Source organism: Rosa rugosa, chromosome 7 (genome assembly GCF_958449725.1).
Source record: "Rosa rugosa chromosome 7, drRosRugo1.1, whole genome shotgun sequence".
In the NCBI taxonomy this organism is placed as follows: Eukaryota; Viridiplantae; Streptophyta; class Magnoliopsida; order Rosales; family Rosaceae; genus Rosa; species Rosa rugosa.
This window is the reverse complement of record NC_084826.1, coordinates 12,639,923-12,712,011: the sequence shown is the minus strand read 5'-3', so window position 1 is coordinate 12,712,011 and position 72,089 is coordinate 12,639,923. Positions and strand designations below refer to the sequence as shown.

The 72,089-nt window shown below is 39.8% G+C and overlaps 4 protein-coding genes and 1 long non-coding RNA gene across 7 annotated transcripts; 2 read left to right on the top strand and 3 right to left on the bottom strand.

Moving 5' to 3' along the window:
• Positions 1 to 816: 816 nt before the first annotated feature.
• LOC133722861 (probable E3 ubiquitin-protein ligase ARI8) lies at positions 817 to 2,403 on the bottom strand. Its single transcript, XM_062149720.1, has one exon. It carries the CDS (start codon positions 2,401 to 2,403, stop codon positions 817 to 819), a length of 1,587 nt encoding a protein of 528 aa, XP_062005704.1.
• Positions 2,404 to 5,879: 3,476 nt separating this feature from the next.
• LOC133720336 (protein ASPARTIC PROTEASE IN GUARD CELL 2-like) lies at positions 5,880 to 7,449 on the bottom strand. Its single transcript, XM_062146596.1, has 2 exons — positions 6,992 to 7,449; positions 5,880 to 6,851 (listed from the first exon to the last, which is right to left on the bottom strand). The coding sequence occupies exons 1-2, from the start codon at positions 7,353 to 7,355 to the stop codon at positions 6,724 to 6,726; spliced, it is 492 nt and encodes a 163-aa protein (XP_062002580.1). The 5' UTR covers positions 7,356 to 7,449; the 3' UTR covers positions 5,880 to 6,723.
• Positions 7,450 to 13,178: 5,729 nt separating this feature from the next.
• Positions 13,179 to 14,733, top strand: LOC133723598 (uncharacterized). 3 transcript variants are annotated; one of them, XR_009853143.1, is made up of 4 exons: positions 13,179 to 13,694; positions 13,786 to 13,883; positions 14,010 to 14,577; positions 14,688 to 14,733. It is a non-coding gene; the product is annotated as an uncharacterized LOC133723598 (long non-coding RNA). The 3 variants fall into 3 exon arrangements; XR_009853142.1 differs by having other exon boundaries at positions 14,010 to 14,593; XR_009853141.1 differs by having other exon boundaries at positions 13,187 to 13,694; positions 14,010 to 14,727.
• A 16,551-nt stretch (positions 14,734 to 31,284) lies between these two features.
• Positions 31,285 to 34,237, top strand: LOC133720155 (LEAF RUST 10 DISEASE-RESISTANCE LOCUS RECEPTOR-LIKE PROTEIN KINASE-like 2.5). Its single transcript, XM_062146325.1, has 3 exons — positions 31,285 to 32,161; positions 32,679 to 32,711; positions 32,810 to 34,237. Exons 1-3 carry the CDS (start codon positions 31,426 to 31,428, stop codon positions 33,925 to 33,927), a joined length of 1,887 nt encoding a protein of 628 aa, XP_062002309.1. The 5' UTR covers positions 31,285 to 31,425; the 3' UTR covers positions 33,928 to 34,237.
• Positions 34,238 to 37,905: 3,668 nt separating this feature from the next.
• On the bottom strand, positions 37,906 to 42,614 carry LOC133720156 (MLO-like protein 6). Its single transcript, XM_062146326.1, has 16 exons — positions 42,430 to 42,614; positions 42,177 to 42,334; positions 42,032 to 42,089; positions 41,672 to 41,943; positions 41,283 to 41,399; positions 41,122 to 41,182; positions 40,891 to 40,979; positions 40,725 to 40,799; positions 40,520 to 40,614; positions 40,270 to 40,319; positions 40,035 to 40,075; positions 39,767 to 39,940; positions 39,556 to 39,591; positions 39,388 to 39,455; positions 39,229 to 39,289; positions 37,906 to 39,148 (listed from the first exon to the last, which is right to left on the bottom strand). Exons 2-16 carry the CDS (start codon positions 42,297 to 42,299, stop codon positions 38,714 to 38,716), a joined length of 1,755 nt encoding a protein of 584 aa, XP_062002310.1. The 5' UTR covers positions 42,300 to 42,334; positions 42,430 to 42,614; the 3' UTR covers positions 37,906 to 38,713.
• Positions 42,615 to 72,089: the final 29,475 nt, after the last annotated feature.

Genomic DNA, 72,089 nt, shown 5'->3' with positions numbered 1-72,089 from the left:
ATCAATTTGAGTTGTGGTGAACTATTGTGCACACACGCATCTACACAAATGATCTACAAACTCTCAGCTCTGTTTTCCCTTCTCTGATGTTCCTTTCTAGGGCAGTGGTTTCTAGGGCAGTGGTTGAATTTGCAAGAATTCACGTAGCTGTACGTTTGAGTGTCCTTGAGATAAGGCTTAAAATCGGCCACAGCCTATGGAAACAGAACAAATACTAGTGTGAACCATGCAGACATTAGGAATTCAATGACAACTAGCAGCAAGAATGGTTACTTTTCAATCAAACGATGAAGATGAGATACCAATTCATATTATATCTAGCAGCATGACTTACAGAATCAGAAAGAAACAGGTCTTCAGTCATAACTGTGAGGAAATTAGGAAGTCGATAGAATGGGGAAATTCCCCATCACATAGTGAATATATTGAAAATTGGCATATGAAAAGTTGTAAAACATCGGTCAGTACCTATAAACCAACTTAACCTGTTCTAATTGGAATTCCAAAATAGGATGAACCCTCCACCCTCCCTGCCCTGGATGCTCTGCATCACTAGTAACTGTCATCATCATCAGAATCATCAGCGTCATCACATATTGCACACCTGATGGTAGACACTGAATTAGCATAGGTATAACGATCATCCTATGGAATTTGTGGAGTACACGTCTCACACCTTCTGGTAGAAAGTGGATTTACATGGGTACAATAGTCTCAGCCTCATTATAATTACGAGTTATGTTTCTGCTGAAAGCAGGTTCATAAGGGTGGAATGTCTCTTGAAGACCCTCCCTCAGGCTCATAGTTAGGGCAGTATTACTTTCGAAGAACTTTCTTTTTCTGTTTCTTTGTTAAAATCTCAGAAAGGCCGTCCTCCAACGCAGTAAGCAGCCTGTCGAAATAAGTACCAGTCACCCTTGTCAGACTTATGAGTTTCTTTTGGAACTCTATGAACCAAACCTTATCGTCATGAGCCAGGTTGAGAAACTGTTGCAGTTCACTCTCTGCACATTTGTGAAGCCTCTCCAGGCTGAACTCGGCATGGCCTTGCAAGTGCTCGAAGAGATGACGCTTGGCATCCTCATTCTCCTTCATGTAGTATCCATAAGCATAGGTCCATCGCAATACCTGCCTGCATTCAATTATCTGTTGCCAGGCCTCTATGATAAAATCGTACTTATGCTCTATTGTATTTTTCTGTATGTGTCCAAGTTCCTTAATGTGCACGGTCTTCACCTTATCAAAATCCTTGAGAGCTCTTTCCTTTGATGATCCATTGTTTGCCCAACGTTCATAGTAATGAGCATATCTCTCTAAATCTATCTTTGCCTGCATTCTCTCTTTCTCAGCCATGCCCCAAACTCCCCCTGACATATCAGTTGCCCTCCTATTAAACGCGTTGCAATGGCATGTACCGTATGGTCCGAGGCAATACCAGCAAAATTGAAATCTACAAGGAGCTGTGCAGGTCATGTGATTACACCCTTGGTTCTTTTCGATCGATCTGTTACACTTAGGACAGGGCTTGGTATTAACCATTATCCATTGTCCATTCTGAGAATCATCCGCGTTCTTCAAAATCCACTTCTTCACAGTCTCGCAGAACACCGGACGATGATTCTCCTCCTCACAATTCCAGCAATAACTATGCGAGCAAAGACACGAAACATCATATGATGACATTCTGTCTGGAGCATCAAACTTAATAGCATACTTGCAATCCGGAGCAGGACACCATCTAATCTTCTTCCTGTTATGTTCGACATATGATCTTAACAGGTAATGCTTGTACTTGTCATACTCGGCTTTTTTTCCTGTCACCACCAGCACGTTTTCGATTAATTCAGGACCAACTGCTGCCTTACAAGATGGTTCAGGACATCTCAGCATCAAACATGCCGGACCGGAGTCACAGATTGATGTGCTAATATAACCTTCCCAGCAATCTCGACAATAAGGATGACCACAAGAGGTTGACAAAATACTACTAATAGTACTCTCTGATGAATAGTAGTACTCATCAAAACAAATCCGGCAAGTAATTGGTTGATTTGCACTGGCACTATGTTTAACCATTGGTTTCTCCAACAAGCCTGCATTCTCTCGAACTTTCTCTTCATCAGCAAACCATTCATCCTTTAGTTCCTCGTCCCTCCAATTAAAGTAAAGGAGCAGTAAGCATGCGTCGGATTTTGATATGGAAAGGACCGTGGACACTTCTGTAATATAATCTTTCTGAAGCTTGGCAATTTCTTCTTCTTTGAGAAAAGTATAATTAATCTCACCAGAACCATTGACTTTGTCATCTTCTGGAAGATCAAGATCGTCATCGGATGCGCTGTAGATCCCTGCATCTTCATCACCACTATATACGGTTGTGTAGTCTTCTTCGCTCGCTCTCATAGTGCATATTGTCCGCTCTGACGCAGTCGGAAGTAACTTGGGTTTATAAGTAATAAACCCTAAAAAGATAAATATGGCCAGAGAAATTGATATGATAAACTGATCCTAATACAAAGCATGATAGTGCTTATATAAGCATCCAATACCTAATCATAATCATAATCATAATCTAACAAGAAATCTTAAAGAATCCAAATTATAAAGGAAACTAAGAACCTAAAAATAAAAAGAATCCTAAAAAGAATGTATAACTAGCCTAAAAATATTAAATGCCGAATCGGATACTTAAAACGATATATTTTGGCCTAAATCTGATAGGGCTCAATAAAGTGAGTCTTAAAGATTTCGTCGTTCCCATTCTGGAAATGTATCATGCATCTCAAACGGACATTTTAGCCAAAAGTTGATCCCAATTTGATTCACGAGTAACTCGAAAAGTCCAAAACCAACTCTTCTTAAATATTCCAGCGGCTAGTAACCTCATTACAAATGAATTACATATTTTCCAGCTAAACCGAACCCAATCTCATCCTACATCAGGCTCCTATAGATATCGGGGGTATAGACCAACGTATACAACGAAACAAAAGGGGGCCTGTGCTATGGGAGAGGTGTCTAACTTAATTAAACTCTAATAATAGTTAATGGATTCCTATTCCTATTTGGTCAGTAATTGATTCTCCAAGTCCAACATGGAGACTAATAAAGTAGGAGTTAATCGTTCTTATAATGCATATATTATTTTTTATTTTTTGCAGTAATTTAATTGCCAGTTTTCTTTCTTAAAAGTTGGCGGCATAAGGCAAGATTTTACCTCCGTATGCATCTTTCTTTTTTGGATATGTACCTTTCTCTTTTGTTCTTAGTGTTCTTAACTGAGTTCACATGGCTGTAACTTTTATTATATGCTATATTGCTATATATATGACATTTGCAGTTCTTCACTACATTTATTTTTGAATTGGTTGAAATTAATTCAGTTTGTTGTTCGAAACTTATCTTTTTGTTGCAGGCTGGCTTTTACCTTTGGAAATCCAGCATATTCATTCTTATTATCTCTAGAAGAGGGTGAAATGTAGCAATCTTGATTCATTGAATATTGAAATAAGAAGACAATGTCTCTGCCATGTTTACTGTGACTAAATCTTAAATTGTATGCTTTATTTTAAAAATGTGTTGCACACGCATTGCGTTTGTGTTTGATACTAGTTATTGCTATCATTCTTGTACTTTGGGAAGCACTCTCCAGTCTCCAGATGTATGATTTCTGATTGTTGGAATTAAATTTCTATAAAAAAAAAAAAGACAGTAGACAAGAAATTGAAAAATGAATTTGGTGTATTAATTTTTTTTGGTATTGCCCATAATTTTCTGCATTAAGAATGATAGGTAATTAATAAGTACTTTATCATTGTTTTGTGAGGTTTAGGCATAATGTCCCCCCCCCCCCCCCCCCCATGTATTCTGTGGTTTCATTAATGATCAAGACTTAAGAGCAGCCGTATTGGCTCTATTTCAAAAAATAATAATAAGTACTTTATCGGGGTGGGGAGTAGTAGGGAAATCACTGGAAAAGTGGAAATGAATTGAGTCCGTGACCCCACAACAATGTATAACACCTAGACTTGTAAATGGACCGGATTTGGATCGGATCGACCTAAATCCAAATCCGTTTACTTAAAAAAAAATTCGATCCAAACCCGCTCCGTTAACCCGGTGGATCATTGATAGCTTGATCCAAATCCGTATCCGCCGAATTAACGGATACCCGATCCGCTAATCCGACCCGTTTGTAATTTCAAATATTTAAAAATTTTAAATAGTAATATTAAATTTATATCATGATACCTCATAAGATATTAATAAAATATTAAAACAACATGAAAAGTATCACCAAAAGTAGAATTACATTATCAAAATTCTTAATGCTTCTTGGAATCTTGGGTGATGGACTGTTCCTTAGATTTCTGCAAAAAATTTGTATTAGAAATTCTTCATATTTTATATTTTATATTAAAATATATATATATATATATATATATTAATAAAAAAAATATTTTATTATTACGAAAACGAGCCGGATCATTAACGGATCGGATCAACCTAAATCCGTATTTGATCCGTTAAATAAACCGGTTAACGGATTCGAATCATTAACGGATCAACGGATCAAAATTTTCGATCCAAACCCGTCCAATAGCCACGGATTTTGAGCGGGTCTGGATCAAAATCTGGTCCATTTACAGGTCTAATAACACCTACGAGTCTAGTTTATAATAATAATACAGAGAATCTAATCAAGTCTTTCTTTCTTTCTTTCTTTCTTTTTTCAGGAAAATAGGTTCAGTATGTATTGAAATTGAACAAGTAGTACAAAAATAACTCACCCCACTTGGGCCATCAAAAAGAGCTATTTTCCAAAGTAGAAAATCTATTCTAGTAACAAGAACAAGCTCCCAATACCTCTAGTACACCCATTTTTTTGAAAATCAATGCATATTTATTATAACAAAAAAACCTAATACTCTGAAGTGAAAAGTAAAATGAGTCAACAGAGTAACTAGTTTTTTTGCAACCTGAAACATTCAAGCAATAATGGTAGCAGAAAGTGAAATTTGACCTTGAACTCCCATATCTAAGGCAACCCAGGCCCTAACAACTCTTAGGACCCAGACCACCCACTTATAGCCTTGCTTAAGGCCCACACTCCAAAAATGGCCCCAGAAGACCCAGCTTGGGATATTTGCCAAGGGCACCACCCCAGTATATCAGCCCACCACCACTGTCTTTCCGGGTCGCCGCCGAAGAGCACTGCCGTCCCGTCACTTTAGGCTCCATCAGTTTCACCACCGTGCAGGAAGCTGCTTCATCATCCCGTCACTTTAGTTCATATTAGTTGTTGGCTAGTTGTTTCTTCTTGGAGGTGTTGTTTGTCTACAAAACCAGTAGGAAAATGGTGAAGTTTTGTTGATCGATGAGCATCACTAAAAAAGAAATTGCTGAAGTGAAGACAATTAACTAACTTGAACCCTATTCAAAAAAAAAAAAAAAAAAAAACCAACTTGAACCTGTGGATTAAATCAAAATTATAAGGTGAATCCCACAAAGGATTTACACTTCTTTGGAGATTTCTTCTGATGGAATTCCACAAAGGGCTTATTTGACATTGACTTGGTATGAAAGAAAATGGCTGCTACTCGTATCAACTACTTGGCTCACACAAGTAGCTAATGGGAGTGACAATCGTAGTCATGGAGGCTTCGATTCAGTTCCTTCCAACAATGGCAATGACAATTACAGTGGCAACTACACCAAGAGCAGTTATAAAAATCATAGTCATGGAGGTTTCATCAATTCTGTTTTTCAATTTCACTATGTTAATTCTGACTACCGTTCTTATCAATATCTTTTGCCCAGAAATTTGTAGAACAAAATAAAATGAACAGAACACAAACATCTTCAGGAAGAAAGCATGAACAACTAGATTCAATAGCTAAGGGTAATAGGATATCATTAATGATCAAGTACTAATGGAATACATACCCCACAGGATCACCATTCTGGACATGATATCGGCCTAGTCATCACAGAGATTCATAACATAATAACAGACCATAAGTTCATAACATATTACAAGACCATAGATGATCACAGAGATCAAATTCACTCCTTGCTGCTTCAACACATACTGGGTCATCTGGTTCGAACTGGAACAAGTCATCTGGTTGTGCACCCCTAAAAGGTTTGGCATACTCCCATCATCATCAACAGAGATGATGGTGAGACAGCCCTCATCCTCAAACAACTCGAAGGCATTTTGCAGCTCCAGAGAGGCTCCACCCTCCAAATGCAGCACAACTGCCGGTCCCCTGCTCAGAAATTCGGTTCGTCCTCCATATTTTTGAAGCTCCAAACCCGAATGTGTTTGGTTCAGTGGCTCCATCCCAAACTTGTCCATGAAATGCTTGACAACCACATCCCTCGACTCCTGGAAATACGGCTTGAACATTGCAGTGTAGGGAGAAATCGAGTCAATGCCGAAACTGAGTCCTTCCGCCGGCAGAGATCCCCGTACGCCGTTGACCATGATGCCGGTGGCGTTGATCAAGCAGTAGTGGTGGTGTAGCAGGGGAGGTTGTTCGAGGAGTCTGGTACTCTGTACCGGCCCTGTAAGGACAGCTTCAGGACCGAAGTCCAAGGTCGCGTCCTTGCCGTCCTGAAGATCACCTTCTATTGGAAACAGAGGTGGAATGCAGTAGGAAAACCGGTCCGTCATGACTGGCCGGAGTTGGGTTAGGAGACTGGAAGGATGACCGACACCTAATCCCATCCCATCACACCGGAGATGGGATTCCCTGATTCGTCGTCACCACCGAAAGCCAATTGATTGAATAAGCCGCAACCGATAGAGAAGTTGAGTGAAACCTCGAAAGCAGCAGCATCATCAACTACATAACCACAAACACAGAAGAAACTACTATTAGAATTCGACTACTATTAATCAGTTGTGCAGTTTATTAAGAAAATATGAGAGAATGACAATGTAATTTTGTTATCCAAATACACAAACTAGCTAGCTTCACATTACCAGAGTATGAGAGTGTGTCCGTGCCGAAAAAGCCCTTGCTATATCCAAGGTTGTAGTCGCACGAGCCGTTGGACAATGGAATGCTTATGCCGAGGGGAGGAGAGCACATCGGGTCGCCAGAGCTCAATAGTGTAAACGCAGAAGAGTGATTGGGTTCGAGGGTCGACCCTCCCTCGTCCACAGGAAAGCAAAGCTCGCACTCTGGAACCGGTAACCGGGTCATGGGGCTTACGGTATCAAAAGCGGTGCTGGCTTGCATAGCCGGAGTGTCTATGCCTAGTTGGACATAGAACATGCCGGAGTTGGATGGGAGAATGGCACGGGAAGCTGCTAGTGCTAGGTCAATAATGGTCTGTTGGAGCATTTGATGGGGAAAGAGTTCTTTCCAGCAGCTGCTGGAAGCATAGCAAGGAGAAGAATTAAGTTTGATAGTTTCATGTTTATGGGGCTTGGGACTTGGTAATGGATCTTCTGGCTCCAAGGTCTCATATATATATATATATATATATATATATATATATATATATATATATATATAGGAGAGGACTGTCCTTGTTAATGTTCAATGTTCAAGATTTAGCAGTGGCTAAACCTGGATTAACGCTGGTCCGATGGGCGGACCGCTACTTGTGATATAATCTATACTCCCGCTACCTGTCAAGTGAAATACAAAGGGCGTCAAAGGGAGACCGCGCTGGGCGGCCTTCTCTTCTCTGATGCCTAAGTTAGTCAATGTATTTATGTTGATAAAGTAACAGTAGGTAAGTAGTAAATGCGTCATTAATGAGGAGAGATGAGTGAACATTTTATAGGTGGAGAAGAGGCTGACATCTTCCTTGTTTTCGATGTGGGACTGATATGCTTCAGTTCCCAACTTCTGGAGCTTCTGATGCTATCTTGCACTGCGCGTGGCGGCGCGTCAGCGGTGATCTGGGGGTGAGCCGGGGCTCAAGCGGTAGCCTGCTTGGCTGTGTTTCCGTAGGTCACACTGTTGGTGATAGTTGGTACCGCTGGCGGTAGCACGAGCGTGGCTCATTCTAGCTAATTATACTTGGCAAATGCTCATATAAGTACAGTCCCAGTTTTTTGTATCCAATCCTGTACCATGTTCTATATATTGCAACAAGCAATATTTAGTTATTTACCCCTGTAGGTCATAGATACTTTACATGGGAAAAATTGAAAATGATTTGATCCTAATCCTAATAATAGCTGGGTTCACAAGCAATATTTGCCACGCTTCCAGCAATAATTGATGCAACTTCTCGTAATACAGCCTATAGTTATTTGGACTCTCCGCGTAAGTTGGAGTCGAAGCCTTGAAGGTAGGTTCCTTTCATTTTCTAGTTCCATAAAAGCCTCTGCAGAAAATATTACCTATGCTGCATATGATAGACAGAAAATAATTCAATTATACGACCAAATATAACAAGTGTTGCACGAGAAGGATTATGATATGAAGGCAAAATTGGAACTAGTTTGTTTTGTAGTTGGAAAAATTTCCCAGTGGTTCATGTGCTCATCAAAGTTTGCAAGCAATCCCTCATCATTCATCAAGTCTTTGTCATTTTGACATAATGAATTTTGAATAGGATATATATTATTAACAGCAGTGGTAGCTGACAGCTAGCTAGATAAACATAAATGAACAATGCTTTAAAGTTTTTTTTTATTTTTTTGGCAAATTGGGAGGGGGGGAGGCAGGTCCTCCCGGTCCAGGAACTTTATGATCGACCGTTTGCCCCGATTACCCGAGGCAGGCCTTGGCAGGAGCCCAACTAACATCTGGGCCCCGAACCGGTTACAATTGGGAGCAGACAGACCCCGCAACGTCCCAAAACCCACACTACCACACTGAAGTGGTCAGGTGGTAGGACATGCAGGCATCCGCAATCAAGCCTTTAGATGACTTAGACACCCGTGAATTAAAGAAGGTAAGAAGTAGAACTTACAAAATTAATTTAATTTGATGATTTACTCTTGCAGAAGTAACTAATCAATCCATGCATTCCATTACAAATAAGAAATACAAGAGACCCTAAAATTCTTAACAGGCATTTAATTTAGATTCTGTAGTAGTGGTAATGGGTTGGGTATCAGTACCGGGGTTAGCCGGGACTTTCATATTTAAGGTCTAAGGGTGAAAAGAGTTTTCACCTTAAGATCTAAGGGATGCCCTATTAAGAAACCGAAACAGGGTCCAACCCAGCCTACCAAAGTAGTCAATTTGGGTGAGACCCAAATATCCAAAACCATACAATTACTCTGACATTCCAAATGGTCCCCGTAGAGTCACAATGGTAACGAGACAGGTCACTCATTCAACTGCAGCCACTACTTCCGAGTTCCACCTAATCAATTGCACGGCCATAAATTTTCCTCCCTTGGATTCTTTATTCTGACATTCGTCCAAGTTTCTAGCTCATGCTATCTTCTCTCAGTGTTCTTCATTTCCTTGAGATTCTTAATCTCTGATCCAATGAGATTATGAGAAGCCACTAGCTAATTATACATACATTTACTATAAACCAAAGATGAGTTACTGTTCACTCAGGCCCGAAATGGAGTGACGGTTTTGCCCTCATTTGAAATTTGTTTTACGGCTCTGCCACTGACCCACTTTTCCATCTCTCTTCCTCTCTCCCGCCGTGTTTTTGCCTTCTCTTTTCTTCCTTCTGCTTCCTAAAACTGCCTCCTTCACTCCCTCAGACAACTACCTCCTCAACTGCGGCTCTTCCTCCAAGGCCACCCTCTTCAACCGAGTCTTCATCGGAGATTCCAATTCCTGGTCGGATTTTGTCTCCACAGGCCGGTCTATTTCAGTCACCAATAACAAAAGCTCACCTCCAAAGTCCAAACTCACCCTCTCCCTACAACACAGCAAGAGTTTTCATCACTGCTTCAAGCTATAGCTTCAGCATCAAGAAAATCGGAACTCACTTGGTGCGTTTTCATTTCTCACTGTTTCCGGCTCAGGGTTTTGATTTGATTGAAAACCCTTTGTTTTCTTTGGAGAAAAACGTTGTGAGTTTTAGTTTTCTTGGCTATTGCTTATGTATGTGTGGGAAAGTTTGAATCTTTGATGGGTTTTGATAGAGATGAGCTCGAATTTTGATTGAGATTGGAGATGGATGAGCTCGAAATGCAAAACCCAAATTGTAACATCCCGTATCTTAATTCACCGGTTTACTAGTCATTTGGACAGTAAACGACAATTTGATTTACTTTTACTCTTTTTCGGTAACTTTAGTGGCCCTAAAAGTTGACTTTTTATTCGGATCAAAATTTGAGAAAATGTTCTTCATGAAAGTTGTAGAGGGCGTTAAACCGAGCGCGTGCATACGTGGTACGTAAAAATCGGAGTTCGTATGTGAAAGTTATAAGCGAAATACTAAAGTTACTGTTCATGTGGTAAGTTTCCATAAATAGCCAAGTTACTGTGGTAAGTTTCCATTTTTGGAAAACTTACCCGGCTTTTCTCTCTCCTCTCCCCCGACTCCTTCCTCTTCGGTCCGATTACGTCCTCCTTCGAATTCTTCTGTTTCCGGCCGACCCGCGACTGAAACCGGACACCGGCAGGCTCGCCTTCTCTCCCTTGTCACGCTTGGGGTGGTGTTTTGCGGTGGCTCGACCGGAGGAGCTCGGAATTTAGCCATGAAGTTCACTGTAGCCAAACAGAGGTTTCGTCGATTTCCGGCGATTCCGGCCATTTCCGGCCACCAAACCACTGTCGAAGGCGCGGTTTTTGCCAAGGATCGTTTTGCCCCTAGCCTTGAGCCACGATTTGCAGTGTAGAAGGAGAATCAAGGAGAACCCGATTCTAGGGTTCTTGGGTTTTCTGGGCTTGTGTTCAACGGCCAAATTGGAGCTCTTCCAGGTAAAATTGGAACTTGTTGTAGTTGAGAAAGAGGTTGGGTTTGTTGAGTAGATGGTGCTGCCAAATTTTGGTGGCCATCGGAGGTGGTTACCTGTGGCGCGTGGGGCCCACGCGCTTCCACTATTGGTGGCGCGTGGAGGCGTGTAGGGCAGTATTTTAATTTCAGTTTTTAGCCCATTAAATTGTAGAATTGTTGTAGAGCTTGTATGTGAAGTTTGGTGAATTTTGGAGGAGTTTGGAATTGTTTGTGATTTTCCGAAGTTTGGGGTTTTGAGATTGAATTGTGGGAAATCCGACCGTCGGATTTCCCTCGTTTTCATTGTAGAATATGTTTATTGAGGAATTGGTGTTGTGGGAGAGATTTGGGTGAAATTTGAGAAGTAATGGAGATATGGATTTTCGGGTTTCGTTTAAAATCGTATTTATTTTATCGGATTGCCGTTTACGGAAAAATAATTGTGTACAGGGCAATGCCGCGAGCTACGATTAAATGAAGGAACTCGTTTGCGTGGTCGCCCAATAGTACTGTGAGTGGACTTTTATTTTTAAGTAAATGATGCATGCATTTATTTCCTTGAATATGCTCTATTTATTTATCAATTGACATTTCGAGCATGTGATTTAATCTCGGAGATTGTTTTCGCTTTATCTCACATAATTACTTTCGATAATGATTCGTTTCCGAAGTTGCTTATGATTTATAATCCTATTTGACGAATTATTTATTTCCGAGGTGATTTCCGGAATTATACTTTTTAATTCTATTTCTATTCGTCGATTTGAGATTTTTTAAAGGATTTTCGAAATGGGATTTCGATGGAGTTATATTCTTATTTATTTATCGACTTTCGGTTTTGGCATTGGGAATGCCTTGATGATGATTTTGGATTTGGTTTTATTTCAACTTACGGAGATTATGTTTTATTATTATTTTCTCTCCTATTTATTTTTGAACTTGAGATTATCTTGGCGTGTGGGACACGTCGTTGGAAATGCATTTGCGAGAGATGGGGAAGCCTTATGTATTTTTGGATTTACTGGATTTTCGGTTATGTTTCCCTGTGCCATACTGAGGGGTGATTTTATCATGCTAGCATTGATTTTCCGCCTTTGTGGCGCGGTGATGGGATCACCGTAGCCCTTCCGCCTTTGTGGCGCAGGTTACTGTCTCTGTGACAGTAATTCTGTAGCCCGGTATCCTATCGCTACACTTAGTGGCGTAAGGGTATATTACGGGAGTTATGGGAGTATTTTAGCTTGGGAGGCTATCACCCGAGCCTGGGAGGCTCACTCGTATGGCTATCATCTTCCCCTACTCATTATATTATTGCTGGGCTAGCGGGGTCTAGTCCGATTCCCTTAACCAGCGGGGCTGGTCTTATTTTCTTGAGTATCAAAGTTCTTTCCTCTTTGCTTGGTTGTGGCTAGCGGGGCTAGTCGGTTTTCTTGAGCTGAACTAAAGTTTTGTTTCTTTAAATTGTTGCATGCATCGGGTTTTTTAAGAGATAAATGTGGGGAAGTATACACTCTTATGTTTTTACAATTATTTATTTTTGTCCACTCACACTAACGTTTTCATATACTTTTCCCCTGGGCCCTTCGGTTTCAAATGCCCAGTTTGCAGGCTAGATTAGTTGAGGTCGGGCGTACATGGAGTCGAGGCATAGCCAACAATATTGCTTCTGCGTACTCATTCTATTTCTGTTTTCTTTGTTACCTAGTGGATTATTATAGCTCTGATAACCTATGAGATTAATATTGTTTTTGGGTTGAGACTGATATTTGTGAAATTGGAGTTGTGATTTGGGGGAGCAGATGGCTCCAGGAGATTAAGGATGGATGATTTAGAAGTGTAAATGTTTTCCTACAGGTTTTGGGTAGCCTACTTTTAGAGGAAGTTCCGCCAAATTTTTGGTAGAATTTCTTCTAAAGTGGGCCCCGCAGGGCCACTTCGGATTTCATGGTGAAATCCGGGGCGGGTCCTGTCACAAATATAGCTGAAATAATTGTAATACTGGGTTAACGGTGGAGGCTTTACTAAGGAAATGAAGGAAACAGTATTAGAGCTTCTTCTGCTTTGTTTTCTTCAGTTTTGGTTATGGGGGGTTAAATGTTGTTCTTTTCTTCCCTGGTGAACAAATAATTAAATTAGCCATGAATATTTGTTTAGATTGAAATGCTTAATTAGCAGACAGTATTGTGTAAACAAGAGTAATTAATTAATTTAGAAGCCTGCAGACAAAGAAGTGGGTCTTCTCTTGCTGAAGTGTCAAAATCTTGAAGGTAGTGGTAGGTCATGTGCTCTCTCTCTAATTATTTTTGCATCTTTTTGCCGTTTTTGTGCCCGTGAGGCATAAGCTCCTCCAGCGGTTGCTGCTTCGGATTGTGAGAGAGAATAATTACTGTGCTTTTTGTTTAGGTAAAGATGGATGACCCTAATCGTGTTAGAGAAAAGAACAAGAGCTACTAGGGATTCCTTGCCAAACTATTGGCATCAATTGGCAATAGGTCCAGAAGAGAACGTAAGGAAACAATTAAGGAGGTGTATTGCAGCCTAGGTCCAAGTTATGGTTTGGGTTAACCAAGAGGTCCAATGCAAATTCATGTCCAGTTTCGACTTCATGTTTAATTCCAGCTTTACAGAAAAAAAGCTCCTTGCAATCACAAGTTGGACTAGAATCTCTCATCTTTGATTATTATACATAGTGGAATAAATTTTCTTTTCTATTACTTATGTATGTGTGTGAAAACGTTTATGACTATCAAATGATTCACCTACAAGATCCACAAAAGTTGGAAGGAGTTCTTTCTCCTTCTCATTTAGAGGTATTTTCTTCCTGAACAATCATCGATGCATTTATGTTTCAACAGTACATCAACACTATTACTAATCTATAATAGTTCTGTTGCTATTCAGGACATGGAATTTGCTCAATCTCTAGGCAAAACAGAGTGAACATAAAGAAATGTCAGTTTATTTGCTGGGTTATTTTTAAGTTCTCTCAGTATGTGTGAGTAAGTACCTTCTTATTCTTGGTCAATTGTATGTCCAGTATTCCTACGAGCTTCTGCTACAATTTTTGCACAACTTATATGTTTTTATAACCAATTTCTGTATCGATGTTTTTATTCGTTTTGCAGTTTCTCCTGGACAACTTAGCTCAATTACCAATGATGCTGGGTTTCATTAAATAAACTTTTAGTTCAAGTCTCAACTGTGAAATGGTATTGTGATTGAGGAATAAAAGTTATTATAGCATCATTTTGCTAATACATCCCATCAGCCAATTTTTATTGAGGAAATCAGTTTCCTTATAGTTTAATGAGTTTTGCTTGAATTGATGGTTAGAGAACCAGCGGATTGAAAAATAGAACCAAAGTAGTTTAATGATTATTTTTCCCTCTCTCTCCATGCATTATCGTTACTGCAATCTGAGATTAGTGGCATGCATAACTTTATTCAAGAAAATATATATTAGTACTGCTGCTATAACTATTGATGGTTATTATTACTTCAAGTTTCTCATTGCAAACCCTTCTTTTTGTATTAAATACCAGTTTATCACTATTTCCTCAAGTATTTATCTATCCACCCGATCTAGAATTTCTTTTCTAAAGACCTATTTCTGGATTGGTAGCAGCATTAATCTTATTGCACGTTTTCGAGGCTATTTGCAATGGAGCAGTTCATCAGAATTGTAACATTTCGGTACTCATTCTGCAAGGTTTTGATAACATTCATCTAAGTTTTTCTGATGATTAACTTTCTGAGATTTCATTTCTGTCTTCTTAATTTCACCCTGCATCTGGATTTTCCAGGATATGAAGAAAAGGTACTTATGGTTTTACAAGGAAGGCTTCAATTTGTAGAATATTCTGTAAATATTTACTTTCCTTGTATATATAGATTTCGTCTCTCTGTATAATTGTAGGAGATCGTTTCTTATTAGGATTACTCTTGTATCACTTTATAAACCCTATTCTTGGGGGTGAATATTATTGAAGTATTCCAAACATATCGAATTATTATTTTCTACTTGGTATCAGAGCAGGTTTATTCCCTGCACTGTATTCCTTTGAAACCCCAAACCCGAAACCCGAATTTCGAAAAACTTCACAAACCACCTGAACAATTTAGACTTGTTTTGTCTTCTACTACCCATCAACATGTTTTGAGCCATCATAAGCATAAAGGAAGAAAGTGCTCCGTTTTTTGAATTAAACAAGTCCATCACGAACTTGAAGAAAGTGCTCTGATTTCTTTTACTACCCATCACTGCAAGTCCATCACGAACTTGAAATTGCTTTCACATTGAAAGCTGCAGAATAGCAGCATCACGTGGGGCCCAGTCAACATCACCACATCACTGCATATTTTTATTAGGTCTAGCCGACAAGCCCTACTGCAGCCAACCCTCCTTTTTTGGTCTGTCATGGCAGTCCAACAGAAACATGGACCATTTAATGCGCCTCCGGGCTTCTCAACTCCACAACGCCGCGCTCTGGTTAAAATCAAGGGTTAATGCTCATACACCCCAGATTCCTGAGAATACTTCTCATACACCCCAGTGTCTTATTTTTATTCCTCTTTACACAACTCTTTCTCGTTTCCTTTCTTACCAACCCATCTTATCAAAGTCCCTTCCAATAGTACCCTTTTTCTCTTTTTTCTAAATTGTCTTTATCAATTTAGTTGTTTGGTTTCTTTGCTATCTGTTTTCCTTATTTGTTTAAAAGTTTTGATGAAACGTGGTGGGCCCATCAGAGTTTTATTCGTTTAAATATATATACAGATGTTGCAATCATCCTCTATTTCAAAGGTAAACAGTGCACTTTATTATCCAGAATTTCGATAGTTGACAGACTTGAGTTAAATGCTATCTGCAAAAACACAAAAACCTCTTGATTATTTGAGCATTGGTTAGATCCGCAAATCACTGGTATCAGAGCTTGTAAAATAGCTCAGCAGGGGAATCCCCGACGGGGACAATGTCTGATTTAATAATAGAGAGACTGAATTCTCTATTAAAATCTTCTGATGAAAAATATCAGATCCTGCAGAAAGAGATGTCTAGATATCAAGAACATCTAGAAAAAATTCCTGTTATAATCCACCAATTAGAAAAATTGGAAAACAAACTGGATTATATCAAAGATCTTCCAAAAACGGAAGAAGAAAAGCTAACGAGTGTTAGTAGAAAAATCAATGAACAGCAAAAAACGCTGGATTCTATGAAAAATATACTGAAGGACAAGAAAGTGCCTACAGTAAAAAAGAAAGCTAATGGATTCAAACCAGAGAATCCTGTTCCAAACTTGATTTTTCTGGATCCCTCAACTAGTTCTACTAGTATTCGGTATGAAAACCCGAAAGAAACTCGAGATGTCAATATGATGAGCATCTTCGGGAAAAAGAAAGGAGTACAACTCCTAAATTCTGAAGAATTTGAATACAATGAAATCGAGCATGAGGTAAAAAACGCCTCAATTCCAAAGCTAGATTTTAAGCAAATATACAAAAGGGGAACATTTGACCTGATGGATAGCCATCATTTCAAATTACTTGAATTTACAACCCCCTCTACAACAGGAGAAACAGATCTACTGATGATCACTCCAGCTGAAGTCGCTAGAGCCAGATCAAAAAATTATCAATTTATGCATATTGGAGCAGTCCAAGTAGGCATAAAGCTTCTAGCTCGTGAAGGCATAAACTGTTCAGTCCTGTGTGTCTTACAAGACAACAGACTAACAGATTTTCATGCCAGTCTGTTGGGAACCCTTGAAGCATCTCTGTGCAACCAAGTAGCATATTTCAACTGCTTCCCCAACTTCTCTACCAGCTTGAAAGATGCAGCTCACTGTCTCCGACTGAGAGTCAAGACAGATGGCATATCTATGAAAAATGATATGCAAGAATTGGCAATTGTATACAGGATATACTATAAACTGATGAGTACTACAGTAGAGCCAAAGACAAGGATATCAAACATCCCTGGTCTTACTACTGGATTCCTCACCAGTCAGAAGAACCATTCACAACAGATCCACAAGGTTACTTGGAATGAAGTAACGTTTCCTATTGAATGGAAATTATCTGGTCCGAAGCTACCAGCAGAAAGTGCAAAAGCTAAAATTTATGAAAGCAGAAAGACTGGAGAAATCAGTCAAAATTTTGACAATCACAGAAAAAGTGATGTCTGTCCTGAGAATATCAGGATAAACAAAAATCTTCTCAGAAGAAGCTACAGCACTAGAGAAGCTAGTACTAGTGGCACAAAATCCACTATTGAAGATCCAATTACTGAAGAAGACCTTGAAGCTGATCTAAACAGACCAGTCAATATGCTTAGAGCACAAAAGCTCTATGATCTCTATGAAGAAGCAGAATTTTGCGAAAATCCAGAAAGATTAGAAAAACTAATCGAAGAAATGAAAAATTTCAATCCAGGAAAGGAAAGAAAACTCCTTCCCTACCAAGATGTTGAAATGGAAGAAGGAGAAAGTTCCAAAACTTCCATCACCAGAGAAAAAGGAAAGGTGAAACTCCCTATACAGAAGGCCCCTACGGGCAGAGATGGAGAAAGAAATTCTCAAAGATTTGTCCCAGAGGACAAGATACCCAGAGTACCAATTACCAATTTTGGTATCTGGTTAGATCTGGATAAAACTCTAGACAAGAGAAAAACTCTTGACCAATGGGTAGACAGCGTGATGATGGCATCTGCTCTCACCTTTGGAAAATTCGAAGCTCCTGATCTTCAGATGTACTTTGAAACTACTCTCACAGGAGTAGCAAAGAAATATTATTTCTCTTTCAAAGAAACGGCCAGAGGAAAAGAATGGCTTGAAGATATCAAAGCTTCAAAATCTCCGTATGATTTTGCAGTACCCCTGTACGATCAGTTCTGTGGAGATTCTGCAAATATGAGTGAAAAGGCCAGAGAAACGGCCAAATCAAATATCTATGCTCTCAAAATTTGTGACATGAGATATTTTGAAGAATACTTGAATGAATTTCAAGAATATTACTGTACAATTGGTGAACTAGAAAGCACTGATCTAGTCAACCTGTTGCACAGGAAACTCCCTGAACCATGGAGAACAGCTGTGCGAGAAAGGATAGCAGAAAAACCAATTGAAAGATTTTCAGTTGGAGGAATTGCCGACAGAATCCGGCAACTACTGAAAGAACAATGCAAAGCCAATCTTAGAGCAAAGATGGCTAAGAAACAACTCAAAGGAGTTGAAAATTTCTGCTATGGAATATTGGATATACCCACTAACTGGGGATGTCATGAATCCAAATTCCTCAGAAAAAGAAAAGAAAAATATTACCCCAAAAGATTCAGCACGGGTAATAAGAAGAGAGATTGGAAGTTTAAGAAAAGCTCCAATCACAAGAAACAACAGGAGAAAAATCCTGAAAAGAAATTCTTCAAGAAAAAGAAGAATACTCATCAGCATAAACAACAACCCAGCAAGAAAGCTTGCAGATGTTGGTTATGTAAAGCTGAAGGGCACTATGCCAATGAATGCCCGGAAAAGGGTAAAAGATCTACTAAAGCTCTCTTTGAAGAATATGAGCATATAGTAGAAACTGCAAATATGAAAGGCTACGAAATAGCCTATTCTGATGATGAAGAAGACGACAGGTCAGTTTACTCTGCCTGGTCCGAAGAAGAAGATTCATCTGAGTCTGAGACTGATTCTGAAGTAGAGTACTTCGAATCCAGACAAATGAATGTTTTGAGAATCAAAAACTGGGAAGAAAGCAAGACAGAATCCTTAATGTCTTCTTATCAGGTGAACCCTGGTACATTCGTTTGTGACTACTGCTTATGTCATGAAAAGAATGGTCTCCCTATGTTTTGTGAAGAGTCAAAAAAGACTTATCACAAAGAATGCTTCATAGCTGAAGCAAGAAGAAAAACCAAGAATGGCCTTGTCAGCCAATTGGTCGATCAAGAATATGAAGAATATTTCTCTGAACAAAAAGAGAAAGAGGTGGAAACTTTGTTCCAAAAAATAGTGGAACCATCTTCCTCAAAAATAAAGGAAGAAATCATCGATGAAGAAAAAATCGATGAAGATATTGAACTGGTCGAAATACCAGAAAAGGTAGAAATGGTGAAACCACCAGAAACTGCTCATCTTTTAGAAAGACAAGAAGCAGCTACAGCAGCCACTGAAACATGGGATCTACTTGGCCAACCTTCTGGCAAGTTTGACTATAGAGTCAGATATGACCCTCCCTCATGGTTCAGAAATCCAGACTGCAAAGAGATAATTCCTACAGACTGGGATGATACAGAAACCAGGAGTTCTGATAAATCTCCCACTCAGGAAAATGTTCCAGAAGAATGTCAACCATTCATTCCAAAGGAACAAGCTCAAGAAAATGAGCTTCAGCAATCAAAAGTCGTCTCTACGAGTAGATACAGCAACTACATAGAGATTGGACTAAAATTCCCTGATCATAAAAAATATCATCTACATGCCTTTGTAGATAATGGATCAGGATTTACAGTTGCAAAGAGATTTGCAATTCCAGAAAACCTCTGGAAAGAAGAAAAGAAAACAGCTACTGGTGTTACTTTTGATGGAAGCCATCTCACCATGAATAAAGTAGCAAAAAATGTTCACATCACCATTGGTGGAGGAACATTCACCATCCATAACGTCTGGCAATCTGAAGGTCAAGGCGCAGATTTCTTGTTGGGTAATGATTTCATTCTCCAACAGAGATTTATTCAGGAAGAAGCAATAGGCTTCAAAAAAGGAGAACGGGTGTTCTGGGCTGATAGGCTTACTCAGGCCAAAAGTGTGGTAAGTCCTCACTTTACTACCCAATATCAGAGATCGCAACAGAATAGTGGTGATCTTAACCCCTACAAACCGAAAAAATTTGCACCCATACTCCAAATCAAACAACAAGAAGAATTACTTGTTGAAGAATCTTCTGAAGAAGAAGAAAAAGCAGAAACTAGGAAAGAAGAAGAAGCTAGTTTCCTCCATGAGCATTACCTCAAGCACTTTCAGAATAATCTTGAGTCTCAGAAAATTCCCACTCTTGAAAAAAGCAAGAAACTACTCGAGCAGAACATCGATGATGTAAACCCTCAGAAGTTTTGGGAAAAAGACCTAGTGGTCTGTGAATTAAGATTACATGACATGAATGCTATCTGTCATGACAAAGCCATTCCTCAGTACAAAGAGGAAGACCAAAAAGAATTCAGAAAAGATATGAAAGATCTCCTGAAAAATAGATTAATTCATCCTCATATCTTTGAGAAGATCTGGAAGTTCCCAGATAGAATTCCTGATGCTAAGAGTCTAGAGAGATTCCTTGGTATCCTAAATTATGGGAGAGATTTCATCCCCAAGATCTCAGGGTTAACAGCAATGTTATCTCCTAAAACGAGTTCCAAAAGAAAATGGAACTTCACAGAAGATGATGAAAAAACTGTGAAGCAGATAAAAAATCTCTGCAAAAACCTCCCTCCTCTTCAACAACCAGAAGAGAATGATGAAATTATCCTCCAAACAGATGCGAGTGATAATTACTGGTCCGGTGTTGTTCTGGCGAAAGCGCCTGGAACTAACATTGAAAAGATCTGTAAATTTTGTAGTGGCAAGTTCAGCCCTGCAGAACTGAATTATCCCACAGGGGAAAAAGAAATTTTGGCAGTCAAGAAAACAATTTTAAATTCTCCAGCTTTCCTTGGAAAACCCTTTACTGTCCGCACTGATTGTGCCAGAGTAAAGAATTTCAAAAATTTCAAACTTGATAAAGCTGCTGACAGAGGAAGACTAGCTAACTGGCAATTATTCCTTAACCATTATGATTATGTTGTTGAATTAATTGCAGGAAACAAGAACTATCTTCCAGACGCCTTAACAAGAGAATTAGCCATGTTCAGCAAAAGAAATGATGACGACGACGAAGGTCGTAATCCCAGAAGCAGAAGAGCTGGGAAAGAACATGAAACCAATGAGGATCCCAAAGAAAAAATCCTCAAGAGATTCCTGCTAAGTCCAAAGGGCTTGGCCTCAACTGATCAATCCCAGGGTAAAGGATTGACTAGCCCGTCTCAAACGGCAGACGGTAAAGGCTCATCAAGACCGTTGACGGCTGTTGCTTTGCCAAAAAGCAAACCTACTCCCAGAGGAGTAATAAATGTTTTTAACTATGAACTTCAAACTTTCGATACTCCTATATTCAGAACCGGCAGGAGACTTGCTTACCACCAGAAGGCAATTCTGGATAACCTTTTATTTGCCTTTCAGGAAAGAAGCAGTGGTCTTATGTTTCCAGCTCTCTTTGCCTTAGCTGAGGAACTATATGAAAACGGCAGGCCACAGTTTGAAGAATTACAGCAGAGTGCTGTCAAGAAAGAAAAAATTAACTTCCTTGAACATCCAGAAAGTGCTAGGGTCCCTATCATGGCACTCAATGAATCAGATTGGCATGATTTCCACAATCTGATAGGAAGACACAATTCAGAAGACCTTGTTCCTCCAACCCTCTTCATTGTCTCAGGAGCATATGTTGGAAGATACCTGGTTAATGTTCAGAGTGAACATCCTCAAGAACACAAGCTTTGGCTTGTTGAAAATGGTTTTGTCCATAATCTATGGAGCAAAACGAATGATGATCTAAAAGGTTTGCCGCCTATCATTGTTAACACAGTCAAAAATATCAGAAGAAATGACTGTACACTTCGACTGAAGTTCAGATCCACTCCTCCAGAATGGATCCAGAAGGCAAACGGTGAGGTTGAATATATTCCTCCATATCATTATGTGAGAATTATTCAAAGAAAATATCTTCAACCAGCCTGTGTAGCATACAATGGCCAACCAAACTCAAGCATCCCATGGATGAAAGCCATGGCCTTAGACTACATCAAGAAGATCATCTCTGAAGATGTCAACAATACCTTCCTGGCAGCAGGAGAAAAGACAATCATCACTGCTTACGATCATCCTGACGTAGTCAGCAGTGACCTATTCCTATCTCTCACCAGAAAAGAGATAGACTCGACGATGGCATGCATGCAATGGGTGGAAAGACTTGAAAATGACAACCACTACAAGATGTATGTTGATACAGACGTCGAGGACAATGCGACAACCACTCGTATGGCCCAGGCAGACAACAACTCCTTTGTCTTTGGCCACCACTCTGAAACAGATGAGAACATGTGAAGCAATAGGTGAAGAATCAGCACCAAATTTGCAACTGTAGACCTTTAGACTTTTCTAAAGCTACTTTTGCTTTGTCCTTTTTCAAAAAAGGAACAAGTAAAAAACACTTCACTCTTCACCTAACATCCTTTTGCTTTTCCCGAACGACCTCTACCAACAAGAGCACTCAGAAAAGCAGAAAATCACGGAGTTGTCCTGTACATTTTATGTTTTGAATTCTATTTTGAGTTCCGCTCTCTATATAAGGAGCTTTAGTTTCATTTGTAAAAATTCGAAAAAACGGAAACAGCAGTCCGATATTCGAAAAGAGCCATAGTAGTGTGCTTCCATTTATATCTAGAAGTGAAGTAGTGTGCTTCAGTACAAGTAAGTACCTGTTCTCATTCTTATGGATAGCTAAACAGCTTTTGCTGTTTACCTGAGAATGAGGCTCTGAATGTTTAACATGTATGTATATTTGAATAAATAAATTCGTATGGTTGCTCACCCATTTCTTCAAACATTTATAATTGTCATTAAATGTCCCTAATTATAGTTGTCTTTATCTTGTCACTATCTAAGTGTCTGCATCTTGTAGAATTCTTAGGTTCTGGTTATACTGTTCAACTGAAAAAATCAGTTTTAAATCCAAAACTAAGACAAGCAGCAGTGATTCCGCCTGTTAAGTATCCGTTAGGCGAGAGGCCGTTAGGAGAAATTAGGCATGTTGAAGGCTAGTTTTGTCCCACTTTTGACGTTTAAAATAAAGTTTGTTTGGTCAAACAGTATTAGCAAAACTACAGAATAATATAGGATACAATTGGCATTTAGATAAAAGACTTATCCCTGTTAGTCTTTTCTTAAAAGAAACAGTGTAATACAAAAATGTTGGGTAGTTGGGAAAAATACTGGTGCTTTTTGGGTATACGGAAAAAACCCCTCTAAAATCAATCCATATGCAAATACAAAGTGTCTGATCTGTGGAGATTTGGGTCATAGCAAACAACGGTGTTATGAAGTAATTGGCTACCCTGATTGGTGGGATTTCACCAAAAAACCACGTAAGAACTTTGGAAAAGCTGCCGTGGCTACTACCGAGGAAGAGCAACAATCTACTGCCTCCGCTAATGTAGCACAGTCAGGTATGAAGGGTAAGGTATCTACGAATAGCTCTTGGATAATTGATACAGGTGCATCTGACCACATGACTAATGATCCTAGCCTTTTAAAAAAGCTGAAACACTCCTCTCAAAATATTGTTTCTACTGCTGATGGTACTCCAACTCCGGTTACCGGAGAAGGCTCTGTTGTCCTATCTGACACATTAACCCTTGACTCTGTGTTGGTTGTTCCTTCATTAGCATATAATCTCCTATCTGTCAGCCAGATTATTTTAGCTCTTGCATGTATTGTCACCTTCTATCCATCTTTCTGTGTGTTTCAGGACATTCTGACTCGGCGGATTCTTGGTTATGGTGTTAGAAGGGGGAAATTATACTACCTGGATCTGACAGAGACTGGAGAGAAACAGAAGCATCTTTTGGGACAAGCTAATCAGATCAACGGGGTAGAGAATGCGAAGGAAGCTGTATGGTTATGGCATCGCCGTTTAGGTCACCTATCTTTTAGTTATCTTAAGAAGCTGCAACCTCAATTGTTTTCCGTTGTCAGTGATTCGGATTTCCATTGTGACATTTGTGAACTGGCCAAGAGCCACCGTATTTCATATTCACCAAGTCTTCATAAAAGTCTTGTTCCTTTTATGAAAATTCACTCTGATGTCTGGGGTCCTGCAAAAATTCCTTCTCTTTCTGGAGCTCGGTATTTTGTAACGTTTATTGATGATTGCACTAGCATGACATGGGTGTCATTACTGAAGAATAAGAGTGATGTATTTGGGATGTTTACCGAATTTCACAAAATGGTGGCAACTCAGTATCAACAATCCATCAGAGTGTTTCAGTCTGACAATGGTGGAGAGTATGTGAATGGCCCTATGATTGAGTTTTGCCGGTCACATGGAATTCGTCATCAAACCTCCAATTCTTATACTCCTCAACAGAATGGTTTAGCAGAACGGAAAAACAGGCAGTTGATGGAAGTTGTTCGTGCTTCCTTGTTTGGCATGAATGTACCTCGGTCCTATTGGGGAGAGGCAGTGAAATCAGCAGCATATCTTATTAACCGTACTCCTTCACGGGTGATTGAGTTTCAGAATCCTCATCAGAAGCTTCATACACTTCTGACCATCCCTTCTTTACCTAATCTGGAGCCTCGTGTGTTTGGATGCATAGCCTATGTTCATATTCCCAAGCCTCAACGTAGCAAGCTTGATCCCCGTGCCCGTAAGTGTATCTTTGTTGGTTATGCTGATTTTCAGAAGGGTTATCGATGTTATGATCCTCTTACTGGCACTGTACATATCTCTCTTGATGTTGCGTTTCGTGAATCCGAGCCTTATTATTCAGGGGGAGTTTCCGAGTCTTCCCTTCAGGGGGAGAGAAATTGTGAAGGAAATCCTCAGGATTTATTTGCATTTGAAGAATTCGAAGAATTAGAAGCTTTGGAGTCGAGATTTGGAGTTGGAACCTCTCAAATATCAGTTGAAAACGACGGTGGGGCAGTAGGTATCAAAGGAAACGAAAAAGAATTGGGCGTTGAACCAAGTGGTGAGCTGACCGTGGGGCCCAACGAAAAAGACTCTGAAAAATTAGAAGACTTGGGCGTTGGACCAAGTGATAAGCTGACCGTGGGGCCCTCAGGTGCAGACGGTGGAATATTGGGAGAAGGTGAGCTTACCGTGGGACCTACGAGTGGAGATAGTGGACTGATAGAAGATGGACAGGTGGGTGGATCCGTAGGGCCCTCCGGTGGACAATTGTGTGACTCTCCTAGCCAACGGCTTGGCTCTAGCCAACAATTCGGCTCCAGCCGTCAATCTGACGTGCTGAAGATGACAGATGCAGCACGCCAGCCCCATGTGCAGCCCCAAACTGACGTTGACCTATCAAACAGGGACCCTACGCGCCAGGAGACTGATATACAATTGGAGGGTGACGGTGATGCATTAATGCATCCTGGAAAATATGGAATATCACAAACTAACGAATTATTCATTGATCGGCTCGGCTGTGGTGCACCTGAGCAGAATATTCAGAGCCCTCATTTATCAGAGTTATTTCCCCACTCTACATCATCAACTGAAGAATCCGCTGCGAGTGTTCCTTCTCAGGTACATTTAATTTCAAACGAATCATCTGGGGTAGGTAATATTGAGTCTAGGAAATCACAGAGAGCTACCAAGGGTATTCCTAAGAAACAATATGAACCAGACATCAAAACCAAAGCTAAGTTTCCTATAGCTAATTACATGTCTAACCATAGGTTGTCTGGGTCACATGCACTTATTGTTGATCAATTATCCACTGTATCTATTCCTAGTAGTGTACAGGATGCTTTGGCGGATCCTAAGTGGACTCAAGCGATGAATGAAGAACTAGAGGCTTTTCAGAAAAACTTGACTTGGGATATTGTGAGTATGCCGGCTGGAAAGAAGACTGTTGGATGCCGATGGGTGTTTACAGTGAAACTTAAAGCTGATGGGAGCATTGACAGGTACAAAGCCAGATTAGTTGCCAAAGGTTACACTTAGCGCTATGGAATTGATTATGAAGAGACGTTTGCCCCTGTAGCAAAAATCAATACTGTTCGAATCTTGATTTCACTTGCAACGACTAAAGACTGGCCCCTACATCAGTTTGATGTGAAGAATGCGTTCCTTAATGGAAACTTGGAGGAAGAGGTGTATATGGACATACCGCCAGGAGTAAAAAATATGTCTGGTGATATTGGTAAGGTTTGTAAGTTGAAGAAGTCTCTTTACGGTTTGAAGCAGTCTCCGAGAGCTTGGTTTGGAAGATTCTCTAAGTCCATGAGGGCATTTGGATATAAACAAAGCAACTCAGATCACACTTTGTTCATCAAACGTCGTCAGGGGAAAATTACCGCTCTGATTGTATATGTTGATGATATGGTTGTCACAGGGGATGACTTAAAAGAGATGGAGGCTCTACAAAAATATCTTTCTAAGGAATTTGAGATGAAGGACCTTGGGCAATTGAAGTACTTCCTTGGAATTGAAGTTGCAAGGTCTAAGAAGGGGATTTCTTTGTCCCAACGTAAGTATGTACTTGACTTGTTAGCTGAGACCGGGATGCTTGACTGCAACCCTATTGAGACACCGATCGAGATGAATCATAACCTCGCCATCTATCCGGATCAGGTTCCAACAGATAAAGGAAGGTACCAACGTCTAGTAGGGAGACTTATTTACCTTTCTCATACTAGGCCTGATATTGCTTATGTTGTGAGTGTAGTCAGTCAATTTATGCATTGTCCCAGTGAAGAGCATATGGATGCAGCGTATCGTATTTTGAGATATCTTAAAATGGCACCTGGAAGAGGTTTGTTGTTTGAAAAAAAGGATGAGTTGGAGGTTGTGGGTTACACAGATGCAGACTGGGCTGGTGATAAGACAGACAGGCGGTCTACATCTGGGTATTTTACATTTGTTGGAGGAAACCTTGTGACTTGGCGCAGCAAGAAACAGAAGGTTGTTGCTAGGTCAAGTGCTGAAGCTGAGTTTCGAGGTATGGCACATGGAGTTTGTGAGATGTTGTGGATTCGTAATGTGCTGAAAGATTTGGGTTTTAAGCTCGAGAAGCCTATGGATTTGCATTGTGATAGCAAGTCTGCTATTGAAATCGCTCATAATCCTGTTCAGCATGACCGGACTAAGCATGTGGAAGTAGATCGACATTTCATTAAGGAAAACCTGGATAGGAAGGTCATCCGTTTTCCTTTTGTGTATACAGAAGATCAATTAGCAGATGTTCTTACGAAAGGAGTGTCAAGGAAAGTGTTTGATAACTCAATTGGCAAGTTGGGCATGATTGACATTTATGCACCAACTTGAGGGGGAGTGTAGAATATTCTGTAAATATTTACTTTCCTTGTATATATAGATTTCGTCTCTCTGTATAATTGTAGGAGATCGTTTCTTATTAGGATTACTCTTGTATCACTTTATAAACCCTATTCTTGGGGGTGAATATTATTGAAGTATTCCAAACATATCGAATTATTATTTTCTACTCAATTCAGTTTCTGCTTTCAAGCTGAGACATGTTACTCTATGACGTTGTCTTGGTTGCCATCAGTCGAATACCGCTAATCAAAGACAAAGTTCGGTTATGTCAAGCTCTCATCCAAACTTTTCACATTTCACTTGGAATGTTGCAGCTTGGGCAGACAACGAAGTTAGTAGTACTTGCATTGTTGATGATCATGTACTATTTTTTATTATAATTAGCAGTCTTGATAGGAAAATCTGTAGTTCACTTTTTCAACCACAAATCTGAAAGAAGGTTGTTGCGATAATGGCATCGGGTTGCTCTTTAAAATTTACGGGGAATACTGCTATGATTTTCTGTGGCTGCAAAACCCAATCAATGTTTTAAGTGTAATCCAGCTATTAAAATGTAATGAGTAAATTGATCAGAGTAGGCTCAGTTGATAAATTTCCTAAAATATTGTTGAGTAAGTAAGGTTGTTGCTGGCCATGTTTGATGCATTCTAATAAACTGAAAACTAAAGACACCCCCGCAGCAAAGCGCGGGCTGTTTATCTTGTATATCTAAAGCCCGGTTAACTGTTCATCACTGTGCAAAATGAAGTACCGCTTTTGCCCTTGCTGTCTCAGTCAATTACAAGTCTGCCATTCTTCTACACCCTTCTTACGCGATGGTTTCTGTTTTAGTCTGTTTTAGTATGGTCTATATTCAGACAATAGAAAAAAAAAAATTATGCCGTCTAAAAAACTCAAACGACAGACAACAATGCTTCTGTCGTCTGATGGACTTTTTGGCATAGTGGCTGGTGTGCAGGGGGCTGCGAGGGTGCTGTGTGCTGTTGTGTAGGGGGCTGTGGGACTAGTGCGCGGGTCCAAGGTGAGTCTTAGGCTAGCGAGGCTAGAGGTAGAGAGGTTTTTTGGGATTTTTTTAGTGTTTTTTAGCTTTTTAAAGCTAGGGTTAGGATTAGTGTTAATAATGTATTGTAGAGAAAAAAGATTCAGGAGAAAGTTGAGATGTAATTTGTTGATAATAGAGCCTCTATATATAAATGATTATATGTACAACCTCGTTTTACTTAGCAAGGAATCCTATACATAAGTAAGAGATCAATACAATATATTTTCCCATTACATCTAGAGTAAATAATCTTGTTTGGGCTAGACATATAAATGCTAGATTTTTTGCAACACTCGTGGCTTTCTCTTGATGCGTATTGGAGTTAAATCACAATCTATTCTTGACGGTTGGGAGAGGAAGTGTTTTGACATAAACCTGATGCATAAATTAGTCTCTGAACGTAAATTTTTTTTAAAGAATAACGTGTGATCTCAATTAAAAAAAAAAAACAAAAAAAAAAAAACTACTTACTTGGATAAAGTACCGGAAGACTTTTGTAACCAAAAAAAAAAAAAAGAGTACTGGAAGACTTTTCACACCAGGTCCACCTCGATCCATTCACCGACGGAAAAGAAGAGGACAATCGTCGGTTCCAAACGTGCGTCAACACCTCTCTTTCCCTAATTATAGACCCAAGTCAAGAGTTCACATACAGTCTTTGCGCGTGATTTACTTGCCCCTATAGTCCATCGCCACCATATCTCCCTCCACTCCCACTTTCAGCCGCCTTGACCTCCAAACCCGCCACCGCAAATGTACCAAATCCTCACCTTCCTCTTCTTCTTTTTCTTTTTCTTCTTCTTCTTCTTTTCCGTCCATGCAGTTGAAAATCTCTCCAACTGCAGCCAAACATTCAACTGTGGCTCTCTACATTCAATAGAACAAAAAATTATGCCGTCTAAAAAACTCAAACGAGAGACAACAATGCTTCTGTCGTCTGATGGACTTTTGGCATAGTGGCTGGTGTGCAGGGGGCTGCGAGGGTGCTGTGCTCTGGTGTGTAGGGGACCGTGGGACTGGTGCGCAGGTCCAGGGTGAGCCTTAGGCTAACGAGGCTAGAGGTAGAGAGGTTTTTTGGGATTTTTTTTAGTGTTTTTTAGCTTTTTAAAGTTAGAGTTAGTGCTGATAACGTATTATAGAGAAAAAAGATTCGGGAGCAATATATTTTAATATAATAGAGCCTCTATATAAATGATTACATGTACAACCTCGTCTTACTTAGCAAGGAATCCTATACATAAGAGCAACTCCAACAGATTCCCTATATTTTGATTTTTCTCTACTTTAGGGAAAAATAAGCCTCTTTTGCTCCAACAGATTCTCTATAACTATCCCTATTTTAGGGAAAGTGAGGAAAGAGAAAATCAAATTCCCTATATTTACAGCAAACTCTAAAATTTTAAAGAAGAATATAGAGATTTTAGAGATTGTTGTAAAATAGGGAATCTGTTGGAGTTGGAGAAGAAAAATAGGCTAAAGCTTTGACTGTTGCTTCCTTATAATACAGAAATTATAGGGAAGCTGTTGGAGTTGCTCTAAGTAAGAGATCAATACAATATATTTTCCCATTACATCTAGAGTAAATAATCTTGTTTGCGCTAGACACATAAATGCTAGATTTCCTGCAACACTTGTGGCTTTCTCTTGATGCGTATTGGAGCTATTCTTGACAGCTAGGAGAGGAAGTGTTTTGACATGAACCTGATGCATGAATTAATTTATGAACATAGAAAGTTTTTCAGAATTCTGTGTGAGAGGTGGGGCAGCCCAGAATGGCCATGAAGCGGCGTTTACAAACGTGGGTGGGTGAGTACGGCTCGTCACAGGTGAAACAGAGACCTTTGGCCCTGTGCTCTCGTTCCTCAGGTCCAGACCAAACGCGTGGGTTCCTGTTGGGCATATGCCTGTTGTGCTGGTGGGGCTGGATTGGCGTTGGTGGAGTGGGGTTCACAGCTGTCGTGGTGTTGGGGGTGTGGTGTGTCTGGGTCGTGTTGGCTGTATATGGTGGACCAGTATAGGGTCTGGTGTGATGGGACCAAGAGGAGAGCCGTTGAAAACGGCTAGGACGTGCCTCATGACTCGCCGGTGTGTCCGACAGTTTGGCCTCATAGCATCGTGCCAAGCGCTGCGCCTCCACCAGATTAGTGGGGTTGAGGGCCATGACATCGTGCCGGAGAGAAGGTTTCAGACCACCTAAGAAGATGGGGATGAGATGGTCATCACCCCAATTCGGAGCCCGACAAGATAGCTTGGTAAATTCGTTGATGAATGCCTCGACGGTGGACGTTTGTTGCAGATGACATAGCGCCACTTTGAAGTCGTAGTTTGCACCGGCACCGAAACGGGCAAGGAACGCCGGCACAAACTGCTCCCAAGTGATGATGGGTTGGCGTTGTTCAAACGCATCCATCCAAATCGAGGCTGTTGGGCCGAAATGGGTAGCAGCGAGGGCAACCTTCTCCCAAGGATGAATCCGTTGTGTGCGCAAGTAGCGCTCGGCCATGGAAATCCAGCCGGCGGCATCCTCGCCGTAGAAACGAGGTAAGTCGACCTTTGGCGGTCGGAAATGGGGCGGTTCCTGCTGGTAAGTGGTGGTGTTTTGACATCGTTGGGTGTGGTTTAATGGTAACGTGAGCTGTGTTTGGGATGTTGGTGTTTGAGTTTGGGCAAATGAAGTAATGGTGGCATATTGTGGGGGTACAGAGTGGTATGGTGGTGGTGTGTGTGGGGAGGACCCCGGAGGAGTAAGAGGATGATGACCCGGGCCGTCGATTGCCGGCGACGAAATCGACCCAAATGTAATGGTTGGGATGTTGGTTGGTGTAAGAGGAGGGGGTAATGGAGTGAAGGATGGGGCCGGGGAGTTTGATGAGGCTGGTGGCTCAGAAGAAATGGGTTGTCTGTGGTGTGTTAGGGAGTGGACCAAGGTGCTTTGAAGGGCGGCTAGTTGGGCTGAAATGCGATTTTCGAAAGCGTCTTGGCGGTGATTGATGGAGTCGACGGACTGATGGAATTCCTCCTGAAGCATGGCAAAAGAATGGTGTATTTCGGTGACATGAACTCTCTCGATTAAAAATAAAATAAAATAAAAAAACTACTTAATTGGATAAAGTACCGAAAGACTTTTCACACCAGGTCCACCTCCCTACCGTGTCATCATCCATTCACCGACGGAAAAGAAGAGGACTGGAATAACGTGCGTCAACACCCCAAGTCAAGAGTTCACATACAGTCTTTGCGCGTGATTTACTTGCCCCTGTGTAATCCATCGCCACCATATCTCCCTCCACTCCCACTCTCAGCCTCAGCCGCATTGACCTCCAAACCCGCCACCCCAAATGTACCCAATCCTCACCTTCCTCTTCTTCTTTTTCTTTTTCTTCTTCTTTTCCGTCCATGCAGTTGAAAATCTCTCCAACTGCAGCCAAACATTCAACTGTGGCTCTCTACATAATCTCTCCTACCCATTTACAGGCGGCGCCCGCCCGGCTCACTGCGGCCCGCCCGAGTTCCATATCAGATGCGTCAATGACGTGCCCGAGCTGACCATCATGTCGCTGAGTTACCGAGTCCTATCACTCGACTCACTTGGTCAAACTCTGAGCTTGGCCCGCAATGACCTCTGGAACGAGACCTGCACAAGTGACTTAGCTAACTCAAGTCTTGCTTCCGGTTTCTTCAACTTCAGCGACGCCGATAACGTCGACGTCACCATTTTCTACGGTTGCAATTCCTCGAGTATTGTGCCCACGCCCGAGAATTGGTTTCGCTGTTATAACAATCAGACTTTTGACGATGCTTATTACCTGATTGGTCCGGTTCCCAATGATCCAATCATGAATACTTTTAGGTGCAGTCATGTTATTACGGTACCGATTCTCAAAATCACAGCGGCTAAGCTCGTGGCTGAACGGTCGCTGTTTAAGCAAGCTATTATGGGTGGATTCCATGTCAACTTTACCGATCCGTACGCTGATCACTGCGCCAAGTGCTCCGCTGTAAATAGGCAGTGTGGGTTTGACTCCTATTCGAACCGACCCATTTGCATTTGCGGCAATCGGCTGTGTGGCCTAGGTACTCAACTTTGTTTTGCTCTTCATTTGCATCATATACAGTATGTACTGTTTTGGTTGTAAGCATCGGTAGAATTGGTAATGAGTTTTTCCTATGTTAGCGTTCATCTTCTAGGAACAAGACTGAACATTGCCATAAGTGAAAGAAAACTTGACCCAAAGTCATGCGTTCGACCATGGATATGTGCAACAAGTTAAGTTGCAAGGTTGAATTTCCTTTCATCTTCTCTAAAAGATTCTTTATGTGGAAGCCAATGAATCAACTCTAAAATTCTTGAAAATCATACTAGAGAGTAGAGACCTTTAATTGGAAATCTAATGATGAAATTATTATGATTAGTCAACTACAAGGTTCAAGCTCGATGATGAATTTTTGAAGACTAGCTGGTGGATCAATTTGATTAATTGTATAATCGTGGTACCAATTTGTACAAAGATACTACTCATGAGTCATGATACTTAATACCGCTAAAATAATTAGTAAAACTCTTTGGATCTTATAATCTTTTTTGTTGCAGGTTCAAATTCATTATCACGAAAATGGATCATAGGTACAAACATAACCTTCTTTTCAATATTTCTTGTTTTCTGTTGTTTATTTTGCTTCATTCATGCAGAAATTGATGAAATGCATAACTTCATTTTCCAGTTATAGGCATTTTGGCGGGTGTCTCTGGGGCCATCTTGATCATCGTTTGTGGTATACACATGTCAAGGAAAAGAATGATGATTTTCAAGAAACAAGAAACGAATGAGCTAGACTTTGAGGACTTTATAAAGAATTATGGATCGATTGCCCCAAAGCGTTATAGTTTTTCAAATGTGCAGAAAATGACAAACTCATTCCGAGATCAAATTGGGAAAGGAGGATATGGCACTGTCTACAAAGGAGAGTTGCCTGATGGCCTTCTTGTGGCCGTGAAAGTACTAACCAAATCAAAAGGTAATGGAGAAGAATTTATTAATGAAGTTGCTAGCATTGGTAGAACTTCCCATGTCAATGTAGTCACTCTTTTGGGATTCTGTTATGAAAGGGGTAAAAGTGCTCTGATTTATGAATACATGCCTAATGGATCTCTAGACAAATTCATACATAAGCCAGGATCTTCTAACGAAAGCTGTCGACTAGATTGGAAAACATTATATAATATTGCAGTTGGCATTGCTCGAGGACTAGAATACTTGCACCGCGGTTGTAACACAAGAATTTTGCATTTTGACATAAAGCCACAGAATATTCTTTTGGACAAGGATTTCTGCCCAAAAATCTCTGATTTCGGACTAGCCAAATCATGCATTACGAAGGAGAGTATCGTTTCACTGCTTGGCACAAGAGGAACAGCAGGATACATTGCACCAGAAGTATTTAGTCGGAACTTTGGCGGAGTATCTCATAAATCAGATGTCTACAGTTATGGGATGTTGGTTCTTGAAATGGTTGGGGCAAGAAAGAATTTGGATTCTGGAGTGTCTCATACAAGTGAAATGTTTCCACATTACATTTACAAAGATCTAGAGCTAGACAACGATGCAAACAATTTCGGGGCTATATCAGAGGAGGAAAAAGATACGGCAAGAAAGATGGTTTTAGTAAGTCTTGGGTGCATTCAGACTCTTCCACCTGATCGGCCATCAATGAGCAAAGTGGTAGAGATGCTTGAAGGACCCCTACATTCGTTGATGATTCCACCACAGCCTTCCTTGATACCTCCTACAAGATTTTCAGGAGAATCTGTGACTTCATCCCAACCATCTGAAACAGGCTAATGCAATTAATTGTATCGCTACTTCTGTGGTTTTAGGAAGTTCAAGCTGCGTGTAAGTAAGTTGTTTTGTGAAAACGAGACCGTTCTAGTCATCCACATGGTGAAAATATGTTCATAAATTATATAGAAAGTGAATGAGAACTTTCATTTCAACTTTCAAAATTTCTAAAGACAGCTTAGTTGAAATATGGTACTGTCTATTTCCTTAGTAACAAATGTTACTTTTAGTTCTGTAAATTTTCTCTTGTTCATGGATCCTGAATCCTGAATTCCTTTTTGGGTTAAAAACTTTGCTTCACCTTTAGTTTTCATTTGTTTTATATTACTTGAATAACATCCAACATGTGTTTCTAGCATGGAATAATAGAGTCTATTCCTGGTCTGATCTTAGGTTATTTGTTGTATAAATTGCTCATGAATAACACTAATCTTCTAGCCATGAAAGCCAGTTTAAAGAAACCAGTAGGCTTCTCATGTCATGATGAATATGCTGAAAGAATTTTGTGATCGTATCAATCTGTGGTAATGTTATTATTTTTAGTGATCTTCCAGCAAGTCTATTTCTGATAGGAACATGTACAACAGATATCCGCTAGTTTTGCTGAAATGGCAGAGCAATAGTGATTTTCATCAAGAGTTGTTTGGATTCATATATCTTGAAACCGCATTGCAAATTTCTTACAGAATTGCTTTCTGGTATTATGTAGCGGGTACAGAGTATAGACATTCCAGTCCCCTTGTTACTATGCCCCCCAAATTTGGTGAAGGCAGTGTTGCTGGATAGTCTAGGTGCTTGGTAATTAGGTTTCCAATTATGCTTTGGTTTTTCTAGTACGATGGTTGCATTCAGTGCTTATGTGTGCTTCAATTTCTTGTTATTCATTGTACGTGTATTTGTTCTAGTCTTCATGGTATATCAATTAAGTGGATATTGACACCAGCTCAAAGCTTTGATATGATGATGGTTTAGTTTCTTGAATGTCATCCTTTCTGTTACAAGTATGTAACTAATATTAATATAAGCACTGAAAATATGTTTGTATGACGACCCTGCTCAACTTGGACTAGGGTGTGTATTTCTTTCAGTTTATTTCCTTGAATGTCATCCACTGTCTTTGTTATTTGCCTCGGTCTTGATGGGAAATTGACACCAGCTAAAAAGCCTTCAAAATGAATGTTTGTTCTAATGAATATCAAAGTTTACGTTCCTAGAATCCTAGTAATGTTGTTATCAAAATACACAAACTAGCTAGCTTCACATTACCAAAGTATGAGAGTGTGTCCGTGCTGAAAAATCCCTTGCTATATCCAACGTTGTAGTCGCTGGGACGCGGGGCAGGTAACTACACCATTCATTCCCTGCAAGTCTTAGAGGTTTTTGGCTCTGGTCAGTGGCTGCCTCTGGAGCTGCCTCCATGTGATCCCGTCGTCCGCAATGCTCTCCTACCTGAACTTAACTTTGAATATCTAGTAGCTGGCCCCAATATCCTTCGCTGGGTTCGGGAGTATGGCGGAGCTTTGCGGTTTGACGTCACTCGGCCCAAACAAGGATGGACAGAGGTAGACGTTCCTGCTTTAATGGATACATTGAATGATGCTGAAACGTTGCTAATCGAGTTGCAGCAACGTTGCCATGATGGCTACCTAATCTTCGCCTGTAAGAGGGGAAGATATAGAGGTTTTGACGAAAAGGTTAAGAAAGAGATACAAGTTGTCCACTTGTCGCAGGAATGTGATTCTTCCAGACGTATGCAACCTCTGCCCCTGTGGCCACTGTTGCCTCGTGATTTTGGGAACATAGCTGAATGGAGTTTCTCCATCTAGGAGGTCAAAAAGTCCAACTTGCTCTCGATGGCTCTGGAATCCCCCAGCGGGGTGGTCTACCCTATGTTATACTGATAACATTTGAATATGAAATCATTGCCACTGAGGAGAGCCATGTCTTGGATGTCAAGTGCAGAGTGCGTACGACTAGCCATCACGAGGTGCATCACCATCCCCACAAGTTGTACCGGCCAGTACGAGCTTCCACAGATACTTTATGCCTGAACCTCATGCGCTAGTAAATAATAATAGCTGGGTTCACAAGCAATATTTGCCACACTTCCGAGCAATAATTGATGCACTTCTGGTAATACAGCGAATCATTTGGACTCTCTATGTAAAGATGGTTCCTTTCATATTCTAGTTACCCGTTGAAGCCTTGCAGAAAATATTACCTATGCTGCATATGATAGACAGAAAATAATTCAATTATAAGACCAAATAACGAGTGTTGCACTAGAATGATATGAAGGCAAAAGTGGAACAAGTTTGTTTTGTATTTGAAAAAGTTCCGAGTAGTTCAATTATGATAGACAGAAAAGTAAGTTTGAGTTGAAGGGTTCCTTTCAATTTCTACTTTCCCATAGAAGCCTCTGCAGAACATATTACCTATGCTGCGTATGATAGACAGAAAATAATTCAATTATAAGACCAAATATAACAAGTGTTGCACGAGAAGGAATATGATATGAAGGCAAACGTGCGTGGAACAAGTTTGTTTTGTATTTTAAAAAGTTTCCCAGTAGTTCATGTGCTCATCAAAGTCTGCAAGCAATCCCTCATCATTCATCAAGTCTTTGTCATTTTGACATAATGAATTTTGAATAGGATATATATTATTAACGGCAGTAGTACGTAGCTGACAGCTAGCTCTGTGGGAAGATTAACATAAATGAACAATGCTTTAAACTGGTGAAAATTAAAGAAGGTAAGAAGTAGAATTTACAAAATTGATACAATTTGATGATTTACTCTTGCAGAAGTAACTAATCAATCCATGCATTCCATTAGAAATTGTATTTCTTGACCCTAAAATTCTTAGCATGCATTTAATTTAGATTCTGTCGTAGTGGTATGGGTCGGGTATGAGTACCGGGTTTAGCCGGATTTTCACATTTAAGGTTTAAGGGTGAAAAGTGTTTTCGCGTACCTTTAGATCTAAGGGAGGCCCTATTAAGAAACCAAAACAGGTCCAACCCAGCCTATCCAAAGCAATCCATTTGGGCGAGACCAAAAACCATACAATTAAACTGGTCCCTGCAGTCCATATGGTCCCTGCAAAGAGAATCACAATGGTGACAATACAGGTCGCTCATTCTACTGCAGCTGCGAATACTACCACCTAATCAATTAGACGGCCGTAAATTTCCCTCCCTTGGATTCTGTTTTCTGAGATTCGTTTAAGTTACTAGCTCATGGTATCTGTAACTTCTATCTCAGTGTTCTTCATTTCCTTGAGATTCTTAACCTTTGATCCAATGAGATTATGAGAAGCCACTCTCTGTTGGACTTTTGGGCAAGCTAGTGTCGAAAGGCTTTCTCCTCTCAGCTCTTTAATTTGTGGCTAGCGGTTGACATGTTTACTTTTATGGCAATATGAAAGGCTCGGAATAGGCTAAGGTTTGATAATCGTCCCCCTATTTTTTCTACTATGTGTTGTTCAATTATGGCATGGATTGATCAAATTAGTTTGTTTGCTCCTGGTCACTATAAGGGGTGTTTTGGATGCCCAATTATTGTCTTCTCTTGGAGTTGCTCCTAAACGCGGTAAGGCTTTCAACTGAAGGCTTGGCGAAAGGCAATCCAGGCTCGACAACTTGTGGATTGTATTTTGCGATGCCTTAGGTGGTTTTTTGGGGAGTTTTTGTTAGTCACTTGGCTGAAATTCTTCTTTCTATTTTGAACTTTATGCTGTTATTTTGGCTATAGAAATTGTCTTTGCTAGAGGGTGGTTCTATTTATGGTTGGAAAGTGATCTATTAGTGTGCTAGCTTGCTTCTCTTCTATGAAATTTAAGAGTTCGTTGACGCAATTATCTCTCTAAAGTACACCAAATGAATTTTCGATGTAGTCATATTTTTAGAGAAGGTAATGTTGTAGCTAACAAGATGGCAAATCTGGGAATCTCAAATGCAACGTTTACTTGGTATGATAATCCTCCTAGTGAGCTCCACAAGTTTCTACAAGCTGATTATTTGGGTTTTCCAAATTATCATTTTTCATAGTGGAAGGGTTGCCTTATTTTTATGGGTGGAAAAAACATAAAAGATAAGGAGTGCCTCTTTTTCTTGTCTTTTAGTTTTATTTTGTTTTGGAAGCGGTCTTGGCCTAGTCTCCCGCTTCTCAATGATCTTATGTACTTCCAACTCCTTGGGAATTATCCTCTATACTTTGCAATTTTGTATTTTATCTCAGCAAGTTTTGGTCTAGCCCCCCTTGCTATGTGTCTTTTTTTAATATTTTTTATTAATAAATTCGGGTAAGAACGCTAAATTAGCTCTTCCACCGTTTCCTTAAAATATATATACATATATTGTAAAAATTATGTCTTGTCCGTTCTGGTCTTCCTGGTATATTGATTATGCGGATATTGACGTCAGCTCAAAGCTTTGATATCACCATTTCCTTATATGTCATCCTTTCTGTTACAAGTATGTAACTAATAATAACAGTACAGAAAATATGTTTGTATGTCCAGTTGACAACCGTGCTCAACTTGGACTGGGGAACTTTATACATGCATTTTTTTCACTTTATTTTCTTGAATCTCATCCACGGTTTATTTGCACGTCTTAGTTGGTTATTTGACTTGCTCTTTATGAGAAATTGACACCAGCTAAAAACCCTATAAAATGAATGTTTATTCGAATGAATATCAAGCTTTACGTTCCTAGTTTACAACTATTGTATGTGTACTGCAGTCTGTCATCACTCCCATTGCAAAGCTTATTAGGCTTTCATGGTCATTGTTGTGTTGCAGGTGGCCGGCTAGTATTTTTCTCCAATGAGAAAATTTGGATTTCGTGTTGAATTCGATTACCATGACCAGGTAGAGGATTGTTCACCGAGTTAGGTTGATAATGAGCACTAATCTCTTCCTCCTGACCCTGGTTAGACCACGGTACATCATCATTGTCATGGCGAGATGGGGACTCGTTTGGACCTTCACTTCCAAAGTACGACATCCTTGGTAATGTATGCATACTTTCCACGTCCTGTTCGGATTGATAATGCCGCAGAAGATGAACAGGGGACATGCCATGTAATGGAGTGCCGGGTGCACTGGTTGGAACTGAATGCTTGCTCTGTTTTACATGCTTCTTTGCTGCGTGGTGCCACTTTCTTATAGCATTTGCCACTCTATCATTAAAGATTGTAGGCTTCATAGTTGAACCCATCTGCATATAAAGTGTGAATTTCTTTAGTTCACATTTCTTACTGTGCAAGAAACAAAGTATTGAGTAAAACTCAGTCTGACCTGTGTTACCAAGGCATAAAGAGGAAGAGTTACATAGCTGCATAGTATTTGTATGATGACCCTGCTCAAATCACATAAATAAATTGACTCAGTAAATCAAGTCCTTCATAATCAATAATGTCTTTGTAATTAAGCTATAAAGTTAGAAAAATAACTAACCCCATTGTTAATCTTAAGACTACATCTTCCAGCTTGTCATGGAAGCAAGACTTCAACCCAAATTCATACTGTAAAAGAAGAGAAGAGAAATGATCAACATTGAGATTTTTGCAAGATGAAGGTAAAACCATCTTGGCTAATGAGAGTGACAATTTGATGTGAGTTTACCCAAGTCCACGCAAAGAAAGCAAGTTGAAAAGCATTCTGTGAGGATAAAACATAGAAAACAAAGCTGTGTTAGTAAATTGACAGCTGGTATGGTTTATTTCTCTCATTATGTGCTACTAGGTCATGTGACGAAAAAGATAGACACATAGATCTATTCAACCGGAGTTGAGAATAATTTCCGGAGTCCTGTAAAGTTGGGATGAATTCGAACCTGAAAGAGAACAAAATGGATGATGTGAAGAATAAGATGTGGGTTGTTGAACCAGAAAAGATGGTCACCAGGCTCAACAAGCGGGGTCCCCTTAACCACTTCTCCCCTCTCTTGAATTTTAAGTCCCATCTTGGTTATTATAACCTGTAGCTTTGTCCCTACTAATAAGATCATCTGCAAAAGAAATGGATTATTAGAAATCCATCTTTTTGTAGGACCTAGGAATGTTTCAAAGAAAAGGAATTAGATGGTGCGCATGGTTGCTTACGACTAGTGGAATAAAGGGTAGATAGAGATATGAACGTGAGCCTGCATAGAAACAAAAACACAATTAAAAAAATGCGAATTATTATGTAATCATATATAGTATATTGTGTGAGATATAAATGATGAAGGGTTGTAGGAGATGATCAAATTAAATCTTTACAGAGCAGCAGATTAGGAAGTAAAATCTGGTAATAACTGCCTTGCATTCATAAAAGAGAAGTAAAATGAGGGCTTACCGTGGGTGTTAGATAGCAGGAACAATACAGCGAATAACCAGATAGGAGGGCTGCAAGTGTGAAAGAAATAGTTAACTAGCGTCAGGATTGTGTACTTTGAAAATAATGCAAGATCTTTTGATACATGTCACATGAGCTATATGCACCAATTCCAAGTTCCAAATTGGTGTAAATATTTCTTGTGGTAAAAGAAAGCATGTTAGTCTAACTTCCTCATATTCAAGTTAATGAATTAGTTCGAATGACGCACCTGATCCCCACCACCACCTTGAAATCCTCTTCAAGTGATCTGTTAATGTACTTCTGGAAATCAAACTTGGTTTGACTCTGAGGTGCCAAATGTGCCTGCAGCAGAAGGAAACACAAGCATTAGTTTTCAAGCAGAAATTAAACCACATTTACCAACTGGCATCTATGTTCTGCTAAAACCTAGTGCATAGATCGAGAATGCTTACAAAGATAAACCCGTTGCGTAGCGTCAGGTAATCGACCTTAGGCACTGATCTGATAAACTGTCTGAAGAAGCAAACCTACAATTTTGTTCAAGATTAATTAGTACCTTCTTGATCATCATCATCCATGAAGTTTATGTGACTGTAATAATGGCATTTGAATACTTACAATCCATAACAAAATGGGTGACTGGCTCCAAAAGCTCAAGTGCCTTCGCCCAAACGATGTGTCTCTGGCAAATCTGAATCTTTCTGGGTCTGCACAATACAAATTAAGCACAATTTGCCTTGAGCCCTTTGATTCATATAACAATGACAGTAAATTAAGTGGTAAATAGTAAAAAAGAAGGTCAGAATTAGCTAATGGAGGCTGGTCAAGTTACGTGTGGATTAAACATACCATGTGAGAACTGGTAGTCTACTGTCCTGGTTTCCAATTCCCATTTTTTCCATCTCCTCATCTGCAAGTTGCAACCATCCGACAAAAATTTTGAAGTAATTAATCTGAGAAACACGGTGAGACAGAGAGAAAAACAAGGAGGAATTTTGGTTGGTACGTACCTTTGCTCGGCCCAAAACCAGTGTTATTATGCAGTAAAGCACGTGGGAAACGGCTAGCACGAAGATGAGTATATGAAGCTGGTGAATCCCATAAAATGACACAAACGGAACTTTTCCCTGCACAAAATTACCATAAATTTCTTACTAGCTGGTTCTTCTCTACATTTACCATCCAAATTTGTCTGAATTTTTCATTCCATGTTAATATCTATACTTGAGTCAAAACGCTCTTTTTTTAATAAGATAGTTTAATACATTAAGTTGCTAGACAATCCAAGTACACGGTAAAATTGTTACGTATTATGCTACAGAATTAAAGAACAGACTACTTGATCCTATTTTTAGATAAAATCTAAATCCGTAGCAACAAGCAGAACAATTCAACGTACCTGGGCACCACATTTGTCATATCCGGCTGCGGCCAAAACACGTCGGGCACTCTCACCGGAACTCGAGAGAACCGCCGATAGTAGCCTTCTGCGGCCGCTGTCATCATCTGATTCGGGACTAGTGCTCTCTTCATCCTTCCCTGCATAGACCGTCTCTTGCTTCTTACTACATGGATGCCAAGTGGCCCCAACAGACTTTGATATGCAAATGTCCGAAATGGGCCCTTGTCCTACTGTTAGCAGCAGCGAGAGGAACCCCAATAACATAAGCTCTACAAGAAAACAGATGCATAAATGTGATCAACTTTCTCTTCAGACCAAAATACAAACACTCGGTAGACTACATATAACACTCCAAACCTGCTTTGATCTTTTCCAGTGCTTCATAGAGAGCTCGTTTATTCTTCCTTTCCAACCACTGCATAGTGCAAAAACCATTTCAGATTCATAAACCATCTAAGAATTAATTACTTATACTTTTAGCAAGTGAAGGTCCGCGTAGCACCTTTCCGATCAAATGAAGGATATACTCGATGATGATGGAGACCAAAACCAAAAAGAAACAAACAACGGCAACGGCCCACGTCGGCGTTTGCTCCAAAGATCGTTCCTTTGTAGCTGTTGCCATGCTTGATTACTACCAAAATTGTTACTGCACAGTAACTGCTAAGAAACCACCAGTTTGTGTTTTGGTTAGTGCTGCAACACTAAGCAATTCTAATCCTATAATGAACTTCTACCCATTAAGGGATACAAACCCGTTATATATATAGTAGTATTATATGATAGACTCCACGTCTTTACAGAGAGAGCCAAAAGGAGAAGACTTGGTACTAAATGACGAGGGATTTAAGAATTGAAGTAAGAGGAATCAGAGACTTTGACTAGGATTAACCTGTTAAGGAAAAAGACTGGTTGGAAGATGAAAAGTTTTGAAGGAAGAGCTGATTCAGTCGTGGATCAGAGATGGGGGTTCTGTAAAAATACTATGAATTTGGTATTGGACTGAGCAGATTATCTTTGACCGTCTACCATCATAAATCAGATCGATATAATAAAGAAATATTTATTCCACAAAGAAAAACATTAAAATTCTGAAAATGCTGTTTTTTTTTTTTTTTTTTTTTTGTACGATTCTGAAAATGTTGTTGCTGCAAAGCAAGCTTGGTTTAGTTGGTTCCATGTGAATATCAACACATCATAATCGGATTCTGGTGAGCAATTAATCCTTACATTATTTATGCATAGCCATGCAAGTTGTAGTTTTTTTAAAGAGAAATGCCGTTTCAGAACCGTGGCCTTATAGATGGAGCATGCAAAGTCCATGGAAGAGGGGGCCAGTTCTAGATGAAACCATAACTCATCCATATTTTAACTGTTCTCCTTTCAATTTCCATGTGATAATTAAAGGACACAGAATGCTGATTAGGTAATGTTTGTAGCTAGTCCAGGATGTATTTGGACGTATAAGAATGGCGTAGGTATTGCTAGTCTCCATTATTTCAAATTTGGAGTTACTCCACTTGAGCATATGCCCCAAGGAACAGATCCTCATATATTTGTCTTAATACGTAATGGTGGTATATTAATATGTATTGTTCGCTTATCTCACATTAATGTTAATCTCAAAAATACATAACACTCAGGCTCAACTCGAAATTGTAATAGGCCATGTTTCAGGTTAAAGCTCAGGATTTGAAGTTTTTTTTTTACTTTGTCAAGGGGAACCCAAAGGCCTGACCACTTTGACAGCTTCGGGGTTTGAACCTAGGTTGAGGAGCACACCCAACTAGACAAGAACCACTAGGCTACTTGTAATGATTTAGGATTTGAAGTTTGATATACTAGAAAAATCAAAAGGAAATCACCATACAGTGACGTCTTTATGACCATAGCACATATCACAAAATAAAATATGTAAGCATGAAACCAAACAAAGGTTGAGGCTGAAATTTCAAAAGCTGCCTGATCAAATTAAAACTTGGACCATATTCAATGTCTCCCTGACTCAGTAATAGTGAAAACTACAACTTTTTTTTTATCATTGTATAAAGTTTGTTCCGTTTTTGTATGTATTGGTCTAAATAATTTATATATCTGATTTAACAAGAAAATTCTGAGGCACGTGGTGATACTTGTATCACATTAACTCTAAGGAAAATACTCTTATCCAAAATTTTCTATTTATTCTTGATTTTAGCAGAAAGGCCAAGAAAGATATTCTTCCCTTTAGATTCATTGCGCGTTGTAGCTTCATAATTCATACTAGTTATTTTCAAGATCAAATACCCTTTAAAACTCATCATCACCACAAGAAATCAATTAAAATGGAGTTCAAGCAATCATGCCATTGCATAAAACAAGTCAAAGGTTAGTCATGAGAATGTTTATTTCTATCCGAATCATTGTTTTGTTTGATACAATTAGATGAACTATTTTTTTTTTTTTGTTTAAATTAAAGGACAATGGTTCAGATCATGAAATTAACCCAATATGTATGCGGATAAGAGAGAGTTTAGACAAACTCATACAAATCGGTTTGGGTCAATGAGAATATAGACCCGCCGGCTGTAAATGAACTTGAAAATAAACCACATCAAAATTAATTGGAAGGATCGAAATCAAAGGGACCTAAATATCTAAAAGTGAACAAAAACTTTGCTTGGAAAACAAGGGCAGCGTGATGAGTGGGAACTTGATGACCTCCAAAATCAAGAAACTAGTGTTGAGGGTTGACTGACCTGGTAAATGTGAAGTTGACGGCTAATATCTCGTCCAGTGCCATTGGCTCATTACCCAGTCTCCCACTAGATCTCGTTTCAATATGAGATGGTATAAAAAATGGAACTCTTCCTTTTCAACTAGTAATTTAATCTCGCAATCGTACTTCTATTGACAAATCCTCCATTTTTTTTATAGTAATTTCAGTGATCTTCTTCCCAGTTTTTCAACAGAGCCACTTTTAGAGCTAGCTAGCGTGTACATTCAAGTACCAAACTGTTGTTTTCAAGCTGACCAAATCGCATGTGTATTCCTCCCTAGAACATATCGTGCTTGTTTTACGGAGCAAAAAATTTGATTTGCTTGGTGTCAATAGTATTGTATTTCCCTAATTTCCCATTTCACATTATAAAACGTGTGCAAAAGCTGCAAGCATTGTTTCTAACTATTTGGCCGCCACAGTAATTATCAAACGCATTGACATTCTCTAGAATATATATCAAATACACACAACAGCTATAAATTCGTGCAAAATATGCTTCATATGTAATATATATGATATTTATAATTAATTAACAGTTAAATTTTAAGCCAACTTGATCTTGTATCTGGTTTTGGCCGTAGAGTCTACTCAACCATATTCAATAAAGAATCAATGCATTACATTACGAAATAATCTTTGTCACAGAGTTGCACTCGCAACAACTAGGGGGAACTATATATATACAAGAATTTTCACTAGGTTGCAGACTGCATAGGTACTATGTGGTTGAGAAATATATATTTACCGGCAGGAAAAGGATCTAAGATTTTACATGGTAAATAGGTTCTCCCAAAGTTTTGGTGGAGCCTCATAATTACATTTCATACTTTTCAAGACTTAAAAGACATGTTAGTTTAGAAATTTGAAAGAAACAATACTTTGTGTCGACGAATAGTGTTATCTAATTTGATGTAGCAGTTCATATACTTGTGGCTTTATTCTAATTATAAAACTATGGCAAGGCAGACTATAAGGCCTCTAGTTCACTACGCCACGTGAACTGTAGCTGCTTTATTTAAGATGTTATAAAGCCAATTTGAATTGAACGTATAGCAGTTCGTGAGTAGAACGTGTTAGTGTGGGTTTTTCGTGATTGTAATGGTCAATTTTCTTTGTTGGAATTTACTTAGAATATTTTTAAATACCAACTATATTTGAGACCTCCATTGGACCTTTAATTGCAGATGGTAAAGTCATTAACTCTCTTGATTGTGATTGACACTAAGATTTCATCAATTTACTCATATACCATTATTTGGTCAAAGTCTGCAATTATGATGGTTCATTCCTTATTTGCTTTATTCCGTTTTGGTTTACTCATCAATCTCAAGATATATATTGTCTTTCTGTTACATAAGTTAGAGCATCTCCAACAGTGATAGCTATCTTCATAGCTAAAAGTAGCTAAAATTAGAATATAGCTAGTTGAATATTGAGTTATGCTCCAGCAGAATACCTAAATCTCAAGTTAAATTTCTCTTTTCTCTAGCTAAATATAGCTAGGTCTTTTAGCTAAAGCTAAATTTAGCTTTTGTTTAGCTAGTCTGCTGGAGATCAAACTTAGCCTAAAATTAGTTAAATTTCAAATTTTTTTTTGAAATAAGTATTCTGTTGGAGATGCTCTTACAGAGTATAAATGTCATTCCTAATTAGACGTTTTGATTCTTCCTAATCAATGTCATAATATTCCTTTCAGTTACATAAGTTACATAGCTTAATTGCTATTATTAAATTGTCATTGCATTTGTCATTCCTGCCATATATATAATCCCTAGCTTTCCAGATTGAAACACACAAGAAAACTCAATCCTTTGTTTCCTTTCCGAGCTAAAATTTTTCATGTGTTTCCTTTAATTGTTCTACTCCACCAAAAGAAAGTTTTCAAGTTGTTCGATACGATCCAAGTATTGTGAGTGTACACCTACAATGATCGAGGTTGTTGTACCCTGGAGGGTAGGCCGTCAACACTTGCGCCACCGAGATATAATCTCCGAAGGGCGGACATCTACTCTTAAGGGCAGTGTACCACACGCCTCAACTTACAAGTTCTTACTCAAAGCATCATCCATCTCCAAAATTTCCAACAATCTTAAGAGTAGACCACATGGATGCTGCTATGACCAACACCAAGATCCCAGATGTTTCCAAGATCGATGTTTTCAAAAGCTCGTTCTTCAAAAGATGGCAAGAAAGAGTCTTCTCTGCTCTTGATGTCATGAACCTGGTAGATTATCTCACGAATGCCAAGCCCAAGGAAGGTACGTAGCGAGAATTATAACAAATAGTTGGCTGAATGGGAGAAATGTAACAAAATTTGTAGGCATACTATTCTGAGCACACTTTCAAATGAGCTTTTTGATATATATTGTGCCTACAAGACTGCTGCTGAAATTTGGGAGATTCTCACCAAAAAGTACGTGACTGAAGATGCTGGAACCTAAAAATATGCAATTGGGAATTTTCTTAAATTTCAAATGACGGAGGACAAGAATGTTACACTTCAAATTCATGAGTTTCACAAGGTCGTCAATGATTTGATGATATCATTGATGCGGTCGTTTCTGAAATCAATGTGGTGACCAACGCCAAAGATTGAGTGGTAGACTCTGGTGCTACAAGGCACATTTGTGTAAATAGGAATGCGTTCATTTCATTTACTCCAATAAAAGAAGGTGAAGACTTTGTCCTTATAGGTGATTCAAGGCGCTCTGTAGTTATGGGTAAAGGAAAAGTGCTCCTTAAACTAACCTCTGGTAAAACCCTTTCACTTAGCAATGTGCTTTATGTTCCAAAGATTCGCTATAATCTTGTGTCTGTTGCTTTACTTGGAAAAGTGGGGGTGAGGGTAGTTTTTGAATCTGACAAGATTTTTTTAACTAAAAATGGTCAATTTGTGGGGAAAGGGTATTGCAATCAGGGTTTGTTTGTATTGAATGTCTCTGAGACTATTAATGGAAATGCATCTACTTCTTATGCTTATATGGTTGATTCTTTTGATATATGGCATGGTAGACTTGGTCATGTGAATTCCTCTTATATTAAGAAAATGAAAGATATTGGCATGCTTTCTTTCTCTACATACTCAAATGATAAATGTGATGTTTGTGTAGAATCTAAGTCAACCAAAAAGGTTTGCAATTCTGTAGAAAGAGAAACTGAATGACTTAGTTTAATTCATAGTGACCTTGGGGACTTGAAACAAACCATGACTAGAGGAGGCAAAAGGTACTACATTACTTTTATAGATGATTACTCTAGGTACACTAAGGTTTACCTACTTAGTAATAAAGATGAGGCTGGAAAAATGTTTCTAAAGTACAAAGCTAAAGTAGAAAACCAACTCAACAAGAAAATAAAACGGTTGAGAACCGATAGAGGTGAGGAGTATGATTCAAATCCCTTTAGCTCTTTTTATGAAGAACATGGCATAATTCATGAGGTTACTCCGCCATATTCTCCAGAATCAAACGGAGTAGCCGAGAGGAAAAATAGAACACTAAAAGAAATGATGAATGCCATGTTAGTAAGTTCGGGAGCATCACTGAATTTGTGGGGGGAAGCTATTTTGTCGACATGTCACTTACAAAATAGAATACCCTACAAGAAAACCGGAATAACTCCTTATGAGTTATGGAGAGGTCATGCACCTAGCTTAAAATATCTTAAAGTGTGGGGGTGCTTAGCAAAAGTCCTTTTACCCGAGCCAAAAAAGAGAAAATTAGGACCAAAAACCTTTGATGCAATGTTCATAGGATATGCTCAACATAGTGCAGCCTATAGGTTCTTAGTTATCAGTAGTGACCATAATTTAATGGAGGTCAATACCATAGTTGAAACTAAGAATGCAACATTCTTTGAAAATATTTTTCCTATGAAACATGGTAGAGACAAATATGTTGTTCCGTCTAGTTCTACACTAGAGCCTAGAGAGAATCTTGAAATAGAACCAAGAAGGAGCAAATGAGTTAGAAAAGAAACTAGCTTTGGAGATGACTTTTACACCTTCTTAGTTGAAAATGACCCACAAACCTATAATGAAGCCATTAAGTCGATTGATGCACCTTTCTGGAAGGAAGCCAAAAATAATGAATTAGAGTGCAATTCTCTCTAATCATGTTTGGGAACTTGTAGATTTACCTCCAAGGGCTAAAACCTTAGGGTGTAAATGGGTTTTTAAGAAGAAACTCAAATCAGATGGGTCAATTGATAAGTATAAGGCACGCTTAGTTGCTAAGGGTTACAAACAAAAGAAGGATGTGGATTATTTTGATACTTTTGCTCCTCTGACTAGAATTTCTTCTATTAGAGTCTTGGTTGCATTAGCATCTATTCATAATCTTGTTATTCATCAAATGGATGTTAAAACCGCTTTTTTGAATGGTGAATTGGATGAGGAAATATACATGGATCAACCTGAGGGTTATGTTGTCAAAGGTAAAGAACATAAAGTTTGTAAGCTTGTTAGATCTTTGTATGGTTTGAAACAAGCTCCTAAGCAATGACATGAAAATTTGATAAAGTTACGCTTTCAAATGGTTTTGTCATTAACAATGCTGATAAATGTTTATATTGCAAGTCTGATGGTGATTCACATGTGATTATATGCTTGTATGTTGATGACATGCTTATTTTTGGAACTAACCTTGAGATAGTTAATGAAACTAAATCTTTTCTAGTATCTAGCTTTGATATGAAAGATATGGGTGTTGCTGACATGATTCTTGGAATTAAGATTACTAGAACCAAAGGTGGCATTTCACTTTCTCAAGAACACTACGTGGAAAAGGTATTGAGAAAATTTGGTCATTTTGATTATAATTCTATTGCAACACCTTATGAGTTATGATGCTAGTATTCAATTAAAGAAAAATAGAGGTGAGTGTTTTTCTCAATCTGAATATGCACAAATCATTAGTAGTTTAATGTATCTAACAAATTGCACAAGACCAGATATATCTTATGCAGTTGGAAGATTGAGCAGATACACTCAAAGTCCAAACAAGGACCACTGGAATGCTATCTCAAGAGTACTAAAATATTTAACAAGTACTATTAATTATGAATTAAAATATGGTGGATTTCCTGCTGTACTAGAGGGGTACTGTGATGCCAACAGGATCTCAGATTTAGATGAAACGAAATCCACTAGTGGGTATGTATTTACTCTTGGTGGAGGTGCGGTGTCTTGGAAATCCTCCAAGCAAACAGAGATAACTCGGTCCACTATGGAATCTGAGTTTGCAGCCTTAGAAAAGGTGAGTTCATAGGCTGAGTGGCTTAGAAACCTCTTGGCAGATATCCCATTATGGAAGAGATCAACTCCGTCTGTGTCTATGCATTGTGATAGCCAAGCTGCTATAGCTGTTTGGCTCCAAAACCAGTCTGGTTGCAAACAGTCTCTTTTGAGCGTGCGCAGGCGTGCCAGCACCGTTCGGGTGCAGTCGTCAGAGAATCTCTTGACCTGACTTCTTCTCAAACGTTGTGGATCGACGAGGAGAGCACCAACCTCGTCACAGGGGTCTTTTCTCTGCCTTTTAGGAAAGGACTTCTTGCCTTACGGGTAAGGACTTGAGTTGCGTCACCGAATCGATACTCAACGTTGTAGGTTGAGCAGAGCGAAAATCACTGGGAAGTGGGAAGAACTTGCTAAAGCGTGACTTTAGCTTGGCTGGTTTGCGAGGGCGTTACCCTTGCTTGGCTAGTTCCATAACCATTGTGGTCGCGGTAGTACAATCGGCTCCCGAGGAGACTAGGACTGAAGTACATTGACAGAGGGTTTGGTGGCACTGATAGTCGGCTTCTGAGGAGACTAGGACTTGGAGTGTGGTCACCGGTAAGAGAAGGAGAGGGGTTGCTCCGGAGAGACTTGGATAATCGTAGAGATGTATTGATGAATTGTGTGTCTTGTTACTTCGTTGTAGCCTCTATATATAGACTACCAAGCCATAGTGGTTGGCCTTAAACAAATCATGATGGAGCACTAATGAAATTATGGTAGGTTTAATGGAATTATGGTAGGTTTTCCAATTAAGCACATAATGGAATCATGATAGGTTTTCCTTATTGGCCACCATGAAATGTAGTTGAATGCTTTCCTACGTGCATGTCATATTCCTTCATTGAATGGAGTATGAATATTCGCATGGACGTGTCTTTTCTTGCAGCTTGCATAATCTTCGTAATTCTGCATGTAGGCTTTATTTAGCCTCTAAATAATATATTTCGAACTTGTTGACAATATATAGCTTGAGCCACTGACATTGGCTTAATTTCTCCAAGACACGCCTTGTCAGGCCAAAATGCTCATTTTTGGTCCAAACATTGCCCCCCAGACCTCGAAGTCAAAAGGTCTTTGTCTTGACTGAAGAGGTCTTGAATCAGCACTGCTCTTATAATGTCGTTGCTCCGAAGCCACTTGTATTGGCTTGACTGAAATTACTTGACTAATTCCATATAGGCCTCTAAATAGGCCATAAACCTTGAATGCCACAATCTGAATTGCCTTTGTCATGAACTGACGCTTTCTTTTCCAACTTTATTTCCCCCCATGTATCTGATGTCTGGTATGCAGTGAACTCCCCTTCTCATGGATAATGGCGTTGGCCAAGCCTATGTTGGATTCCTCTGCCGCTTCCATGTAAAGGGGGCGCAGGGGCTTCGTTCCTCCTCTTTTTCCTTCCCTGAAGTCTGCCCTCCTTGGGATAATGGCGTGGCTCAAACCGATGTTTGGTTCCTCAACTGCTTCTTTTTTAGGAAAGATTCAGAAGATATGTGAAGATTCCTGTTTTGTATTCTAGCCACTTTTGGCTTTGTAATGAATGTACTGCTTTTGGCCGTAAAGCCACTTTATGAATACAATAATATTTTCTTATCATGATATTCAAATATCTGTGAGGAGCCAATGATTGTGTCTCGCAAGGCCACAAATATAGGCTCCCATAGTTGTATATGTAGGAGCTTCGAAAATAATATGAACTTTAAAATATGTTCCTTGTCAAAAAGAGCCTCGCGGCGAAAGTCTTGAGAAAATCCACATCTCGACCTTATTTTCCAGCGAAGGTGTTTTCTCTGTGAGAGAAGAGACAAAGCTCAAAAAAATTTCCGGAGCCGCTGACTCGGCTTAGTATAGTGTAGTGTTGCCCCATAGTGTTTCTAGGCGTAGCGAAGAAACGATTATGGGCCTAAAAAACAGGCCTTCATGAATGGGCTTCGCGAGTGTAGGAACACTAGAATTGCTCCATTTTTTTTTTTTTTTTTACAAATGACGAAAATAAAAGTGAAAACTGAAAATTGACAGGAAATTAAAAACAAAGAAAGAAGTTAGCAGCACTATGTTTGGCTAACCTCCAGAAGGCCACGGGGGAGGCCATCTGTGGTTCACTCCAAACCCTAATGCGTCAAAATTTATAGCATGAAACCCCCCCTTGTGAGAGCTTGTAGGAAAAGAACTAAGATACTTCGCGTCGAAAACTTGGAAGAAATTTGGCTCGCAGGAAGAGTAATATTGCCCCCCCCCCCAAGTATCTTTGTTGGTTGACGAAGCATGACCTTCAATTGCAATTTTGGAGATGATGGTGTACGAAGATCGTCTTTGCCGCCAACGACCATGTCATAGAACATGGTGTCTTCAGAATAAGCCACGAATTGGCTTTTACATTTAACCACTTGTTGGTTTGAATCCTCATGATCAAGAGCCTCAAAGAACTTGAACTCCTGCATATGATTTTTGGAACCAATAATTAAATTGTAATTATCATCATATTCATCATATATTGGCTCCGCATCAAGATCATATTTAGAGTCACCAAAAAGTGGTGAATCGATGTCAGTATTGCCAGTGGTGGCAACATTGGCCATCTTGTCACTTTAGGAAGTTCCTTTGGTAAATATCTTCCCGTGGCAGCCCAATGATGGTGAATACAAAAAGACTCTGGTGCAGGTCCCATTGGGCGTACCAAAATGTTTGGCTCCAAAATCAGTCTGGTTACAAACAGTCTCTTTTGAGCGTGCGCAGGCGTGCCAGCACCGTTCGGGTGCAGTCGTCGGAGAATCCCTTGACCTGACTTCTTCTCAAATACTGTGGACGAGGAGAGCACCAACCTCGTCACAGGGTTCTTTTCTCTACCTTTCAGGAAAGGACTTCTTGCCTTACGGGTAAGGACTTGTGTTGCGTCACCGAATCGATACTCAACGTTATAGGTTGAGCAGAGCGAAAATCACTGGGAAGTGGGGATAACTTGCTAAAGTGTGACTTTAGCTTAGCTGGTTTGTGAGGGCGTTACCATTGCTTGGCTGGTTCCGTAACCGTTGTGGTCGCGGTACTACAATCGGCTCCCAAGGAGACTAGGACTGAAGTACATTGACAGAGGGTTTGGTGGCAGTGATAGTCGGTTCCTGAGGAGACTAGGACTTGGAGTGTGGTCACCGGTAAGAGAAGGAGAGGGGTTGCTCCGGAGAGACTTGGATAATCGTAGAGATGTATTGATGAATTGTGTGTCTTGTTACTTCGTTGTAGCCTCTATATATAGGCTACCAAGCCATAGTGGTTGGCCTTAAACAAATCATGAGGGAGCACTAATGAAATTATGGTAGGTGTAATGGAATTATGGTAGGTTTTCCAATTAAGCACTTAATGGAATCATGATAGGTTTTCCTTATTGGCCACCATGAAATGTAGTTGAATGCTTTCCTACGTGCATGCCATATTCCTTCATTGAATGGAGTATGAATATTCGCATTGGCGTGCCTTTTCTTGCAGCTTGCATAATCTTCCGTAATTCTGCATGTAGGCTTTATTTAGCCTCTAAATAATATATTTCGAACTTGTCGACAATATATAGCTTGAGCCACTGACATTGGCTCAATTTCTCCAAGACACGCCTTGTCATGCCAAAATGCTCATTTTGGGTCCAAACAATAGCTAGAGCTAAAAATAAAACATATAATGGGAAAAATAGGTATATACGCCTAAGACATAATATTGTTAAGCAATTGCTTGAGAATGGAGTCATATCCATTGACTATGTCAAATCAGAGTTGAATTTAGCGGATCCTGTAACAAAACCACGAGGTTGAAAACTAGTGAGTGATACATCAAGGGGGATAGAGCTTATGCCTATAGACAAAGATCAAGAGTGATGGTAACCCAACCTATGTGATTGGAGATCCCATGAAGTAGGTTCATATGGGTAATAACAAGTCACTTGTTGGTCAGTGGTGCACTATCAAATAAACTATTGATAGTCTCTCCCTATAGTGTAAATAGATAGTGCTTGAGCTGCAATGTGTAAGGTTGAACAAATGTTCTTAATGAGTTCCATAGTCCAAACATTTGGGTGGTGTGTTTATTTGCTGTACACACTTGATGGATTCACTTATATGGATGTGAAAGTGGGGCCGCTTCCTATGAGAGTAAGGCATACTCTCTAGAGCATTCATGAATATCCAGGTAGGGCGCATGGCCTATTCGCGCCAACCCGCTTCGAACAACTTGAAACGAGAGTTAATGTGGATGGTTAGTTGACTTATTCACAAATCACAATTAGAAATTTTGGTTCATAGAAAATTTTATTTTCACCAAGGTTTCGTGGGTCATGACTAATTTTTCCTATTGCTGGTTCATAGTCCAAAAGACACCAGTTCTGATGCATTGATTCTCACTTTCTTTTGGTATTCCTTATCTTACAGATTTACACTTTCCTTGAAACTTTGGTATTTTGAAATAGTGGGGGATTGTTGGAATTTACTTAGAATATTTCAAAATACTAGCTATATTTGAGACCTCCATTGGACCTTTAACTGCAGATGGTAAAGTCATTAACTCTCTTTGATTGTGATTGACACCAAGATTTCATCAGTTTACTCATATACCATTATTTGGTCAAAGTCTGCAATTATGGTGGTTCATTCCTTATTTGCTTTATTCCGTCTTGGTTTACTCATCAATGTCAAGATATATATTGTCTTTCTGTTACATAAGTTACAGAGTATAAATGTCATTCCTAATTAGACGTTTTGATTCTTCCTAAACAATGTCATAATATTCCTTTCGGTTACATAAGTTAAATAGCTTAATTGCTATTATTAAATTATCATTGCATTTGTCATTCCTGCCATATACATTGATCATTCCTGCCATATATATAATCCCTAGCTTTTCAGATTGAAACACACAAGAAAACTCAATCCTTTGTTTCCTTTCCGAGCTAAAATTTCTCATGTGTTACCTTTAATTGTTCTACTCCACCAAAAGAAAGTTTTCAAGTTGTTCGATACAATCCAAGTATTGTGAGTGTACACCTACAAAGATCGAGGTTGTTGTACCCTGGAGGGTAGGCCGTCAACACTTGCTACACCGAGATATATTCTCCGAAGGGCGGACATCTACTCTTAAGGGCAGTGTACCACACGCCTCAACCTACAAGTTCTTACTCAAAGCATCATCCATCTCCAGAATTTCCAACATTCATCACGTTATAAAACTTTTATTAAGAAGAAAAAGACTTGAAATTAATGCATGCATTCGAATTACGTTATTTTAGTTTGGTAGACTTACATCGTCGCCTGTTGGTATTCCTTCCATTTTGAAAACTAAACTATTATTCTAGTTGACAAAAAAAGCTCTTATTAGTTGTTTTTAAAGTTTTTGACAAACATAAAATTACATTACGTTTTATAAACTTTTTTTTTTTGGAGGTGGTCGCGTTAGTAAGAGCCACCAGGTGTGGAATCCCTATGTCACGCCCCGAATTTTGAATAATAAATTCAAATCCGAAACCTGAATAATTACAATTACAAAAAACCAAATCTCGAAACTTCGAGTTCATTATTACAATTCACTCTCACAATATATTATAAAGCTCAAATGAGCATAACACACCTCACAACTTACAATTGTTGTAAAACTCTAACAATTGCTCTAACCGCACGATCACCGTCCTGGTTCTCCTGTCCTGTAGGATTACCCGCTACACAATTTGAATAGTGTACCGGGAGTTGCAACAACACAAAACCCGGTAAGCTTTTTACAGCCAGTATGAGTAAACAAGAAAGAACTGTTGATTTATTAGATTTCAAGACTACCACAAACCCACGTTACTTTCTCACTCTCATATATATATATAGACACTTATGAGTTACTCTCAATTTAGCTCATAAGATCACTCACTCTCATATATATATGTAGACACTTATGAGTTACTCTCAATTTAGCTCATAAGATCCCTCACTCTCATATATATATATAGACACTTATGAGTTACTCTCAAATTCGCTCATAAGATTTCCCAACATTTGGTAGACAGACTCATATATATATATAGACCCTTATGAGTTACTCTCAATTTCCCTCATAAGGTTACCATATATATATTGACACTTATGAGTTACTCTCAATTTCACTCATAAGGTCACTCCACATTTGGCAGACAGACTAGAGCTCTAACTGAACGTAACCACTCGTCCGGCCACAGACGTGATTACGATTTAATACTATTAATAACCACCAGCCCGGTACGAGAGCGTGATTCACTAATAGATGCCATGGTCACCTCGTGACCTAGTGATCTCCACAGATCACAACAATTTATTGTTCCTCAACAATAAAACTCAACACCTCTCACAATATATTGTTTCTCAACAATAAACTCAATACCTCTCACAATATATTGTTTCTCAACAATAAACTCAATACCTCTCACAATATGTTGTTTCTCAACAATAACTCAACACAACTCCAACAATACATATTATTTCACGTAATAATATATATACAGACATTCACACAGGAATGTCTAGTAACACCAACAATAGTTCATATGATTGCAACAAAATAAAGCAATTAATTGTATTGGGTTCGTAATATGAACCACGTGAGGTTTACTCACCTCGATATTCCCGCTGCGTCTTCAATTCAACACAATACACACCGAAATCTTTCACCCAAGGGAGACCGTCAATCACCTAATCACACATGACCTTATTTTAGCCAATAACTCAAAAACATACTCAAACGACAATCCAACGGTCGGATCGAAATTAAATGATGATCCAACGGTCGGATCCTCACGGATCGCCTTTAGGATCACCCTCCAAAAATCATCACGAAGATCCGACGGTCGGATCTTCCTGAATTGTCCTTACTAACATCTTCACAAATTTATACAAAAATCCGACGGACGGATTCTCACGAATCGCCTCCCTAATCACCGTTTTGCATTTATACGAAGATCCAACGGTCGGATCTTCGCCCATGACCACACAAAGCCACTGGGACAGTCATAAGATCATCGTATCAAAACTACAAGTCCATCTGACGGTCCTAACTTCACATATCACAAATCTAACGATCGAAATCGATCGAAACTTAAAAATTCATAACTTCATCATACGATATCCAAAAATTATGAATTATATATGCAAACGATCGTATCGACACGTAGAACACAAAAATGGACAGAAACTGTCCTTGGGGTGGCCGGAGGTCGCCGGAAACCACCATCACAGTGGCGGCACCGCCACCCATCCAAAGTCAAAATTAGACAAAACTCCCAACATCAAAGTCCTTCAACTCAACTCCAATTTCACTTTTCATAACTACACCAAAGTCAGATTATAAGCCAAACGAGTCGAATTTTACCTCACAACATTTTCAGATCGGATGAACCCTAGTTTCAAAAGTTCCAAAATTCGATCTCCACAGATCGAATCATTGCAAGCCGTTTTGAGGACAGCATCTACGTCTTCTGGGCTAGAAAAGCCCTCAATAATCACGAGCTAAGGTGGCCGGAGCTGGGAGAATGAAGGCCGGCGACTGGAGGTAATTTCAGCTCGGTGGCGCAACTTCCCGGACTTGTAGCAGCCTTCACCGTGCTTCCCGTGCTATATGGCTTCCACAGACGTGTAGGAGGGAGTGTGGTGAACAAAACCCACTGAAGAAATCGACCTATGGTGGCCGGAAGGTGAAGAAATCGGCCGGCGAAGGTGGTGGCTGCGTGGGGGCTCGGGCAGGAAGAGAGAAAACTGAGGGTTCAGGTTTTGGTTTTCCAAATTTTCTGTCCTTCCTTGCAATTTCCGAAAATAGAAATATATTTATACCAAAATGGAAATATCTTCAAAAATCCATAAATATTCACACGAACTCCGATTTTCGCGTTCTACATATGCACGAGTTCGTATCGACGAGCTCTACGACTTTCATGAAGGAAGTTTTCCGAAATTCCATACGTATAAAAAGTCAATTTTTGAGACGCTCCTAAATACGTACGATTTCGAAATAAAATCGTTCGAACTAATTTCACAACTTCTCCAAGCTTCGTACTCGCTCCTACTATCGTGAAATCATTTCTAAAAATCCACGGAATTTAATTTGGATTTTCCGGGGTATTACAGTCTACCCTCCTTAAAGAAATTTCGTCCCGAAATTTGAGCGTAAGTCAATTCCTCTCGATTAAGGTTGACCTAACCATAGAATCTCCATCTCTTCCAAATCTGTAGTAATCTACAGAGCCTCAGCTCTTTGTATAAAAATACATTCCTATGGCCACTAAATCCTTTCATCACAAACGTAAACTCACACAACAACTGCTCAACAACACTCCACATCACATACACAAAATCGTCACATGGATCATCTCATAGATCCTCACATAGATCTTCACATAGATCTTCACATAGATCATCACTCTGTACTGGCATACAAGCACAGTAAACACTCCCACAAAGTGTTTCGCTACTCAATTAGCATCACGGTAAATCTCCATAGTAAAACTCAAGCATGCACCTTTCTTCACAACAATAGAGATGCATCACTCAAAACAAATCATCCCCAAAAGCACGCCAATAAAATATGTCACCCAGTGACGATGACTTGGGCTTGCTCAATCCTTGGGCTAAGCATTAGGGCTGGCCAATTGGGCCTGAAGAAATCGGACCATCCACATTTCGAACCGGCCCAAACCACTTTGGGTTTAACATTTGGGCCTACTATTCGGGCCGAACAATTGGGCTTACCATTTGGGCCTACCATTTGGGCCTACCATTCGGGCTTACTATTTGGGCTTACTATTTGGGCTTACTATTTGGGCCTACCAATCGGCCCACCAACTTCCAGCTCGGCTACGGTATGAAATTGTACATACCGTATATACGTATGCATACCGTACAGATCGTATATACGTATGCATACCGTACAACTGTATATTCGTATGCATACCGTACAGACCGTATATACGTATGTATACCGTACATACCGTATATACGTCGTATATCAAGCATATACGAGATCCAAAAATATTTGTAAGAGGTAGGGTTCGAACTCCCGACCTCAAACACGAAGGTTTTGCTCCCAACCACTGAAGCAAGAGCTGCCTTCATTAATATATGCTCACGTGTTATATTTATTATGTCATAAGCGACATAAATAAAATAACGGGGGAGGCAAGGTTCGAAACCTCAACCTGCCGCACGAAACCTTTGTCCCCCAACCACTGGAGCACAAGCTGTGCTTAATATAATGTGTACAAATTTTATACTTATTATGTCATAAACGAACATAATAAAAATAAACAAGAGGCGAGGTTCGAACCTCAGACCTCTTGTACACGAACTGTACACTCAACCACTCGAGCACGGCTGCTCACGTTATTATCCATACCAATCCTTTTATTTAAACCAACTGTTTCAACAATTCGGCCCAAAACATCCAAGACTGTTGCAGAAACCCAGCCCAACGTATCCAAAACTGTTACAGAAATCCGGCCCAACTCATCCAAAACTGTTTCAGAAACTCGGCCCATCATGTCCAAAACTGTTTCTGAAACTCGGCCCATCAGGCCTCCACCCACAGCTACAGTGATGCCTTGATCCGAGACAGGCCCAAGTACGGCCCACTTGTGTCACGGCTTATCCCTTCCGTGATTTACGGCAGTCAAATCTGCTTTCGGCTAAAGCTGTCTGCCACAGCATCTCGAGGTTCGGCCTGTCCCCTTACACGCTCTCCACGCGCCAACAACTTTTCCGGGTTTTCGGATGACTTTAATCCAACGCGTGGATTCAAATTCTGAGATCGTTCATCCAACGGTGGAGATCTGCTCACCTTGTTCTATAAATAGGTGCATTCTGGGGAAAAACTGTTCACTCCAAAAGAAAAGAAATTTTCTTCCGAGCTCAAGCCTTTCTCTCTCAACTCTTCAGCCTTTCTCTTCTCAAATCCTTTCTTCATCAATTTCAATCCTTCTCTTCTGATCTTCTCTCCCATCTAGTTGATTCAATCCCATCTTTCCTCTGAACTTTCAGATCTTCAATCTTTTCCTCCAAATCTTCAATCCTTCTTTCTCAGATCTTTTCTTCCATTTGAAGATTCGATCTCATCTTTCCTCTGAGAATCTCAGATCTCCAATCACCAGTTCAACAACTCCAATCCTTCTAACAAAATCTCCCTCAAACACTAAACCATGTATTCCTCGATTTCCACATCCTCTCACCCCATGACCCAAGAGCCACGAACTCTGCAACTAATGGAGCTCCAAACCCCGCAACAAATGGAACCACAACAACAGCAACCAACAGAGGAGGGAGGAAACACCCAAGCAGCTGGAAGTAGTGCCAACATGGATTTCTGGCGAAGCCGTACCAGGTGGATTCCTACTCCAGAACAAATAAGAATCCTCAAGGATCTTTACTATGTCAAGGGATTTAAGTGCCCAACTACAGAGCAGATTCACGAGATCTGTCTCCAGCTGAACCAGTATGGGTATGTTGAGGGTAAGAACATTTACTTTTGGTTCCAGAACGTCAGGGCTCGAGAGAAGCAGATGAATAGGTGTAATCAGGCTGCTCCAGTGCCCATGAGAACTAGTTCTCTTGGTACTGGTAGATCCATTGATCTCAATTTTGGGTCCACTGGTTCTACTGGTGCTGGTGGATCCATCGACATCAATTTTGGGCCAGCTGGTGGATCCATTGACATCAATTTTGGGTCCACTAGTTCTACTGATGATGGTAGATCCATTGATCTCAACTTTGGTTCCACCTATTCTACTGGTAATGAAGGATTTATTTACTTAAATTTTGTTTCGTATTCTTCCTCACACTTCAACACTAATACCAGTACAACTCTTTTGGCACAACAGGAGGACAAACATCCCTGCAACAACGAGGAGGAGATCACCAGGAGGTTCAAACTCTTCCTCTGTTCCCCGTGCACGGCGAGGACGTCTTTGGTAACCTGAAGGCTACTTCCGAGGAAGGTAGCGCTTTTGGTTACTATTCTGGTGGCTCAGGCGGTTACCACAGTGGCTCAAACGTTTCTCTTGAGCTCAGCCTCAACCCATCCGGAGCTGCTGACTAGGCTTAGTATAGCATAGTCCTCGTTTCCCTTTTTGTAATATAAAATCAATAAGATTGTGTGCATGTTTTCTTTTTCTTTTTTGTTTAACCACAACAACACCAAGGATCGAACCTTGGTCACTTAATACTCTTTTCAAAACCATCGAGACTCTGCTGCACACATCTTTCAAAATGATTTATCACAAACAATCATTCAAAACCTAGCAATCAATTAAGTCACACAGAGGTCAAGCTAGTATCCTCTGAGTCAAACCAAACACAATAATTTCGTTGCTAGAATTAGGGATTAATAAAGCTAAACACTTCCTGAGTTAGCTAGGAAAAACCCACATCTTTAGAGTTACACTTACAACTCTAAAAAAAATCTCGATCACTCCATCTATCAATTGCTTCAACAAGCAATATGTACCATCTTAGCATCCACTAATCGATACTGGTACCACACTCAGTATCTCACCCACGAATCACCTCACTGCTCATTTGGTGGTAAGTCAACATCTAGTGGGTCAAAATTCTGTGATTATAGCACTTCACACTAACCACGTCATAATCCATAATCTGTCCTCACAACAGTATCTGGCCTCATAAATTAGTTATACAACCCTAGCACTCCTAGAGTTGAAAACAACGTTATTACCTAAGCTCATACATCAACACAATGTCTCTTCACAGTCAATCCTATCACGAGGTCATATCAATCTTTCCATAAGTCAACCATACACAAAATCCATCATAGTAACAACGAATTATGCATTACTACTCAACAATAGTCAGTGAACCAGCACTCCACAATAATTTCCAATACCATCCGCAGATCTCAAACCACACCCCGACATTTAGCTAATATATAGTAGCTATCCTAAACACCAAACAACTGTGCATGAATGAATGCTCCATTATAACACAATTCCATCACTAAGCAACCAATAACTGCTAAGTATTCTTCAACTCAAAACATCTGCATATCCAACTAATGGAAAGTATCACAACTACTAGTCAAATACTCGTAACGACTTTAGATACAAGCATTGGTCAAACACCATGACCCCAACAACCAACGACTACAATGCACATAAGGATACTGTTTTTCGTGAAAACCATCCTCAATAACTCCACCAGAGTTTAATCCAAAGGTTCCCATTCCTCAAAGGTGATAACTCAAAGAAGCTACACAAGCTCCACTACTTCACTTACAAAGTCAACCTATGCCATGATCACTTGACATACTACCCTTATTAAAGGTAACATAAGTATCTCCCAAATTACATCACTACACTCGAACACCAATATAGTCTTGAGAATTCTGTCTCATAATCTCTCACACTCCTATCATCTTGAGTTGGTGAGATCAATTCTCTTTTCAACTATTCCTAGGGTCTCAATCTCTTTCACCATTTCAACCCAAGAATAACATCCATCACATCAACTACAGGTAGACTAGGCAACTCAACCTCTAATGCCTCCACCTCATCCTCAACTGTCTCCATAGAAAGGTCATGTCCCTACATCAGACTCGACCTCTACCTCACCGACTCATCAGAGTTAAATCCAGAGGTTCCTATTCCTCGAAGATCACAACTCGCGGAAACTAAACTTATTCTAATACGAACTTAGTAGACAACTCTACCGTCCTACGGACTTACACGTTGTCTAGACCCCATACTAAGACATACCCAATGATTTTACCAGTACCGAAGAGTATATGATGGGGATCCGCTGCAGACGGGCCATCACTCGGGAGGTACTGATTATCACCAAATATGTACCTTACGCTCTGATACCAAACTGTCACGCCCCGAATTTTGAATAATAAATTCAAATCCGAAACCTGAATAATTACAATTACAAAAAACCAAATCTCGAAACTTCGAGTTCATTATTACAATTCACTCTCACAATATATTATAAAGCTCAAATGAGCATAACACACCTCACAACTTACAATTGTTGTAAAACTCTAACAATTGCTCTAACCGCACGATCACCGTCCTGGTTCTCCTGTCCTGTAGGATTACCCGCTACACAATTTGAATAGTGTACCGGGAGTTGCAACAACACAAAACCCGGTAAGCTTTTTACAGCCAGTATGAGTAAACAAGAAAGAACTGTTGATTTATTAGATTTCAAGACTACCACAAACCCACGTTACTTTCTCACTCTCATATATATATATAGACACTTATGAGTTACTCTCAATTTAGCTCATAAGATCACTCACTCTCATATATATATGTAGACACTTATGAGTTACTCTCAATTTAGCTCATAAGATTCCTCACTCTCATATATATATATAGACACTTATGAGTTACTCTCAAATTCGCTCATAAGATTTCCCAACATTTGGTAGACAGACTCATATATATATATAGACCCTTATGAGTTACTCTCAATTTCCCTCATAAGGTTACCATATATATATTGACACTTATGAGTTACTCTCAATTTCACTCATAAGGTCACTCCACATTTGGCAGACAGACTAGAGCTCTAACTGAACGTAACCACTCGTCCGGCCACAGACGTGATTACGATTTAATACTATTAATAACCACCAGCCCGGTACGAGAGCGTGATTCACTAATAGATGCCATGGTCACCTCGTGACCTAGTGATCTCCACAGATCACAACAATTTATTGTTCCTCAACAATAAAACTCAACACCTCTCACAATATATTGTTTCTCAACAATAAACTCAATACCTCTCACAATATATTGTTTCTCAACAATAAACTCAATACCTCTCACAATATGTTGTTTCTCAACAATAACTCAACACAACTCCAACAATACATATTATTTCACGTAATAATATATATACAGACATTCACACAGGAATGTCTAGTAACACCAACAATAGTTCATATGATTGCAACAAAATAAAGCAATTAATTGTATTGGGTTCGTAATATGAACCACGTGAGGTTTACTCACCTCGATATTCCCGCTGCGTCTTCAATTCAACACAATACACACCGAAATCTTTCACCCAAGGGAGACCGTCAATCACCTAATCACACATGACCTTATTTTAGCCAATAACTCAAAAACATACTCAAACGACAATCCAACGGTCGGATCGAAATTAAATGATGATCCAACGGTCGGATCCTCACGGATCGCCTTTAGGATCACCCTCCAAAAATCATCACGAAGATCCGACGGTCGGATCTTCCTGAATTGTCCTTACTAACATCTTCACAAATTTATACAAAAATCCGACGGACGGATTCTCACGAATCGCCTCCCTAATCACCGTTTTGCATTTATACGAAGATCCAACGGTCGGATCTTCGCCCATGACCACACAAAGCCACTGGGACAGTCATAAGATCATCGTATCAAAACTACAAGTCCATCTGACGGTCCTAACTTCACATATCACAAATCTAACGATCGAAATCGATCGAAACTTAAAAATTCATAACTTCATCATACGATATCCAAAAATTATGAATTATATATGCAAACGATCGTATCGACACGTAGAACACAAAAATGGACAGAAACTGTCCTTGGGGTGGCCGGAGGTCGCCGGAAACCACCATCACAGTGGCGGCACCGCCACCCATCCAAAGTCAAAATTAGACAAAACTCCCAACATCAAAGTCCTTCAACTCAACTCCAATTTCACTTTTCATAACTACACCAAAGTCAGATTATAAGCCAAACGAGTCGAATTTTACCTCACAACATTTTCAGATCGGATGAACCCTAGTTTCAAAAGTTCCAAAATTCGATCTCCACAGATCGAATCATTGCAAGCCGTTTTGAGGACAGCATCTACGTCTTCTGGGCTAGAAAAGCCCTCAATAATCACGAGCTAAGGTGGCCGGAGCTGGGAGAATGAAGGCCGGCGACTGGAGGTAATTTCAGCTCGGTGGCGCAACTTCCCGGACTTGTAGCAGCCTTCACCGTGCTTCCCGTGCTATATGGCTTCCACAGACGTGTAGGAGGGAGTGTGGTGAACAAAACCCACTGAAGAAATCGACCTATGGTGGCCGGAAGGTGAAGAAATCGGCCGGCGAAGGTGGTGGCTGCGTGGGGGCTCGGGCAGGAAGAGAGAAAACTGAGGGTTCAGGTTTTGGTTTTCCAAATTTTCTGTCCTTCCTTGCAATTTCCGAAAATAGAAATATATTTATACCAAAATGGAAATATCTTCAAAAATCCATAAATATTCACACGAACTCCGATTTTCGCGTTCTACATATGCACGAGTTCGTATCGACGAGCTCTACGACTTTCATGAAGGAAGTTTTCCGAAATTCCATACGTATAAAAAGTCAATTTTTGAGACGCTCCTAAATACGTACGATTTCGAAATAAAATCGTTCGAACTAATTTCACAACTTCTCCAAGCTTCGTACTCGCTCCTACTATCGTGAAATCATTTCTAAAAATCCACGGAATTTAATTTGGATTTTCCGGGGTATTACAGTCTACCCTCCTTAAAGAAATTTCGTCCCGAAATTTGAGCGTAAGTCAATTCCTCTCGATTAAGGTTGACCTAACCATAGAATCTCCATCTCTTCCAAATCTGTAGTAATCTACAGAGCCTCAGCTCTTTGTATAAAAATACATTCCTATGGCCACTAAATCCTTTCATCACAAACGTAAACTCACACAACAACTGCTCAACAACACTCCACATCACATACACAAAATCGTCACATGGATCATCTCATAGATCCTCACATAGATCTTCACATAGATCTTCACATAGATCATCACTCTGTACTGGCATACAAGCACAGTAAACACTCCCACAAAGTGTTTCGCTACTCAATTAGCATCACGGTAAATCTCCATAGTAAAACTCAAGCATGCACCTTTCTTCACAACAATAGAGATGCATCACTCAAAACAAATCATCCCCAAAAGCACGCCAATAAAATATGTCACCCAGTGACGATGACTTGGGCTTGCTCAATCCTTGGGCTAAGCATTAGGGCTGGCCAATTGGGCCTGAAGAAATCGGACCATCCACATTTCGAACCGGCCCAAACCACTTTGGGTTTAACATTTGGGCCTACTATTCGGGCCGAACAATTGGGCTTACCATTTGGGCCTACCATTTGGGCCTACCATTCGGGCTTACTATTTGGGCTTACTATTTGGGCTTACTATTTGGGCCTACCAATCGGCCCACCAACTTCCAGCTCGGCTACGGTATGAAATTGTACATACCGTATATACGTATGCATACCGTACAGATCGTATATACGTATGCATACCGTACAACTGTATATTCGTATGCATACCGTACAGACCGTATATACGTATGTATACCGTACATACCGTATATACGTCGTATATCAAGCATATACGAGATCCAAAAATATTTGTAAGAGGTAGGGTTCGAACTCCCGACCTCAAACACGAAGGTTTTGCTCCCAACCACTGAAGCAAGAGCTGCCTTCATTAATATATGCTCACGTGTTATATTTATTATGTCATAAGCGACATAAATAAAATAACGGGGGAGGCAAGGTTCGAAACCTCAACCTGCCGCACGAAACCTTTGTCCCCCAACCACTGGAGCACAAGCTGTGCTTAATATAATGTGTACAAATTTTATACTTATTATGTCATAAACGAACATAATAAAAATAAACAAGAGGCGAGGTTCGAACCTCAGACCTCTTGTACACGAACTGTACACTCAACCACTCGAGCACGGCTGCTCACGTTATTATCCATACCAATCCTTTTATTTAAACCAACTGTTTCAACAATTCGGCCCAAAACATCCAAGACTGTTGCAGAAACCCAGCCCAACGTATCCAAAACTGTTACAGAAATCCGGCCTAACTCATCCAAAACTGTTTCAGAAACTCGGCCCATCATGTCCAAAACTGTTTCTGAAACTCGGCCCATCAGGCCTCCACCCACAGCTACAGTGATGCCTTGATCCGAGACAGGCCCAAGTACGGCCCACTTGTGTCACGGCTTATCCCTTCCGTGATTTACGGCAGTCAAATCTGCTTTCGGCTAAAGCTGTCTGCCACAGCATCTCGAGGTTCGGCCTGTCCCCTTACACGCTCTCCACGCGCCAACAACTTTTCCGGGTTTTCGGATGACTTTAATCCAACGCGTGGATTCAAATTCTGAGATCGTTCATCCAACGGTGGAGATCTGCTCACCTTGTTCTATAAATAGGTGCATTCTGGGGAAAAACTGTTCACTCCAAAAGAAAAGAAATTTTCTTCCGAGCTCAAGCCTTTCTCTCTCAACTCTTCAGCCTTTCTCTTCTCAAATCCTTTCTTCATCAATTTCAATCCTTCTCTTCTGATCTTCTCTCCCATCTAGTTGATTCAATCCCATCTTTCCTCTGAACTTTCAGATCTTCAATCTTTTCCTCCAAATCTTCAATCCTTCTTTCTCAGATCTTTTCTTCCATTTGAAGATTCGATCTCATCTTTCCTCTGAGAATCTCAGATCTCCAATCACCAGTTCAACAACTCCAATCCTTCTAACAAAATCTCCCTCAAACACTAAACCATGTATTCCTCGATTTCCACATCCTCTCACCCCATGACCCAAGAGCCACGAACTCTGCAACTAATGGAGCTCCAAACCCCGCAACAAATGGAACCACAACAACAGCAACCAACAGAGGAGGGAGGAAACACCCAAGCAGCTGGAAGTAGTGCCAACATGGATTTCTGGCGAAGCCGTACCAGGTGGATTCCTACTCCAGAACAAATAAGAATCCTCAAGGATCTTTACTATGTCAAGGGATTTAAGTGCCCAACTACAGAGCAGATTCACGAGATCTGTCTCCAGCTGAACCAGTATGGGTATGTTGAGGGTAAGAACATTTACTTTTGGTTCCAGAACGTCAGGGCTCGAGAGAAGCAGATGAATAGGTGTAATCAGGCTGCTCCAGTGCCCATGAGAACTAGTTCTCTTGGTACTGGTAGATCCATTGATCTCAATTTTGGGTCCACTGGTTCTACTGGTGCTGGTGGATCCATCGACATCAATTTTGGGCCAGCTGGTGGATCCATTGACATCAATTTTGGGTCCACTAGTTCTACTGATGATGGTAGATCCATTGATCTCAACTTTGGTTCCACCTATTCTACTGGTAATGAAGGATTTATTTACTTAAATTTTGTTTCGTATTCTTCCTCACACTTCAACACTAATACCAGTACAACTCTTTTGGCACAACAGGAGGACAAACATCCCTGCAACAACGAGGAGGAGATCACCAGGAGGTTCAAACTCTTCCTCTGTTCCCCGTGCACGGCGAGGACGTCTTTGGTAACCTGAAGGCTACTTCCGAGGAAGGTAGCGCTTTTGGTTACTATTCTGGTGGCTCAGGCGGTTACCACAGTGGCTCAAACGTTTCTCTTGAGCTCAGCCTCAACCCATCCGGAGCTGCTGACTAGGCTTAGTATAGCATAGTCCTCGTTTCCCTTTTTGTAATATAAAATCAATAAGATTGTGTGCATGTTTTCTTTTTCTTTTTTGTTTAACCACAACAACACCAAGGATCGAACCTTGGTCACTTAATACTCTTTTCAAAACCATCGAGACTCTGCTGCACACATCTTTCAAAATGATTTATCACAAACAATCATTCAAAACCTAGCAATCAATTAAGTCACACAGAGGTCAAGCTAGTATCCTCTGAGTCAAACCAAACACAATAATTTCGTTGCTAGAATTAGGGATTAATAAAGCTAAACACTTCCTGAGTTAGCTAGGAAAAACCCACATCTTTAGAGTTACACTTACAACTCTAAAAAAAATCTCGATCACTCCATCTATCAATTGCTTCAACAAGCAATATGTACCATCTTAGCATCCACTAATCGATACTGGTACCACACTCAGTATCTCACCCACGAATCACCTCACTGCTCATTTGGTGGTAAGTCAACATCTAGTGGGTCAAAATTCTGTGATTATAGCACTTCACACTAACCACGTCATAATCCATAATCTGTCCTCACAACAGTATCTGGCCTCATAAATTAGTTATACAACCCTAGCACTCCTAGAGTTGAAAACAACGTTATTACCTAAGCTCATACATCAACACAATGTCTCTTCACAGTCAATCCTATCACGAGGTCATATCAATCTTTCCATAAGTCAACCATACACAAAATCCATCATAGTAACAACGAATTATGCATTACTACTCAACAATAGTCAGTGAACCAGCACTCCACAATAATTTCCAATACCATCCGCAGATCTCAAACCACACCCCGACATTTAGCTAATATATAGTAGCTATCCTAAACACCAAACAACTGTGCATGAATGAATGCTCCATTATAACACAATTCCATCACTAAGCAACCAATAACTGCTAAGTATTCTTCAACTCAAAACATCTGCATATCCAACTAATGGAAAGTATCACAACTACTAGTCAAATACTCGTAACGACTTTAGATACAAGCATTGGTCAAACACCATGACCCCAACAACCAACGACTACAATGCACATAAGGATACTGTTTTTCGTGAAAACCATCCTCAATAACTCCACCAGAGTTTAATCCAAAGGTTCCCATTCCTCAAAGGTGATAACTCAAAGAAGCTACACAAGCTCCACTACTTCACTTACAAAGTCAACCTATGCCATGATCACTTGACATACTACCCTTATTAAAGGTAACATAAGTATCTCCCAAATTACATCACTACACTCGAACACCAATATAGTCTTGAGAATTCTGTCTCATAATCTCTCACACTCCTATCATCTTGAGTTGGTGAGATCAATTCTCTTTTCAACTATTCCTAGGGTCTCAATCTCTTTCACCATTTCAACCCAAGAATAACATCCATCACATCAACTACAGGTAGACTAGGCAACTCAACCTCTAATGCCTCCACCTCATCCTCAACTGTCTCCATAGAAAGGTCATGTCCCTACATCAGACTCGACCTCTACCTCACCGACTCATCAGAGTTAAATCCAGAGGTTCCTATTCCTCGAAGATCACAACTCGCGGAAACTAAACTTATTCTAATACGAACTTAGTAGACAACTCTACCGTCCTACGGACTTACACGTTGTCTAGACCCCATACTAAGACATACCCAATGATTTTACCAGTACCGAAGAGTATATGATGGGGATCCGCTGCAGACGGGCCATCACTCGGGAGGTACTGATTATCACCAAATATGTACCTTACGCTCTGATACCAAACTGTCACGCCCCGAATTTTGAATAATAAATTCAAATCCGAAACCTGAATAATTACAATTACAAAAAACCAAATCTCGAAACTTCGAGTTCATTATTACAATTCACTCTCACAATATATTATAAAGCTCAAATGAGCATAACACACCTCACAACTTACAATTGTTGTAAAACTCTAACAATTGCTCTAACCGCACGATCACCGTCCTGGTTCTCCTGTCCTGTAGGATTACCCGCTACACAATTTGAATAGTGTACCGGGAGTTGCAACAACACAAAACCCGGTAAGCTTTTTACAGCCAGTATGAGTAAACAAGAAAGAACTGTTGATTTATTAGATTTCAAGACTACCACAAACCCACGTTACTTTCTCACTCTCATATATATATATAGACACTTATGAGTTACTCTCAATTTAGCTCATAAGATCACTCACTCTCATATATATATGTAGACACTTATGAGTTACTCTCAATTTAGCTCATAAGATTCCTCACTCTCATATATATATATAGACACTTATGAGTTACTCTCAAATTCGCTCATAAGATTTCCCAACATTTGGTAGACAGACTCATATATATATATAGACCCTTATGAGTTACTCTCAATTTCCCTCATAAGGTTACCATATATATATTGACACTTATGAGTTACTCTCAATTTCACTCATAAGGTCACTCCACATTTGGCAGACAGACTAGAGCTCTAACTGAACGTAACCACTCGTCCGGCCACAGACGTGATTACGATTTAATACTATTAATAACCACCAGCCCGGTACGAGAGCGTGATTCACTAATAGATGCCATGGTCACCTCGTGACCTAGTGATCTCCACAGATCACAACAATTTATTGTTCCTCAACAATAAAACTCAACACCTCTCACAATATATTGTTTCTCAACAATAAACTCAATACCTCTCACAATATATTGTTTCTCAACAATAAACTCAATACCTCTCACAATATGTTGTTTCTCAACAATAACTCAACACAACTCCAACAATACATATTATTTCACGTAATAATATATATACAGACATTCACACAGGAATGTCTAGTAACACCAACAATAGTTCATATGATTGCAACAAAATAAAGCAATTAATTGTATTGGGTTCGTAATATGAACCACGTGAGGTTTACTCACCTCGATATTCCCGCTGCGTCTTCAATTCAACACAATACACACCGAAATCTTTCACCCAAGGGAGACCGTCAATCACCTAATCACACATGACCTTATTTTAGCCAATAACTCAAAAACATACTCAAACGACAATCCAACGGTCGGATCGAAATTAAATGATGATCCAACGGTCGGATCCTCACGGATCGCCTTTAGGATCACCCTCCAAAAATCATCACGAAGATCCGACGGTCGGATCTTCCTGAATTGTCCTTACTAACATCTTCACAAATTTATACAAAAATCCGACGGACGGATTCTCACGAATCGCCTCCCTAATCACCGTTTTGCATTTATACGAAGATCCAACGGTCGGATCTTCGCCCATGACCACACAAAGCCACTGGGACAGTCATAAGATCATCGTATCAAAACTACAAGTCCATCTGACGGTCCTAACTTCACATATCACAAATCTAACGATCGAAATCGATCGAAACTTAAAAATTCATAACTTCATCATACGATATCCAAAAATTATGAATTATATATGCAAACGATCGTATCGACACGTAGAACACAAAAATGGACAGAAACTGTCCTTGGGGTGGCCGGAGGTCGCCGGAAACCACCATCACAGTGGCGGCACCGCCACCCATCCAAAGTCAAAATTAGACAAAACTCCCAACATCAAAGTCCTTCAACTCAACTCCAATTTCACTTTTCATAACTACACCAAAGTCAGATTATAAGCCAAACGAGTCGAATTTTACCTCACAACATTTTCAGATCGGATGAACCCTAGTTTCAAAAGTTCCAAAATTCGATCTCCACAGATCGAATCATTGCAAGCCGTTTTGAGGACAGCATCTACGTCTTCTGGGCTAGAAAAGCCCTCAATAATCACGAGCTAAGGTGGCCGGAGCTGGGAGAATGAAGGCCGGCGACTGGAGGTAATTTCAGCTCGGTGGCGCAACTTCCCGGACTTGTAGCA

Coding starts and splice junctions, on each gene's coding strand:
- LOC133722861 (XM_062149720.1), bottom strand. CDS start 2,403: ATGAGAGCGAGCGAAGAAGACTACACAACCGTATATAGTGGTGATGAA.
- LOC133720336 (XM_062146596.1), bottom strand. CDS start 7,355: ATGCTCCAACAGACCATTATTGACCTAGCACTAGCAGCTTCCCGTGCC. Junction 6,852..6,991: donor GGACACACTCTCATACTCTG/GTAATGTGAAGC, acceptor GTGGTTATGTAG/TTGATGATGCTGCTGCTTTC.
- LOC133720155 (XM_062146325.1), top strand. CDS start 31,426: ATGTACCCAATCCTCACCTTCCTCTTCTTCTTTTTCTTTTTCTTCTTC. Junction 32,162..32,678: donor CAATCGGCTGTGTGGCCTAG/GTACTCAACTTT, acceptor TTTTTGTTGCAG/GTTCAAATTCATTATCACGA. Junction 32,712..32,809: donor ATCACGAAAATGGATCATAG/GTACAAACATAA, acceptor TTCATTTTCCAG/TTATAGGCATTTTGGCGGGT.
- LOC133720156 (XM_062146326.1), bottom strand. CDS start 42,299: ATGGCAACAGCTACAAAGGAACGATCTTTGGAGCAAACGCCGACGTGG. Junction 40,320..40,519: donor AAGGTGGTGGTGGGGATCAG/GTGCGTCATTCG, acceptor TCACACTTGCAG/CCCTCCTATCTGGTTATTCG. Junction 39,290..39,387: donor GTCTTAAGATTAACAATGGG/GTTAGTTATTTT, acceptor TGATTTGAGCAG/GGTCATCATACAAATACTAT.